General features: G+C 36.3%; 2 protein-coding genes across 2 annotated transcripts; one reads left to right on the forward strand and one right to left on the reverse strand.

Annotated features, from left to right (window-relative positions):
- The first annotated feature begins 32,981 nt into the window (after nt 1–32,981).
- Nucleotides 32,982–40,536, forward strand: LOC131035183 (ATP synthase subunit beta, mitochondrial). Its single transcript, XM_057966831.2, has 10 exons — nt 32,982–33,460; nt 33,843–34,046; nt 37,995–38,070; nt 38,166–38,254; nt 38,650–38,767; nt 38,886–38,989; nt 39,074–39,232; nt 39,367–39,591; nt 39,689–40,000; nt 40,196–40,536. The coding sequence occupies exons 1-10, from the start codon at nt 33,158–33,160 to the stop codon at nt 40,310–40,312; spliced, it is 1,707 nt and encodes a 568-aa protein (XP_057822814.1). The 5' UTR covers nt 32,982–33,157; the 3' UTR covers nt 40,313–40,536.
- A 29,489-nt stretch (nt 40,537–70,025) lies between these two features.
- Nucleotides 70,026–70,460, reverse strand: LOC131859355 (uncharacterized). The gene has a single exon (XM_059212993.1). It carries the CDS (start codon nt 70,458–70,460, stop codon nt 70,026–70,028), a length of 435 nt encoding a protein of 144 aa, XP_059068976.1.
- Between the last annotated feature and the right edge of the window lie 1,629 nt (nt 70,461–72,089).

Below are 72,089 nucleotides of genomic sequence, written 5' to 3' on the forward strand. Positions count from 1 at the left end.
GATGCATACATTCATGGAAGACTATGTGGATGACATATTAGCTAAATCATACAACAGAGAAGAACATATAGAGATACTAGAAAAGATCTTTGATAGGTTAGAACAATACAAGCTAAGGCTAAATCCTAAGAAATGTGCCTTTGGTGTCACTTCAGAAAAGCTATTGGGATACATTATTTCAAGAGGAATCGAAGTAGATCCAGCCAAGGTAAAAGCAATCATGGAAATGGCATCTCCCAAGAATATCAATCAACTAAGATCACTACAAGGAAGACTCCAATCAATCAGAAGATTTGTGGCTCAATTAGTAGATAAATGTCAACCATTTACTCACCTATTGCACAAACATGTTAATTTTAAATGGGACCATCAATGTGAAGAAGCATTCAACAAGATCAAGGCATATCTCATGCAGCCACCTATTCTAATGTCACCAATTCCAGGAAAGCCATTATTACTCTATGTATCAACTACCAAAGCATCATTGGGAGTTTTGCTCGCACAAGAGGATAAGGAAGGAAAAGAACGAGCCATCTACTATATCAGCAGAACACTATTAGGATACAAGATTAACTATTCATCGATAGAAAAAGCATGCTTGGCAATAGTTTTTGCTTCCCAAAAACTACGACACTATCTACTATCTCACTCCATCAAGTTGATAGCCAAAATTGATCCTTTGAAGTATTTACTCAGCAAAGCCACATTGACAGGATGACTAGCAAAATGGATCACGATTCTAAGCGAGATTGATATCAAATATGTTGAGAGAAAAGCTATCAAGGGACAAGTCATCGCAGATCAGCTAGCAGAGACACCACTTCAAGCTGACCATCCTCTACAGATTGAGTTTCCTGATGCAGATATCCTAACAGTCACAACAAAAGCATGGCAACTATATTTTGATGGTTCATATACACAACACGGATTAGGAGCAAGAATTATATTCATCACACCACAAGGGCATACAATCCCGAAAGCATACAAATTAAGCTTTCCCTGTACAAACAATATAGCAGAGTATGAAGCATTGGTAACAAGTATTAAAATGGTTGTAGAATGGAATATTAAACAACTTCAAGTCTTTGGAGACTCTCAGCTTGTCATTAATCAAATCAATGATGACTATCAAACAAAAGATGACAAACTCATACCTTACAAAAAGATGGTGGATTATATCAAGAAGTACTTTGTAGAAATAACTTTTGAACAGATTCCAAGAAATGACAACAAAGCAGCAGACGCCATGGCTACACTTGCTTCTTTATTGCAGACACAGGAAAATCAACAGCATTATGAATTCTTGGTTGAAGAGTTGTTTCATCCAGCCTTTAATTGTCCTGATTCCCAAACCATTTGTCAACTTATTGGACACGATTCCTCCCACTATGGCCAAACTTACACATACCTAAAAGGTAACACCTTACCTCCTGACTTATCAAAAAACCAAAAGAGAAACTTTATCCGCCAATCCTCCCATTTTACTCTCATCGCGGATACCCTATATAAACGAGGTCTAGACAGTACTCTCTTACGATGTCTCGAACAAGAAGAATCTGAGAAGGCTTTACATGAAGTCCATAATGACATTTGTGGCACTCATTCAAGTTGTCTTACCCTTTCAAAAAAACTCATACGATTGGGCTACTATTGGCCGACTATGGAACGAGATTCTTTTAAGATAGCAAGAACATGCAAACAATGTCAAATCCATGGGAACTTGATTCATGCACCAGCACAAGAACTTCATGCTTAGGCAACATCTTGGCCTTTTTGTTAATGGGGTCTTGATATGGTAGGAAAGATAAATCCTTCTTCATCTAATGGACACAAATTCATCCTAGTGGCTACAGAATATTTTATGAAATGGATTGAAGCGGTACCTCTCATCAACATCATAGGAAAACAAATTGCTGCATTTATCTTGAATTATATCATTTGTCGCTATGGAATACCAATGACCATTATCACTGATAATGGGCAACCATTCAAAAATCAAGATGTACAAGAGCTATGTGAGAAGTTCAAAATCCAGCACAAATTCTCCACACCATATTATCCACAGGGAAATGGGCAAGCAGAAGCATCTAACAAAACTATTCTGAAAATCCTCAAAAAGACAGTGAACGATGCCGGAAAAGATTGGCATATTCAACTGAACCCTACTCTATGGGCGTACCGCACCAGTATCCGCACACCGACAAGTGCCACACCATTCTCTCTTGTATATGGATCAGAAGCCATATTGCCAATCGACGTAGAGATACCCTCTCTACGTGTATCACTAAAAGGTCTCATCCCAGATGAAGAACAACGAGTATCTAGACTACAAGAGTTAGAACTGATCCATGAACGAAGACAAAATGCCTTTGATCATCTAAAGGTATATCAACAAAGAATGTGTCGAAGCTATAATCACAAGGTTAAATCATGAATCTTTCAAGTGGGAGAACTAGTGCTAAAAGAAAATCCACGCAACCAGGCAGATCGAGAAAAGAAAGGAAAATTTGAACCAAACTGGTTAGTTCCATTTGTGGTCACAATAGTATTTGGATCAGGAGCATATCAGCTATCAACGTAGGATGGTGATCAACTTGAAGAACCTATCAATAGCATGCACCTGAAGAAATTCTGTCTGAAAAATCAGAAAAATAAAAAACAGCGAAAAATCAGAAAAAATCAAAAACAACAAAAAAACAGAAAAATCAAAAAACAGTGAAAAAGCAGCAAAATTCAAAAAAATTCAAAAAATTCAAAATAAAAATAAATCAAATCAAATATCAGAAAAAGTGCAATAAAAGCAAATGGTGAAAACCTGGCAAACAGGCGCTATCTGTCTGCTAGCTCTTCCATCTATTAGTTCATGCATTCCTTTCGCTTGCATTCATTCTTCCATCAACGTTATACATGACCATCATAAGCCTTTGTACATACGCAAGCATCGCAGTTGCTCTCTCACCATGGTTTCGATCATTGGATATATCATAAAGAATTTGTTTCTAGGCTTGGGGAAAAATCCTACACCTAGCTGGGGGCAAAACTCTTGATCAATTATGAGCTTAATCAAACAAGTAGAACAAACAGTTAGACAAGTCTTATCAAGCGAAAACTGAGACACATCCAACATTGAACACGAGATCAAACTATCAATTATCAAGCTATCACAAAATTAATCTAAGCACATCACATACATTTCAGTGGATAATACCTTTTTGGATAATGATTTTAACATGATTGTTCAACTTTTCTATATTGCTTTTCGCTATCATGATTTCTGAGTGACTCCAGGATGTCTTTGACTAGAGGAACAAGGAAGAAACATGATATTTTTCTTGTCTGTTGTCTGAAAATTAATCATTAATATGTGCAAATTTGTCTCGGGACATGATCATCAGAGTATCATTGAAGACATTTCTGATTTGCATATTGAAATGGTTAATACTGCCTATTTTACGCAAGAAACACTCAGGTCATCTCGGTTCAATTATACCTTGATGCTTGTGCTAACTTGCTCTATCAAAATCCAGGAAAGTAATGCTCAGGTCATCATGGTTTAATTATACCATCAATGTTTGCACTCACTTCCCACATTTCAAAAAGCTCAATGATGACAAAAACGCAAAATAATCCAGTGACTGGTCTGGTCATAGCTTTGCATTTCATTGCATTTTAGCTTGCATTTCATTCTTGCATGGGATCATACAAGATCCTTTTATCCAAGGTTAAATCTATCGCAGGAATCATCACAAGTGTATATGCAATCAAAATGATGATTCATATATTTTCAGATATTGTCGACCCAACCCGAATCTTATGCTATCTCTCAACAAAATCAACAATCAGCATATCCAAAATTTCAGAATCTTAATATCAACATACTGTCAGTTCTTTATCTAATCAACCTTATCAAATTAAATCAATCAATCAAACCTAACCACTTTATCATGTCTTATACAGGATGAATCCTTCCTGAAACCAGACGATCTGATTTTGATTCATGACTTATACAGGATGTATCCTTCCTGAAACCAGACATTTTGATCATGTCTTATATAGGATGAATCCATCCTAAAACCAGACGCTTTGATCATCGTTGTCTTGTACAGGATGAATCCTTCCTGAAACCAAACTGAATCTCGATCTTATCAATCTAATCAATCAAGATTTTTCAATCTTACCAATCTAAGCAATCAAGCTAATCGAAGAACTCGCATTTTCATCAAACCACAGTTGCAAAATTCAATTCAAATCCATTGGGATATCAATCTCGCAAAACTCCAAAGATCAATTATCTCAATTGATCTCCCGAGGGGACATCATCATACCGGAATTGAGCAATCAAGAGCTGGGGCATCCTATCAAATCAATATCAGCATCAAAATGAGATTATTCTTTGAATCAACGCGTCATCACACCTCGCTTCAAAGAGGGGCCAAATGTATACACCTAAAAATGGTCTGAAGATAATTAATTAAATAAACAATTATTTAATTAATCCCCCTTCCCAATTTAATTGAATTCACTAGGCAATTTGATTAAATTTCCCCTTTCATCTACTTATTAATAAATCTAAGGATGTATTAAATAGGTTCATTTCACCTCTTTAATTAATTAATTCAAATTAATTAATTCCCCCATCCAAAATCATTTCTTCTAATCCTTTAATTAATTAAAACAAATCAATCATGAGTTGTTGAGATTAATTAGCCTTTTTCCTATTATTTGAATTTTTAAATTCAAATTCTCCTAACTTCTACCACTCCTAAACCTAACCATTCCTAAACCTAACCCATTCTACCTACCACCATGTCCCCTTTCATCCAACATCTTCTAGAACCTTTGTGACACTTGTCACTAAGTGTTCCCTTTCATCCCACTCTTCTAGATGCCTCTTGACACTTGTCACCATAGAGATGATAGATGTTCCCTTTAATCCAACTCCCTTTACCAACCTCCTCCAATTTAACCATTGATATATTTAGATCAATCTTGACCGTTAATTCTTGCCACATCACCCCTAGCCTTGGAAATCCTATAAATAGACCTCATTTTGGAGCACAATTGGTCCCAATTTCATATTATGATTGCATCCCATCTCATTTTCATCTTATGCATTGTTACTATAGGCATCTAGCTTCTAGTTTATCATCCTTAGCAATGTTATCATGCTTAATCTTAGTTCATTTTCTAGATCAATCATGAACTCATATAGCTTAATCATGCTATTCTTGCTAGATCGTGCATTTCCATCATTCAAATCCTCCATCTAAGTGTAGTCAAGTCACTGGAATATGCATAATCAGATCTAAGAGCATTTTTCATACTCGCATTTACTAGGAGGCAGTAAGTCGATTAGCTATGGTTTTGTCTTTCATTGTTTCAATTTACTAACCATTGCTTGTAATGATTTATTGAGTGCATTGTGGTTGTAGGTACAGGTACGCTTCACAGAGCACAACAATAACAACATCCACAATAAGTAAAACATCCACCATAACACAAGTGTTTATACGTGGAAAACCCAAATAGGTAAAAACCACGGTGAGATGGGACTCATAAGTTAACTATCTGCAGTAATAGATAACTGACCGGTTAAGGTCTACAAAGTGCTCTGCTAGGAGTGAATCCTATTAAAGATCCCAAAGCTTAGTTAAAAGCTATACCCTATAAAAGGTAGTACCCTGTTAAGAGTAACCTCAGTAGAGGATTTCTGAATCCAAACTAATGGATCACCTGGTTAGAGGATTTGTACAATGAAGCTTGTTAGAGCTTACCTGATCAGGGGATTTGACCGTTGCAATGATTAGAAAACAACAAGTGGTGTGATCTAGTAGTAGCACAACTTGCTTGAATAGATCATCTTTTGTGCACTCAATACTTCAATACCAACATACTTTGCAACTTAATACTTTTGCCTTCGCATATAACAAATCTCCTTCGCTCATACAAAATAATTCATCGTGATGTCAATATATAGACATTTAGATTTCATGTCGACCTCTAGAAATCATATCACAATTTCCTAGGTGCAGTGTATTTGGTTAAACAATCATAACTCATCACAAAAATTCTGCCAAAAATTGTCTTGAAAATATAGTCTTGAAAATCAGAGCACAAGGAGTATCTTGAATTGAGAAGGCAATCGTCTTTAATGGCAAGTCTGAGACAAATGTTCAGGTAGGAAGAGTATGGTTGCAGCCTAGTGGATGTAGCACAACTCAGATAGGGATACAATAAGCTTTTGACAGTCATGTTTAGAGAGATAACAATGAGAAGTATATCATAGAAGCATTATGTTCAATTGTTGAATCGTATGCTAATGATAAATCAAAAACTTAATCAAGATTAGTCCATAAGCATTACCATGTAAGAGATTGACTTACCAGTTTTTTTTTTAATAGCACAAGCCAATTGAACCAAAAAATTTGCAAAAGAAACAATAAAATCCACAAAATTGAGAATACTGAACAAAAACCCTTACACGTTCACAAAAATATCAAAAATCAGAAACACTATTGAGAGAATTTAATAATATTCAACTTTCTACAACTACTAAAGGAAAAGAATACTTACATTTTCACTTGTTACAGTTCTTTTATGCCTTTGTTTTATTCTATTCTTTTGTTGCTCATGATTTATAGTAGAAAAGAAAAACAAACTTATGTAAGTGAAAAAGAGCTACACAAAAATGGATAAGTTGTGAAAAAATTAAGAGTGGAAAGGGAATGTATGTGCTTACTGTTACTATACCATCTTTATTATCATTATGTAAAAAATCAATAATTAGACAAATACTATCATGATCACTACAATATGTGTGTGCAATTTGTTGTCGATTCTTTATATAACTATCAACATCAAGAATATCAATCATTTTTTAATGGACTAATTAATTTGAAGGGAATTGTAATTGAAAAGATTTTTATTTTGTGATAGTATATAATCAAAGAAAAAGAACGAAGAAATAAGAAATAGGTCTTACCTGATTTGCCACAACAAGTATTTGCAGTACTGCTTTAATAGCACAAGTAGAATAATAAAATTAGTTTTGTTTATATATGGTATTAAAAATCATAGAACAAGTAGAATAATAAAATTAGTTTTCTTTATATATGGTATTAAAAATCATAGAAGACATAGTTTTGCTTTCAAAGAAATTAGTTTTTCTTAATACAAAATAGTTTCTAATTTTGAAAATAAATAATTTACATTAAATAAATGTTAATTTTTTTTACGAACAAAAAGCATGTAAATCAATAAAAGTGTATCTATAACTCAGTGTTTGGATTATTTTTTTCAAGATGATTTATTGTTTGAAATGTAATATACAAAAAATGAATCTAATTATTGTTTCACAACTTCCACAATACCATTGTACGACTTGAGTTGGCCTAGTGGTGGAGAACTTGTACTCTTAAAATAGAGGTCACAAGTTCAAATCCCAAAAGGGGGTAGGGTATGTACACCTTATCAGCTTCAGCCCATTACCTATTAAAAAAAAACTTCCATATCAAAACTCGGGCATTCTTTCAATTATTCAGGCACATCATTGGATACAGTAACATAGAACCAAGTTTCATCAAACAAGAATCAGTTAATGGGGGCATCTTGTATACTCTTAGTAAAAGAATTTGATTGCCATAAGCTCACCAAATGATTACCAGTCATTAAGCTTTTGGATTCTTATTCCAACAACCAAGCTTGTTGTATTTTACTATTTTAACCACTTAATATTTAATAAAAAAATATTTTTTGTCAGCTCATTGTAAGTCAATAGCATTGGTATTTTGTTGTGGAAAACACGTTTTCATCACTATCCTATCCCATAGGTCTATAAAACTTGGTAGGTGGAAAATTCTTCTTCTTTCCTATATAGATGTTGTCCAATTTAAACTTGTACCTTAATTGCACTCAGGGAGCCTTTGGTCTCAATTTATGTTCTGGTTTGTCAATGGAAATGTGGTCAAGGTTTTATCTATGTCAAAAGATCTCAGGTTTAAGGGGATGTTTCCAAATTTAAATAGAGCATGTTAGTCCTAGATGTTCATTACAGTGCAAAGGTGGGTCATATTTCTATAACCTTTTGTTTGAATCCTTTGTAAATTTCTTCAAAAGTCTTTTATTATAAAGGGCCATGTGATGTTGAGTTAATCATTTTAAAGTAGCCTTTGCATTTTGGAGGGAATGTTGAGAAGATCATTCGATGTAGGAAAAGTTAAAACTCAAGACTTACTAGTTGTAAAGTAGCAGATCTCAGGTTTAATAAAAGAAAACTGGACTTTCAACAGAGAGAAGCCCTAGTTTCATAAATACAATGACCATCAAGCATTGAAGGAGACAGTTGTAGATCACAAGGAGTGCTATCATCAATCCATGCAAAGATTCATGTAAAAGGAGCAGTTAACACTGATAATAAAGGAGATAACACCAAGTTTCAAGCAAGGTAGGCTTTTAAAGCAAATCCATAAAACCTTAGCGTAGAAGTGATTCATTGCCATATCTTATATTCGTGTGCCTTTGCGAGATGCATTTACTCCTCTGTGAAATTCATTCCTTGTTCTCTTAAAGTTCAACCACTATTTTAAAGAAATGGTATAGAGGTTAATTGTTGTAATATAAGGTTTCATCACAGTAAAATTGCCTTTAGAATGTTATAGAGATCCATATTTTGGTCAAAGTTACTATACCTAAGCAACTTTAAGGTATAAGAGTGGTTTGTACGTTAAATTTTGGTAGCAGAACCTATGAACAAGAGTCCTTTCTTTTTAGATCATCAAAAGGTTATAACAAAGAGCAGACATAATATAGTCCATAGTCACGATAAAAGAGTAGCTTTGACACAAAGGTTAAACTTGCAGCAATAATGAAGAGATCACAATCATGATAAGAAACTATGAATGGAGAGCAACCATGATTAAAGGTTCATACCATAGAGTTTACAAGATAGGATTGTTCTTACAGATACATAGCAGAGAATGTAAGTTTCTTGATAATCAGAGGAAAAACACAATGATCAAGTCATGGGACAGTCCTTAGACGCATGCATCTTGATGATTAGGGACAAGAATATGAGTCAAAGGTTGTTATGATCATAGATAAGAATGCATGAGGTTTTGTTTTAGTATAGAGCAGGTATAAGCATTGCCATGACAATATATAGAAGAGGGAGAAAGATGCAGGATAGCATATGATACAATAGATCTCTGCTAAAGAGGAAGGATAGAGTAGTAAGTGACTGCCTATATTCATAATCCAGTACCAATAAAGGAAGATTGGCACCAAATAGCACATGTTCTCTTGCTGCTCCAAAGGTCCACCAAGCACATATCATGCACAACCAACAATTAGCCCAAGTCATCAATAATAACCTGTTGTGACATATTCACACATCGCCCCATTGCAAATGGGGACCCCTACCTTTTTGCTTTCTGAGGTTTGTTTTTCTAGGTGTTTTAGGGTTTTGTCTATTAGCCTTTACATGTTGAGTGTTGCCAGAGGGATCACTAAGATAGCAGGCTCTATTTTAGCTAAAGGGTGAGTCAGTGGATGTTCCGGGTTAGGGTCATCTTTGAAAGTCTTCCTTAAGACAAAGTTTTTCTCTTGTTGCTAATTGTGTCTTGTTTGAGTTTGAGGAGGTCAATGAAGCTTGGTGAGTGAATATCCTCTTTGAAGGTCTGAGTTAGGTCAAGTTGGTGAGTGATGAAGTCTAGAATGTCATCCTGATCTTCAAATGTCCTAAAATTTGGCTAAGTCTGGAATGTCATCCTGATCTTCAAATGTCCTGAAATTTGGCTAAGTCTGGAATGTCATCCTGATCCTGAAATTTGACTAAGTCTGGAATGTCATCCTGATCCTGAAATTTGACTAAGTCTGGAAAATTGAAGAATCCTCCAAAAACTAGATTTTGCATTATAACTCTCGGAGGTCCGAAACCACTCTCAAACATCCTAACAGTATATATGGAATATAACTTAAAGTATAAGAAAGAAGAAAGATATAAGGAAATGTCACATATGTATATACATACATACATACATACATACATGTGTGTGTGTGTGTGAGAATACATATACACATATATACACATATGTATATATGTGTGTGTGTGTGTGTGTGTGTGTGTGTCACACACACACACACACACACACACACACACACACATATACATCTACATATATATATGTATGTATATACATATACATATACATATGTATGTATATATATATATATATATATATATATATATATATATATATATATATATATATATATATATATATATATATATATATATATATGTATGTATGTATGTATATGTGTGTGTGTGTGTATTTATACATATGTATATATATGTATAAATACACATATACACATACATATATATGTATATATGTATATATATACATATATACATACATATACACACATACATACACACACACACATGTGTGTGTGTATATATACATACATATACATACATATATATATATATATATGTTGTGTGTGTGTATGTATATATATACATATACATACATACATACATACATACATACATACATATATATATATATATATATATATATATATATATGTATGTATGTATGTATGTATGTATGTATGTATGTATGTATGTTGTGTGTGTGTGTGTATGTATATATATACATACATATACGTACATATATATATAAATGTATGTATGTATATGTATGTATATATATACATATACACACACACAACATACATACATACATACATACATACATACATACATATATATATATATGTATGTATATGTATATGTATATGTATATGTATATATGTATACACATGTATATATACACACACACAACTCCTTTTTATTGTGTGTGTGTATGTATATGTATCTGTACATATGTGTGTGTGTGGGTGCGGGTGTGTATATTTATTACATACACACACACACACATATAAACTATTGTGCAACCTTAAATTTGATGTTTAGTTATAATAGAGGAGTAATAGTCATTTGTTTAGTCATTTTTATTCGTGTGACTAATTATTTAGTTGTGGTTTTACCTCATGATCAAATTGGTCATTTATTTAGTCATTTATAGCTGTATTGCGAAAAATGACTAGAATTTAGTCAATTTTACTTGTTGTGACTAAAAGTTTTAGTCACCTGGTCATTTATTTGCCATATTTCTAGTAGTTTATCTATAGCTTCCATGGAAAGGGGTCAGTAATCAAATATAGATCAACAGTGAGCCAAGGTTGAGGAAGCTAGTCACTGATTATGGAGCTACTAATGATGTGGCATATATTGAAGTAAGTCCAGGGTTATACGAAGTCAATGAAATTTTAACCTTCACTAAACCTCCCACTTCCACGCCTCATCAAGCAGATGCTACTGATCATTTGGGGAGGATTAAGAACTTTATTGCAAGAATGAGACAAGGGATGCATCTGTTAGGAGATGATCTACACTTGGAGGATTTACTACTGTCGTAGTGGTGTAGGATTCATCATGAAGAACACTCAGAAGTAGCCTGCATCCCCTATAGAAATGAAGTTACAAAATTGATGAGCCCTTCTCTTGACAAAGAAACTGACTATGACACTGCACCTGGGGAAAGCGAAGAGTTGGATTCCAAAATAGTAATTATTCAACAAGAGGAATCCAAGGTAAAGGCTCCTAAGTGGAAGGAAGACGAGAAAACCATTGATCAAATCAAAATTCCTACATAACCTCCACTTCAACAACCCATTCCTATTATGGTTGAAATTCTCCCAAAGATACAGAGGCCAGTGGTAGAACAAGTTCAGATCAACACCAATGTTGTCCCTAAAAACAACAACCAACTTTGGAAGTGACTCAGACTCTGATAACCACTGGACCAAACATAAAAGTATTAAGAAAATCAAAGATGAGATTTGGCTCCTGAAATTTGATGGGTCTAGATCCAAACAAGGTAGCGGAGCAAGAGTTGAGTTAACTAATCCTAAAGGGAAAGCTTTCCTAGCTTATTATCAACTCCAATTTTCCTGTATGAATAATGTGACAGAATATGAAGCATTGATCAGAGGACTCCTTTTTGCCCTCAAGAAAGGTTCCAAGTGTTTGAAGATATAGGGAGATTCAGAGTTGGCGGTTAAACAAGTAAGGAGTCAATATGCATGTCATGACAAAAGGCTTACAACATACTGAAACCATGTGGGGATTGATTGAGGATTTTGATGCCTTTGACATCCAATTATCACCCCATAAAAGAAATGGCATCTTAGATGCATTAGTTGTTGCTGCAAGTACGTTGGAGCCTGCGAGTCAATCTCCACTTAAGAGATTTTTTGTAGAATTGGTTCCAACCCCTGTTGTACCTAACAACATTACCCACTTCCAGGTCTTTGAGGATGATAGACACATCTTAGCTTTCCTTGCTAATTCCAGTGCCTTTGAAGATCAAAATATAGACGAAGATGCTAGACCAGATGTTGTTGATGAGGAAGTTGAAGATGAGATTGTCAACCTTCCAACAAATATCATCCCCAAGGGTATGGTAACCTTAGAATGCCTTTTTGACTCAGACCCCAGGGTGAAGGAAAGGATGACCACTGACACAGATGCAGGAAATTATGAACCACATAACATTGGTTAGAAAGGTCGGGAAAGGATAATATACATTGGGAAGATTTGCACTCCCATTAAGAGGGAGCAAATCTTAGGAATCCTGAAAGAGTTTATTGATGTAATAGCTTGGGGGTATGAATATTTAAAGACATTTGATACATCTATTATCACACATGTCATACCCCTGAAACCTAACACCAAGCCCTTCACCTAGAAACATATACCTGTTAATTCATTGATTGAACCCCTTATTTTTAGAGAGGTCCAGAAGTTGCTCACTGCAAGGATTATCTTCCCCATCCGTCATTCCACTTGGGTCGCTAATCTAGTGCTAGTACGTATGAAAAATGGTGAAATTAGGCTTTGTGTTGATTTTCGCAACCTTAATAAGGCATCGGAAAAAGATAACTACCCCTTGCCTTCCTTGGACAAGGTATTACAGATCGTAAATGGTTCATAAATGATGTCTTTCCTCGACAACTACTCTAGATACAATCAAGCATTGGTCAACCATGAAGATTGCATGAAAACAACATTTACCACTAAGTGGGGTACATACACATATCATTGGATGTCGTTTGGGCTAATCAATGACGACACAACCTTTCAAAGAGCCATGGATACAACATTTAAGGACTTAATTGGCAAATGTATTATCTTATACATGGATGACCTTACTATATTCTCTAAGGACCGAAAGGATCATCTCGATCATCTGCACAAGATATTGGAAAGGTGTCAAAGATGTGGGATATCTCTCAATCCTAAGAAGTGTGTATTCGGAGTCACTGAAGGAAAGCTCCTTGGTCACGTGATCTTTGAAAGGAGAATATCAATCGATCCAGATCAAGTGGAAGCATTGTTGAAACTACAGATGCCATGTAGTACGAAATAAATGAGATCTTTCTTCGAAAAGATTAATTCATAAAAAAAATTATATTGGATTCACGGAAATTGTCAAACGATTGAATGAGATGATGAAGAAAGATGCCAAAGTAGAATGGAATGCTAAATATAAGGAGTCATTCGCTCAAATAAAGAAATCCATCACAAAAGCTCCTATATTGACTAGTCCTAATTATACCTTGCCATTCTACATATATTCCTTTGCTTCATTGCATTTTGGTTCCACTGTCCTAACATGGAGACAAGGGGGCGACAAAAAGATGATTGCCTTTATGAGTCCACCTTTTAAAAATTTTGAAATAAGATACTTTGCTCTTGAGAAGTAGGCTTTCGCTTTGGTGAGAGTTGTTAATAAATTTAGATACTATATCTTGAGGAGTAAGATATATGCAATCGTGCCAGATCAAGCAGTAAAGTCATTGTTGATGTAGTAAGAACTTGGAGAGCGTCGTGGAAAATGGATGGCCATTTTGCAAGAGTTTGATTTGGAATTGCATCCCATGAGGTTGGTAAGAGGTCAAGGTTTGTCACAGGCTATGACAACTGACACTCCTCACATCCAATGCCAATAATACACTTTGGAGTCATTCACTCAGGATCCCTGGTACACAAACTTGGTCTTTATTTTGTTAAACAATAGGTGTCTGGAGGGATTGACTTGACTGCCACACAAAGAAGAGCCTTGAGGCTCAAAAGTGCCAACTACATGGTTAAGGATTCAACACTATACAGAGAAAAATTATGAAGGAATCTATCTTAGGTGTCTAGATCATCAAGAAGCCCATAAGATGATTGAGGAATTTCACGGGAAGTATGGAACAAGCCATGGGTTGGCGAATGCAACAAAACACAAAATCCTAAAAGTAGGTTATTACTAGCCCAGTATCTTCAAGGACACTCATGGACATGTGAGGCACTGTCATACCTGCCAGACTGTAGCTTATAGAGAAAGGAATCCAACCATGCCTCTTCAATCGATATTTGAGGTCAGACCTTTCGCCCAACATGCACTTGATTTTGTTAGGGTAATTAACCCTAATTCATCTACGTAACACAAAATCATTTTAACTGCCATGGATTACTGCACTCAGTGGACAAAAGCCCAAGCATGTAAGAATGTAACTACAAAGACGGTTCTTAAGCTCCTTGAAGAACATGTTGTCACTAGGTTTGGGATGCCTTTTGTTCTGGTATGTGACAATGACCCAACATTTACTTCCACACAATTAATGCAATGGTCGTATGAATTCAAGGTAGTCCTTAAGTTTTCAAATTATTATCCTCAGGGAAACAAAGTAGATGAGTCCACAAATAAGAATATCTTGGATGTTATTAAAAAGTTGCTTGAGAAAAACCCTAAAGACTGGAACAACGAACTAAAATATGCCCTTTGGGTTGATAGAACAAGAGTTAAGGCTGCTCTAGGGACTTCTTTGTACTACCTTGTCTTTGGCCAAAATCTAATCTTCCCAGTCAATTTACAAATCCCAGTCCTCCAACTAATGAAAGAACTTGAAATTGAGGACCAGGTAGAAGTTCATCTCATGAATAGAGGATGAATACCTTACAACATTTCGCCAAACATCAAGTTGTCGTTAAGCGATGGTTTGACAAAAAAGCCAAGGTGAATGCCTTTCTAATCTCTGACCTAGTCCTTTTGTGGGACAAAGCCAAGGAGAAGAAGGGTGATCACTACAAATTTGAAAGACTATGGTTAGGTCTGTATAAAATTGCTGAGATTTTATGAGAGAACACCTTTTGATTGAGCTTGTTAACTAGAGAACCTGTACAATTGCCTATCAATGGTCAGTTCCTCAAGCATTATTTTGATTAATCCAAAGTTAAGCTCGATCTTTTGTATTATAGTAGTTTTGTTGTTTTCATTTTGTTTCGTCTTGGTCATTTTTTTGTCTCATTTGGGGAAGGTTATTTTATTCTCAAAGTTTTTGATATGGTAGATATTCTTTGCATAATGATGGGAAATTTTGGGAGATCTCGACTCTTAGCTCTTTAAAACTTCATTATCCTTTCGCTAATTTCAAAATCCTTGCCTACATTTGTCCAAGGTGGTATATAACGATTTAATGATGATTTGAGTCCTTGACATTCAATTGGTGAAGGCTAACCTGACTACTCAGCACCATCAACACATTGAAATACATCATAAAATCTTTGAAGATGTTAGAAGAACTTGTTCCAAGTGAAAAATCAGAAATCAGGTTGTTTCGCGTTGTCCACAGTGTTCCCCAACCCAATTCAAGAACTTCATTATTTTACAAGTTGCATTAAGATCACAACGGAAAAGGCTTTATATCCAATAAAGTGAAATATATATATATATATATATATATATAGAGAGAGAGAGAGAGAGAGAGAGAGAGAGAGAGAGAGAGAGAGAGAGAGAGAGAGAGAGAGAGAGAGAGAGAGAGAGAGAGAGAGAGAGAGAGAGAGAGAGAGAGAGAGAGAGAGAAAAGTAATATAATTACTTGCTGCAACTTATTTGGGTATTTTAAATAACCTCCACCGGGGCTATGGATGCCTGGCCAGTAGTGGAGCACTGCTTGATGGGGACCAAAGGTATCTTTGTCGAGGCTATAGACGCTTGGCTGGTAGCAGAGCTATGCCTAGGATTATATTTCATGAAACACATGGTTGATTTCACTCACGTAGCTTGGGCCCAATTTCCTTAATCTATCTTCATGATAAAAAAGATGGGGTAATAAATCAAAATCATGCACTTATGAGTTGATCTTGTTTAGTTCCTAACTTGATTGTTTGATCGTTTGTTCACTCATAATTTCGCTCTTATGGATTGCCTTGAATGACAATAGCCTTAGAAGTCAGATAAACTAGAGATTTCGAAGTTCTAAAATGCCTCGAGTCATTTTTCACATAAAGTCGCCATTTGTTATGCCCTGCATACCTGGCCCATCATTTTCTTTGATTTGAAAATACGGTTTCCCCCTTTTGTTTTCTTTCTTTTCCTTTCTTTGTCTTTGCTCTTCTCTTTCGGGATTTTGGGCTTCCAAAATCCTAGAGTGTTTCTTCATTTCCTTGTTTTCTTTATTTTGCCTCGGGATCCCGGAACCCCAAAATCTCAAAGCTCTTTCTTTCTTTCTTTTATCTCTTTTTTTGTTCTTTGAAACTTTGGGTTCCCGGGGCCCCGAAGTTTTCTTTGTTTTCTACTTTGGACCTCGAAACCCAGGGATCCTGAAGTTTGTTGGTCATTCTTGCCCTTGAGCCCCGAGATTTCAGAACCCCAAAATCTCGAGTTCTCTGTATTTGTTTTGTTTTCCACCCTGGAATCCTAGAACCCCAGAGTCTCGAGGTGGTCTTCATTTGTTCTTTTTAGAGCTTTGGGATCCCAGAACCTCAGAATCTCGAGCTTCATTGTGTAATGTTTGTGTAACTTCTGTATCCCAAAATCCCGAGATCAGGTGCATTTAATGGGGTCTTACAGTCGCTCAAAGGGAGTATAAATAGGGTCGAATGAGTTGTTTCAACTCATTTATGCACTCACTCATTGAAAATCCAGAGCTCTCTCTTGGCGATTTACATTCCTATAGTGCATGAGTTTTTTCGCTCGACCACCCCTTTCCAGGTTGGGTTTTTTGTTGTGCTTTTCCTTGTTTTGCATTTTCCTGCTTTCCTAGTTTAGGTTAGAGTAGATATCATGTTTTTGAATAAATTTTGAGTTTTAAACCCCTTAAGAGTTCGACTTTAAATTACCCGATTTGAGATTTCGGGTCCCCAAAATCCCAAAGTTTTGATTCGCCCAACCTTGGAACCCCGAAGTTTCGAAGTTCCTTTTTGCCCAAGTTTACACACCTTGGGATCTTGGAATCCCGAAGCATGTTTTAACAAAGAAGTATATCCTTTTTGGGATCTCGCAACCCCAAGATCCTGAAACCCTTCACGCCTTAGAGGAGTAGCATCTTTAGGATCCCAGAATACCAGAATCCTGAAAAACCTCTTTGGACAAGTTGAGCTTAACATCTTCAGGATCCTAGAACCTCAGAGATAATTTTGAACACATCGAAACCCCGGGACCCCGGAGTTCCGAAATCCATTCTTGTTGTGGTTTTCTGCCCAAAACCCCAAAATCTCGGAGTTCCAGAATCAACTGTCTTAATTCCCTAACTCGATTCTAGATCATAGAACCCTAGAATCCCGAAGCAAGTCCTTGTTCCATATTTTACACTTTGGAACCTTGGAGTTTCAAAGTTTGTTTTGTTTTGCCAATATGTTATGTAAACTGATTATGAATCCTTCTTGTAGAGTAATCTAGATTAATGGAAGCATCCACATCTAATCGAAAGAAGACCAAAGAAGAAATTATGTTAGAAAATAATCCTACCACCATGAAATACCAGTACCAAGGACAAACATTGGTGTCCAAACTAGATAATGAAGTACAATGGGTGACAGATACGAAGATTGGCTATATTGAGATTGAGGACATCAAGAAACAAGAGGCTCAAACTAATCTAGATGTGCCATACAGAAGAATAAGGAGATCAGGGTTGGTTAAAGAAACAATCTTCCCTCATGCAGTACAATCTCCTGAGCTAATACTCACAATGGTTCAACATTATAACCTGAAGATTAGGAAATGTGTAGATGCAGCCAAGAATTTTGTAGTAGACCTTTTTGTGGAGATGATTGGTATGGCCTTCAGGATTCAAGACAGGGAAGAGGTACTCCTGACAAATGAAGAGGATGCAGTCTCAATATTCAAAAAGAGTATGTCAAACAATAAGTGCCATGTTAATGAAGCCTAGCTAGAAGAGCCTAGGAAAATAGATTTGAAGGCTTATGATATCCTAAGACTAGACTTCAAGGAGCCTCCCAAGGACTTGATCATCATGTTGAGCCGAGCCTTTAGAAAACTAGATTGTAGGCACTTCCATTTATGGATGTTCCATTACATGCACACGATCCTCATTGGTAAATAATATTTTGTCTGGGTGCAGATCATGTCTAACAACATTCATAATAAGCTCACCATAGTTTTACAGACAAATAAGTTCTTTATGATTTCTTATATTGTATGGGTACTAGCTTGAGCGGGTAAATATCCGGGTTTGGCAACTGAAGGAAGGTTGGGAGAAGACCCAAGGCAAAAGAAGGTCTAGGAATATTACACTCAGTTGCCCATCACACGTGCAAACCTCCATTTTAAGAGAATAAATGATGCATTCATATATGCAGTCATAAATAAGTTAACAAATGAAGTCAGTTATAGAGTCTCACCAAAGGCAATGAAGAAGATAAGTGACTGGGGTTGTTGGTTCCTTCAAATTCAATGCTCTACCTACATTAGGGTGAGTAGCTTCATTAGAAATCCATTCTTACTTCCTCAGTTCTGTAGAAATAAAATTATAATACTTGAATATACTATACAAATTATGGGTTTGCAAGCACTCCTGACCCTAAAGCATAAGATTAGGGTGTGGAGATGATTGGTATGACCTTTAGGATTCAAGACAGGGAAGAGGTACTCCTGACAAATGAAGAGGATGCAACCTCAATATTCTAAAAGAGTATGTGACACAATAAGTGCCATGTTAATGAACCCTGGCTAGAAGAGCCTAGGAAAACAGATTTGAAGGCTTATGATATCCTAAGACTAGACTTCAAGGAGCCTCCCAAGGACTTGATCATCGTGATGAGCTGAGCCTTTAGAAAACCGAATTGTAAGCACTTCCATTTATGGATGTTCCATTACATGCACACGATCCTCATTGGTAAATAATATTTTGACTGGGCGCAGATCGTGTCTGACAACATTCATAATAAGCTCACCATAGTTTTACAGACAAATAAGTTCTTTATGATTTCTTATATTATATGGAAACGAGCTCGAGCGGGTAAATATCTGGGTTTAACAACTGAAGGCAGGTTGGGAGAAGACCCAAGGCAAAAGAAGGTCTAGGAATATTACACTCAGTTGCCCATCACACATGCAAACCTCCATTTTAAGAGAATAAATGATGCATTCATATATGCAGTCATAAATAAGTTAACAGATGAAGTTAGTTATAAAATCTCACCGAAGGCAATGAAGAAGATAAGTGACTGGGGTTGTTGGTTCCTTCAAATTCAATGCTCTACCTACATTAGGGTGAGTAGATTCACTAGAAATCCATTCTTACTTCCTCGGTTCTGTAGAAATAAAATTATAATTCTTGAATATACTATACAAATTGTGGGTTTTTAAGCACTCCTGACCCTAAAGCATAAGATTAGGGTCACTTTTCCAATCTCCTTGGAGTACTACACATGTCAAAATATTTTGGCAGCCAAGGTGGCATAGCAAGAGCTCCATAATCTAAGCCTAAAGAAATTTATGCTAGAAATAATTATGATCTGATGGGGAGATTGAAACAGATGATGCCTATTTCTTATCCAGGTCACCAACTAGCCTTAGAGGACTTTTGGGCCAACTTACAAGACAGTTTTGAGGCTAGGGAGAAGATATATCATAGGTTAACAGTGCCTCAAATTAGGGATTTCAAAATAGAAACAAATATCCCTAAATATCTCAGGGATGACATGAAACTATTGGACCCCATATTCAAGGAAAAGACGATTGATAAGAGGCCACTCACTCCCATCAAGTGGTCAGAACAGGAAGTTGTGGATATGGAAAAACTTTCAAAAAAGGTGCTTGAAAGGATCATGCAATCGCTTAGTTTGAGGATTCGGCCAAGTAATACAAGAGAGAAAAAGAAAGATAAGGCTATTGATAATCCCCTCCCCAAAAATAACACAAATAATATACCAGGAGGACTTGATCGGAGTCTAGGAAGAACACTCTTGTTGATCCCAAAGAAGTTGCGCAAACTATGGACAATCAAGAGCTTAAAAGGCAACTAGATGCGAAGATGAAGGAATATCAGTTGTTGAAGACTGTTGTCGAACATGAGATAACTACTGGATTGCAAGTAGTTACTCAAGCTTCAATCCATCCCATTGTTCCAACTATCAAGATCATGCTAGGAGAGGGTACTTCACAAGCTGAAACCACTCAAGAGCAACCACCTCCTACTGCACTGACGCCAACACCTACTCCAGTGCCAACACAATAGAATGTCATCATTCATAACATTGAAACAAATTCAGATAAGGATGATAATTTGATAGCAGTGGTTGAAAAGAAAAAGAAAGATGAAAAGAAGCAAAAGAAGCCCATTGTTGCACAAGTTCATGAAGCACCCAAGTCTCAAGAAGAACTTGTGATTCAACTGCAACCCATGGAGGTATAGGTGCAGATGATGAAGGACAATGAACCAGATGAACACAATGAAAGGATGGTTCTCACTCCTCAAGACCAGGAGAACCCACTAAGACAACTAGAGGGAGGTGAGGAGAAAAAAACAGATGAATTAGAGAGGGTGTTTGGAGAGGAAGTTACTGAGAGATTGGAGGAGTTGGTTAAGCAACAACAACCAACTCTTGATTAGGTTCTTCAAGCTAATCTTGCTCAATAGGTAGCTCAACTCCAACAACAGCCACATAATCTTCCACTTCAATAGAAATGACAAGAAGATGAAGAGCTAGAACAACAACGGGAAATGTGTAGAATCACTGCAGAAGTAATGGTGCAAGGGGAGGATCAAGATGACAATATGCCACAATGGCTAAGTTTTACCTTTGCTAAAAAGAAGAAAGTTGTCCTCTCGAGTATTACTTTGCAGCAAGAAATCACCGAGTCACCAAGGAGAGCCAAGAAGGCTAAGATAATTCACCATCTCTTAAGAACAGACTCAGGTGAAGTGATTGCTAACATAGCAGCTCTAGTGCCCAAATCTGAGGATCAGCCTCAAGCCACACCAAAATATCAAGTGTCTAAATTTAATTTGGGTAAACAAACCAAATGGGGTGAGTTTGCTACATTGGTTGCTGCTACTTCTACTATTCAGAATAGGGTGGAGAAGGAACATAAGTCTAAAGCAGAAGTTAAAGTTCAACTGGGACAATACAAGCAGCTAATCATGGAGATTGCCAAGCCACTAGACTCAAGGATTGATGACAGTTTGCCATCTACCTCATATCTCCCACAAAGCGATGTTAAAGCGTTATACAAGATGTGGAAAGTAGCCACAACTGTCAAGACATGGGTGCAAAGATTAGCTTGGGAAGAATAAATTATTCCTGCAAGATACAATGGAGATCTACGAGGAAGCTCAATTTATAGAGAAGGTTATCCTCAAAGATGTGAACAACTGGCAATAGTTTAGTAATAGTTAAGTGGAGTTCATAGGCAACGACTTGCATATCGACTATGACTCTCACCATTTTGTAATCCTAGTTTGGAGGCATGATTCCTTCATAGGGTGTAGGGTGAAATTTTATAAATTATAAAATTTGGGTCATTTAGAGGGTCCGCGAATTGATGATTCAAGGCAATTCTAGTTAGAGAAGTTAGTTTTATGCAATTCCTTTCTCAGATCTATTTTGTTACACATTTTTGAAGATTAATACAAAGCAACTTGTATATTGTCTGATCTGCATAAGGGTGTCTTCATAATTAATGTTCTTTGTAGTCTGATATCTTCTTTTATTTGGATCAACAACTTGTCCTTTCACTTTTATTGCTTTAGGAATCATATTATGCATGTAAATGATATATAAGGACTAAATAATAGAGCAATTTTATGACTTTTGATATAAAATTATGTTTGTATGTAAGTTGACCGACTTTGCATATTTGTTGGAACATTATTTGAATGTTGATTGAATGTTATTGCTAATACCTCTCTGTGATACACTAACTTCGTAATTCGCTTAGTCGTTAAGTGTTGGTTTTAATATCATCTCTTGTTACCTTGACTTATCTTTTAACGTTTCTTTATTAATTGGAAATTAGAAAATACAAAAAAAAGGATTTGTTTGTTTTGTTCCAACTAGCAGGCCCCTTGATAGGTACAATTACATCAACCACCGAGTTACCCAACACCGTCGTGACCCGACTACAGAGACCTTGGAGTTGTCAATCTTTAAGATTGACTATTTTTTAGGAGAGGTGGTATACGTTCTCATATCCTACCTGACTATTGGGGAGTGTGTCAAAACACCCGTCAACAAGAATAAATACATTATGATGTCAAATGGCAAGAGACATATACTAATACCTTTGGAAGGAGAGGAGGAGAAAAGTGAAGTGTTCGGTAACATCGAAGTCCACTTGGTAGATGGATACAAATTCTTAGAGGGTATGAGACACTAAAAAAATTGTTTTGCATTGATTCTGAATAAAGTGTGATGATCCAAAGTAGAGAATCCCACTACAAAGAAGGAGGAAGCACCATAGAGAGAAGTAACAAAGTTGTTGATGGAGCATCAAGATGTTATGTAAGACAATATGCCTGATGGACTACCACCGATATAGAACATCAATCACCATATGGATCTCATACCTAGAGAAATTTTTCCAAATAAAGCGACACATAGGATGACACCATCAGAAAATATGGAGCTAGATAGACAAATACAAGAGTTGTTGATAAAAAGATCGATCAGAGAAAGTTTAAGCCTATGTGCGATACTTGTTGTACTAACAAAAAATAAATACAGAAAGTGGATGATGTGTATAGACTTAAGATAAATCAATAAGATCACAATGAAGTATATATTCCTATTGCCAAAGATGGGTGACATTATGGATTGTTTGAGTGGAGCAAAGTATTTCACAAAAAATGACTTGAAGAGTGGATACCATTATATCAGAATCAAAGAAGAAGGTGAATGGAAGGTTGCATTTAAGACAAATGAGAGATTGTGTGAATGGTCGGTAATGCCTTTTGGATTGACTAATACATTGATCAATTTCACGAGGTTGATGAATGAGGTATCGAAGCAATTCTTGGGTAAGTTTGTTATTGTTCACTTGGATAATATTTTGATTTTTAGTAAGACTAGAGAGGAGCATTTGTGACATTTCAGATAGGTATTTTAGAGGTTGAGGGAAGAGAAGTCGTTGACCAGGTTGGGAGGAAGGCCCCTACTATTCTAATGCATCAACCTGCTTGTTGAAGCACACTTTATGGATCAGTTAACATCACACTTTATCATTTTATTCAAATTTGTCCTTTCTTTTGATAACAAATCACACACTTTGTCAAGATGGATATGAAGAAGGTTAGAGCAATTTTTGAATGACCCGCAACTATAAATGTTGGGGAGATGAGATCTTTTTATGGATTGGCCACTTTTTATAGGAAGCTCATCAGAAATTTCAGTAGCATTTGTACACCTATAATTGAGACAACGAGAGGAAATAGGAAAGACTTCAAGTAGACATTCAAAGCACAAAGAAGTTTTGAATTGTTGAAATAAAAGATGAAAAAACAACCAATGTTAGTATTGTTGAATTTCAACAATGTATTTCAAGTTGATTGTGATGCTAGTGGAAATGCAAAGGGAGTTGCGTTGAGTCAAGAAGGGAGACCAATAACTTATTTTAGTGAGAAATTGAATGATGTCAGGAAGAAATATTTTGTCTGTGATTATGAATTCTATGCCATAATTCAAATCTCGAAAAAGTGGAGACATTACTTGTTGCCTACATGATTTGTTTTATACATCGATCATCAAGCCTTGCAGTATTTGAACAATCAGAGCAAGTTGAATCAAAGACATATGAGATGGGTTGAATTCTTGCAAAGTTACACATTTGTGTTGAAGCATGTGAGTGGTAAGTCGAATAAAGTTACAGATGCATTGAATCGAAGGAGGAATTTGTCGATAGAGATGCAAGTGGAAGTATTGGGTTTTGAGGAACTTGGAAGTATTGGGTTTTGAGGAAATTAAGCACTTACATGAAGATGATCTTGATTTTGTGGAGGCATGGAAGGCATGTAAGGAATTGATAGTGATAGATAGAAGCCAGTGGTTGGGTTACTTCATTCAAAAAAGTATGTCATTCAAAGGAAATCAGTTACGTATCCTAGGGATTTCGATGAGAGAGAATTGATCAAAGATTAGTATAGTAGATGGTTAGTGGGACATCTTTATGTTGACAAGATAGTTGCTTTGGTGAGATCACTACTTTTGGTCGCATATATATAAGGATGTCAGGAATTGTTTTCAGAATTGTAGACATTGCCATTTAATTGCAAAGGGGAGTAGTCAAAATACTGAATTATACAAACCTTTGACAATACCAGAGAGACTTTGGGAGGACATCAATGTGGATTTCATGTGGGGGTTACCAAAACATAAAGAGGACATGATTCAATATTGGTAGTAGTGGACATATTTTCTAAAATAACGCATTTCATTCCTTGTAAGAAGACTAATGATGTAGTGCCAAACCTTTGACAATACCAGAGACTTTGGGAGGACATCAACATGGATTTCATGTTGGGGTTACCAAAACATAAAGAGGACATGATTCAATATTGGTAGTAGTGGAAATATTTTATAAAATGACGCATTTCATTCCTTGCAAGAAGACTAATGATGTAGTACATGTATTTTTCAAGGATATTGTTAGATTACATGGACTGCCAAAAAGCATAATTTTAGATCAGGATACAAAGTTCATTGGATATTTTCAAAGAACCTTGTGGAAGAAGATGAAGATAGACCTAAAGTTAAATTCAACACACCATCCGCATACTGATGGAGAGACACAATTAGTAAGCAAGAGTCTATGTAACTTGTTAAGGGGTTTAGTAGGAGATAGAGCAAGAAATTGGGATATAGTTCTATCACAGGCAAAATTTACATACAATAATTTGGTAAATCAGAGAACACCGCAGACACCATTCAAGGTTGTCATCAAAGTACATCTTATAGGAGTTTCAAAGCCCAACAAAATTAGTATGAAGAATAAAAGAAGTGCAAAAGCAACAAAATTTGCAAGATACATGGAGACAATACACAAACATGTTTGAAAATATTTGGAGGATATGAACAATTAGTATAAGGAGCATGCAAATAAGAAGAGAATACATAAGGAAATTTTTGTTGGGGATGAAGTCATGATACATCTCTAAAAGGGAATATTTTCAATAACTATACATATAACAATTGAAGATGAGGAGGTATGGACCATGTATGATTCTTAGGAAGTTTGATTCAGGAAACACATATGAAGTGGAGTTATCAAAGGCATTGGGTATATCACCTATTTTTAATATTATAGACATCTATGAGTATCATGGAGGACAGTTAGGTAACAACATCAATGAAGTTTTCTTGAGGGATCAATTACCGCATCAACCACCATGGCAGATTGAGCAAATTTTGGATACTAGGGTTGGAATAAGCACCAAGAAAAAAAAATATTAAGAGTATCTAGTGGAGTGGAAAGGAAGACCAACAAAATATTTAAGATGGATTTATCATGCTGAGGTAGATCACATTGGTTTATCTCTAGCCTTGATAAAGTGATAGACTCACTTTTCTTTCTAACCCTGGATATGCAAGAGCATCCTTTGAGTGTAAGAGAAATCTTGCGTTGGCCAAAAACAATTGTTTTCTTGCATTCAGTTTGTATTTGTCTAAACATTTTCCACTGCATTCCACCATAGTATCTTCTCACGCCCTGTGGACCTAGATTTACATTTAGCACGAAGTCATCTACGTCATATCCATAAATCTTGTTATTTGCATTTGTTCATCAAGAAGTTACTAGTCTTTAAAGTTACAACCAAATTCATTGTCAAAGAATTTAGGGCCTAATTGAGATGTCTTGATTTGTAGGACTATTTTTCAGAATGTGTAGAGCTAAGAAGAACACCATTGAAGATATTTTGGCCCTTAGGGGAACCTTTCCAATGGTTCGCAGTGTGTTAACATCGCCTATAGAGCATCAACATGTTTAAGGCTAAGCTTCACGTTTTATCATACCGTGGGTTTTGTGAACTCTTGTGGCCAATACAAACCTTTGTTAGAGCTAGAGAAACATAGTTAAGATCATTTTGTATTCAATTCATGGTAGTTAAAATTTTTTATGAGTAGATAGATCTTTCGAATGAGAATATTTTAATCTACCAGTCCTTAGACTATGTTCAAGATAGTGAGCCCATTGTAATGTCTTGTAATGCCTTGCAACAGGCTTATGAGCCCTAGATAGTTTGTGTATGGAGGCATTCAATGCAATTTAATGTTACAAATGGTGAAATCAACAAATCTTCATGTTTGATGAGCATTTTCTCATGTTATTTTTGCTGTGTTGAACTCTATGTTGTATGGTTGGACAATCCTTTTTGGATCCTTCATCCATGGCTACACCAATACCATATTCATGGAGGGTGTGAATGGTAAAGGAAACAAATTTGTGGTACATCCGAATCAGAATTTGCAAATCTTTACCAATCCTTTGCCTTTTCATTCCACTAATGTTGTCGAGTCTAAGAGACTTAAACTTACTCTTAATGATATAGGCATGGAGTCAAGCATCGTTGTGAATCTTATTGAATAAACCAAACCTAAACTTGAACCATGCATTACCTTTGATTCTGGGGAGACTATCGAAGCACCCTATGGACCATTATACATTACTACAAAGACTAAAGGAAAGCTCTCACGAAGAGTGCTCATTGATCCAATATGTATGGTAAATGTTACTACTAAAGAAGATCTCTTTACTCGATAATTTCACCAAGAAACATGTGACAAACATGATGTTATGATTAAGGTGCACAAAAGTTTCACTTGTCCTACTATAGGTTCTATCACTCTTCTAGTTGAGGTTGGTACTAAGTGCTTAGATGTTACCTTTGCTATCATCCCCACCTCCAATCAATTTCGTGTGAAGTTGGGACATCCTTGGCTCTTTTCCAAACAAGTTATCCCTTCTACCATCAATGAGTGTTTGAAGTTCCCTCACAATAGGCATATTATCATGATTAGTCATAGCCTTTACCAACCCACAACAAGACGTGGGAATTTTACCCTTGATTACTTTTGGCCCTGCCAACCTAAACCTTTGAATCCTCAAACACATATTCTTTTCCCATCCTATCAAAAATGAAAAAAATGAGATGATATTATCCTTAACTAAACCTTTAAAGATCCTTCACCTATGGATATTCCACCTCCTCATCCTGGACCTAGACCTCTTCCTACTCCTTCTATTCCTCCTTTATATGTTGCAGTCACATCCCCTACATCGTATAAAGGAAAATGCCCAAACATCTTGTATCTTTCAATCCAGCGAGGCTTCTTTCGTTCTTCTTGTTACAAGAGAAGAAAACAAGCCTATGTTGATTGATCCTCAACCTTTGTGAGTTTTGAGCAGAACTAAGAGAAATCGTAGTGCGAGAGAACATTGTACAATGGCTTGTGAATTTGCTTACCAAACAAATTCCTCCCTGAAGAAGCCAAATATTGACTTGGTCCAATTTGTCCAATCTTTGTCTAACTCCAAGGGAGGAAGCTCAACTCAATCCATTATGCCAAAAGCTACAATTGTCTATGCAAAATGATGGTTCATTTTCTTTACATGTTAAACATCCTACTGTGATTCACATAGATGATGATATTGATGTTGGTGTTAACCCTATCATTGTTGAATCTATTGATTTTTATGATATTATAAGGTTATTGAGATTAATCATGAACCATCTTCACAATTTTCAAAAGCATTAACCCTAGCTCCTAGTGACAAACAAAGTGACTCATCATTAGAGCTTGGTCCTTGTTTGGAACTTGTAGTAGCTCCATCTATTGTGCTCATTGTTTCTCCTCTTTCTTCTTGTCCACCACTCATATGTGATGTTAAGAAAGATTGGGGGTTGGATGGTTTACTTGACTAGCTTTGCTTGTGTAGTAGACTCTTATGTGTGTTTTCTTGTACATAACGTGCTTCCCTCGTGATGCGCTGCTTGATATATCTTCGTGTTATGTTAGGATCTCTTTGGATGATTCTTGTTGCTGCATTGGCATAAGGTAATAAAGATGTTGAATTTGTCATGGCATTCTTCTATTTGTATCACAATTATTCTATATGTCGTACATGTGCTATTGTTTGTAAATGTACCTTTGTGTTGCCTACTTGGGTACGATGCAAAGTGTCAAGATCTTTCTTTTTAGTCTCTACCATGTTGAACCCAAAAGACTTTTGTTTGCTCACTTGTGTGCTCTTCTTCTATTGTGCTTGTAGTTCCAGTACCTTTAGGGGATGATTTATTAAAAGCAATCATATTTGATATACATGATTTATTAAAAGCACATAGTAAACCTAATTAGTGGATCCCTTATGTGCTTTCTCATTATGTTTTGTGACCATTTCCCTTGGTTCATCCTTGCTCCAGGGGAATATCATTGTGGCAACATACTTGTCTTTCAAGATGCATGTATGCCACTTTCAAGCTATTGCTATCGTCGAGGCGTACACAATTGCTTTAACGTGAGGGCATACACCTTGCTCTTTGTTACACTTTGTGTACACACCATGAGACTTAGTTTGTACACTTTTTATCACACACCACATGACATGTTCAGTACATGTTGCAGTACCCATTTTGTAATTGATTCAATTCACTTATTTAGACTACTTTGCAAACTAAGCCTTTTGCTTTATGATCTTTTGCATTGATTTTTCAATTCAAAATTTCCCTTTTCAACATGACTTGTAGTAATCACAAGCCTTACCAGGCTAGCACATGCATACTCTCTTTTCTCTTGCTCCCTTTATCTTGATATTAGATTGATAAGACCTAAAGTCCTCGAGGGCTTGGTGTGTATTGACTCTTTAATATCTCAATGAAATTTTTTCAATGCTACATTGTACTTTACCGAGAGTATGAACATAGGCTCATACTCCCACTAAAGTAGAGGCTAAATACAACTTTGTAAATTGTATCCCTATACAATTTCATCCTCACCTAGGCCTCACTTTTGTGTTTCAGCCTTTTGTGCCTTGACTCCAATTTGACTATGTTCACACCATTCCAAAATCAACATCTTCAACATCTTTGTGGAGCTTTGTCCAAGTTTCAATCTTGATTGACAAGACCAAGACACCATGGGTGCCATGGTCCTAGGATCAAGATGCTCTGGGCACCATGGTCCTCCCAAAAGGGGCCCAGATTTGGACCCTGCAACGGTCAAATTTTGGAGGTGGGAAAACATTCTTTATGTCGACCTGCTTCAAAATTTCAATCACTTTTTGTGCGGTTAGTTATAAAAGCAGGCCCAGCCCCCTCATTTTGAAATACATACATGAACTCTCAATGATATTTCCATAAGATCAATTCCAAAATTCAAGTGAGCAAGCAACCAAGCATCATCAAGGTAGTGAAGGAGAGATCAAGTTCAAATTTTAAGCATTCATGATGGCATCAATGATCAAGACATTATGAAGACATTCTACATGACATTTTGAACCTTTGAAGGTATCAAGTTCCAATTCAAGAATTTCAATTTAGATTTGGCCTTGCCATCAAAAGACAAGTTGTTTGACTCAATCAATTCCATTCGAAGTTCAATTTTGAAATTTCAATTCAAGGTTTAATTCCAAACCCGGGGTTTGACCTAGGCAAACCCCTATCAACAACACCATTCCCTTCTTTTTGTGTGCAGATGACAAATTTAGGAGCTACAAATGAAGATTTCGATAGAGAATTCCATGATGATCATATCCAACTTTTGTAGGAGCAAAAAATAGAGGAATAGGTCACCCAGAGCTCCCACAAATTTTCAACGAGTTTCTGGGAACAAATTCTGTAGACGTATAAAAATGACCATATTCCTAAATGAATATTTTATGTTCATTCCTCTATTTTTAGTTAAATCTAATTTAACTAAATCACCTACATTCCTCTATTTAATTAAGTAGATTATTCAATTTGTTTAGTTAAATTCACTTAAACCCTTTATGTCATTTAATTAAATAAATCATTTTATTTAATTAAAACCCTTCTTCTTACTTTTTAATTAAATTTACATTTAATTAGTAGTTTATCCCAAATTGAATAAATCTAATTTATTCAATTTCCCAAATTGCAACCAAATTAAAATAAATCAATTTATTTTAATTATATCTATTTTCCCTCATCCACTTGCATTTTCCTACATCTCCCACTTGCATCCTAAACCCTATTCCTAATTTCTTCTAGAATCCATCTAATCCTAATCAATTAGCCCAAACCCATTCATTATCCCCTTTCCCTAAATTTGAGGAGGTCACTTCTCAAATTTGGAGTAAAGTCTTCAAAACGCATTAAAGCCTTTATCCAATACCCCCAAATTTGGAAGGACTCTTACAAATTTTTCCCCAAAGTCTTCAAACCATTAATGGTTAATTAACCCTTAGTGGTATGGTTAGAGACTTTTTGACTAACTTAACCTCCATCTAACCCAAGGGTCTCATCAAGCATTTATTGCTTTGACCATGGTTATTCCTTTAACCTTTGCACAAGAGTTTACCCCTTGGGTAAAAGCTTTATCCAATGGATAAACCTAACCTAACCTTAACCCTTACCTCCTAAGGTAACCATGAGGTCTTCTCAAGCATTTAATGCTTCTTACATCTCCTCTCAACCAGTCTTATGTTGACAATTGTCACCATTTCATTGGTGAAAATTGTAAACATGGATTGATAACTTTCAATCCTGACCCTTGATTAACTCTTTCAATCCTGACCATCCATTGCCCTATTTTCACTATAAATAGAGCTCTCATTCCTCCATTTTAAAGATCCATGCAAGCTTTTAGTATCTCATTTACACTCAATTTTATTAACACATCTAGCTTCTCTTTGTAATAGGAATTAATCTAATAAGCATTTTAGACTATTTCCTTTATCATTAGCTTAACTCATAAACTAGTATATCATGTTAGGATAGTATTGCTATTAATCTTGTCATCTTATAATCTAGTTTATTGCATTTGTAGAATCATGCATGGATAGGATGTATTTTCATAACTAAATCAATCATAAGCATCCCTCGTTTTTGCATTTGTCATCCCTAAGCCACTTTGCTCAGTGATATGAGAGTAAAGGCATTGGCTTGAGGGACCTTGTGAGATAGAGAACCATGGAACCAACCTTGGGAAGTTGAGTCATTCTTCATGACTCCATAACTTGCACCAAGAAGTCCTATGGGTGTGTGAGCAAGTCTCTTTGAGACCACATTTTCACATTTTGAGTTTCATTGACCCACTTTTCCCGCACACAAATTCTAAGCAACATTATGATCCTCAAAGTTTCTTGTTTGTTCGTCTCTAATAGTTGGAGGACCAAGACGCCTAGAGCCACTCGATCCTGTACTTTCAGGCCAAATTTGTTGACACAGGTGAGCTTCCCTATTTGTTCTACTCATATTTAGCTTTGTGTGTTGCATACCGTGTCTACAACTTGTTGTTTATGTTATTTTATGTCAAATTCATATCATTTACCCTAGATATAGCCTTCAAATTTCATCATTTCAATTGCATCCTCAACTCAACCAAAAAGGAATAGAATCCAATCAATATTCAACCCTCTTCTTAATAGAATTGGGGTTGGATCCATTGAATTCAATCTCCATTTAATGTTTTGGGTGGAAATAAGTGGATCTTTTAATCTACATAGCTTAACTTGTGAAACTCTATTTTCTCACCAAAACACTTACCCATGCCTTTTCTTGGTTCATTAGTGATAAAAACTTGATTACAACCTTCTTCCTTAGAATGACCTCCTCCTCTTGCTCCGTCTTTTAGCCTCACAGTGTAAATAACAAAAAGGGCACGCTAGGGTTTGAATTGCTGCCTATTTTTCACTCGCTCAATCTTTTGCAACTGCTTAGAATATATTGTATTTTGTAGTCTTGGTTCTCTTTGCTCTTATTATTACGTTGAAGGCGTATTATACTCACATATGAATGTAAAAATATCTGTCAATAAAAATTATTAGTATTTAATTTTATGTGTTTGTGACACTTAAATGCATGAAAATCTATTTTTTTAATTATGTTTTAATTTAATTTAATTCCTTTTCTCCTCCCATGCACTCAATTAACTATTTTCTAAATATTTGAAACTAATTTTATCTTCACTTCCACCTCTCAACTTCCCCCTCACTTTGAGTTTAACTGATCAATCAATTTGTCTATATCCATCATCAATCCCGTTCAATGGATATTGTAGACACCTATATGATATCGAGTTCAAATATTATACAATACCAAAAAAGATAAAATAAAATCAATTAACTTTATAATTATTTCAATCTAATATTATTAATTACTACAACAATTTATCTCCATCAAGTTAGTCTTTCACCATTACCTCCATCATGCCATTGCTACAACTTACCTCCATCATGCCATTGCTACAACTTAGAAATTCATCTACATCTTGTCTTTTAAGTTGATTGCTGTTCCTTTCAATGGATTTACTGATAATAATAATACAAAAAAAAATTCCCCAAACTCATACTCTACCTAATTATTAAATAAATTCTTACATACACAGCAAAGGAAAATTACAACGTTTACATTTACCCTAATCAGATCAATTAATGGAGCAAACCGGTCGGTCCCGTAACAGTCAAAACTGATTGAGGAACCTCTAAAAATCCGCTGAGGCAAGCTAACGGCCTTTTATCAACTATTCGGGGCATATACCCTTGTTTTTATTCCATTCAACCAAGGCAAAACACATCATATCTCCTTTGGAGGGTTTCGTCTTTCAGCGTTGATTTTCGCCATGGCCTCAAGGAAGGCTTTAACGTCTCTGCTGCGCGCTGGCGCCCGCCGAGTCGCCCACAAATCGAATCCCCGCAACAGCATTTTCTCAGAGGGGACTGCGATCGGGCACAATGCCCGCTTAAACAGGCCCTTTTCGTTAGCCAGGGCTGTCAGCTTCAGCAGTGCCTCGGCGGCGGCGGCGCCGAAAGCGGCGCCACCGGGTGGGCCTCCCGCAGGCGGCAATGTCACAGATGCCAAAGTCCCCGATGGCAAAATCACCGATGAGTTTACCGGCGCGGGGTCAATCGGCAATGTCTGCCAGGTAAGGAAACTCAATTTGTGATTCGTTCTCTTCATCGGTTTTGAGATCGAAAGGAAATGCATTTCGATCTCATGAACCATTCGAAACGCATTTTGTCAAGATCATAATGATGAACAAATTTTTCAGTTTCGTGAGTTCCAGAAAACGAGATTTTTTGTTCTGTCATGAGATGGATAGAAATGTGATTCGTGTCCATGAGTTATTTGAAGCGAGTTATCACGAGATTGAATCTAAGTACTTCCTTTCTCACGAGCTGTAAGAAACAAACTAAGAAATTTAAACGTTTTGGAAAATTTTTCTCCGATCCTTGCAATTTGGTGTTTAACGAGGCTTTTGAATATCTTATCTGAGCAATCGTTTTCTTGCGTTTTGTTTTTGTTAGGTCATCGGGGCCGTTGTGGACGTCCGATTTGAGCAGGGCATGCCCCCCATTATGACTGCCCTTGAGGTGCTTAATAATAGAATACGACTGGTTCTGGAGGTATCTCAGCATCTGGGAGAGAATATAGTGCGTACGATTGCTATGGATGAGACCGAAGGGCTCGTGCGTGGTCAGAAAGTTTTGAACACTGGATCACCCATTACGGTAAGGGTTTTAGGGCATTGCTTCTTAAAAAAGTAAATTTAAAATAGGTTTTAAAGGCAAATATTTTGGTTACTTAATCTGGAAACATCATCATTATATAAGCATTTTGTATTTATTATGTTATTTTAGACCAACTAATCCTTTCGTTGGATTCTATCGAATTACTTCTTTTGGTTTTTAAAATGTAACAGATAAGGGTTTAGCAATTGGTCTATGGGGATGCATCCCCACTGGTAGGGTGATGTCGTGGATGTTCGGGGATTTGAGGGGAATGCCCCTTTCTCTGTCCTATCTCTCTTTTTTGGAAGTTTTGGGGATGCCCGCTGAACCCCCATAGTCAGTCAGTGTCTTATAGTGACAAGTCCTTTCATCTGTGTGACATCCTGGGTACTTGGGACTTGAGGGAATCTCCTCCATACGACCTACTTTCTTGAAAGTTTTGGTGGGAAGTCCTTTTTTAGGTACCTCCTAGCATCCCCTGGCTGTACCTTTGACGTCCCAAAATTCCTTGGCTATCCTGAGGAGTTTAAGGTGTCGCCCACATCAGATGCATAAAAAACAACCTAAAAATTAAAGAAAACATTTTTAAACATTTATATAAACCTCAAGAGAGAGCTAACCAAGGCTTCCAATCCAAAAAAATTATAAATACTTCTAAAACCCACGCTCATTGCTGTTTTGCATTCACAAAAATAAAAGAGGAGTGGTTTCCCAGATATCCATTGAATAATTGTCCAATTTCTGAGCTTGTTGCATAATGTACTGAAGTACTAGGCATGATATAGTGCTTTTTTTTGGCATTTCTCAATATAAACTGTGTATCGTACTATGTCTATGATTATTGGTCAATGCGATTGATTATGAAATCCATGAATTGTTAGTGCATTCACTTCTAAATTTTTTAACTTCTTTTGGTTTGTTTACATTTTTTTTGGTACTTTTGTTTCATTTTATTTAAGTATACAAATATTAATTAGAGGGGAATTTGGATATTGATTCGAAAGGATCTATATCTTTTAGTTGCTCACTGTCACAAATGTATTTTTGTTTTAGGCTCTTGTGGACTGTTCTGATTCATAAAGGGATCTATTTTTAAAAATGAGTCTCTCAGGGTCTAATATTTTCATGGCTTCTAATGGCAACTTTCGGATAAGAGTTTTGGCTTTCCTGTGTTTCTGGGAAGCTTTTTTTCAAAAAATATCTGCAGACTTTTATTCATTAGTATTACCAGTTTTGGGTTGTCCCTTTTAGGGGGTCAAATTTTCAAAGTGACTTTTACCCCTCATATTTCCTCTATTTTGATGATTTGTGGTTTCTCTCCTTGTGCATTTTCTCTACTTCTCCACTTTTGAGCTTGCCATTATGTTTATTTGTTGTTAATAGTGAAAATCAATTATTGCACATGTTAGAAGTATTTGCTGTTAATAATGTGTCTATGACAGTTTGTTTTCAGTCTCATCCATATTTACAAATTGTCAGTGTTCTATGGGCACACATACCCGCTGAAAATCCAGCCATTTCCAAGATGAGGACATCCCCAAGATGTGCGGATTCTTGGGAAGATTCTCTCTGCCACTATAAACACCTGTCAAGGGATTCTTGCTCAAAGAGGGGACATTTCTGGGGCACCTCATTATTTCTGGAACTGCAAGTAGACGTCAGGATGCCCTTGGGACCCTTTGCGGGTTCAATCATGTTTCTTGAGAATTGCCCAGGCTTCTCCCATGTCATTCAGCTGAAAAGTGCATTGTTTTAAAACAATCAAATTTTTTTGATGTTTGTGCCAGTAAATCATAACCCTAATGGTTTGTGGGTCCTGTCCACACCCTAAGTAGTCACTAAAAAATTGAGAAAGGCTGCACGAGTATCAGAATAGGAAAAGTGAGAGCAATAGCAAAGTTTTCCTTGGTTGAGTGCTAGCATTGGAAAGAGTGAGAACAAGTGCCAATTCTTCATGGAACACTGAAAAACTTTATAGCCATCTTCATTTAGACTTGTTAGATTATCTAGCTTCACTGTTAGTTTTCTGAAGATGAAGATTTGGTTAGAAATAGTAAGGACCTGGTGTTACAGAAAATATAGTGATAAAATTGTGAAAATGACATGTGCCATTAAAGTTTCTATGGTATTGAAGGCCTTAATCTTGAGCTTGATTTGATTCTTTAGCTGCCTCCAGACCCTCGCCCACTGGCTTCTCATCAGTGTTCCCCTTTAAGGCCTTAATTTGAGCTTAATTAGATTCTTTAACTGCCTTCAGACACTCGCCCACTGCCATCCCACCAGTGTACCCCTGCAGTCCCTTGGTTCCCCTTCCCTCCATCTTGAGACTCCATGGAACATAGCTAATTGCTACTCATGAATTATATATTTTTGCTGGTAACAATGTGTATAATGTTTGTTTTTCCTAGTTATGGTCTTCATTTTAAAATTTAAACTGTAACTGGCTTAGGGTTTGTTTTTTATTCTTTGTAAAATGTGTTTTAATCTCAGTCAGTAATTTCATATCAGTACTCTTTTTTCTGTGGAAGCTTAGTTTCAAAATTCTAAAAAGTAGAAACATACTATATTAAAAAAAGTTAAATATATTATCATAATGACATGGAATACAAATATACCTGTTCTTTAGTATTTCTTATAGGTAACATCCATCTGTTTTGTTTCAAAATTCTAAAATGTAAAAACATACTTCTATTTTAAAATTGTAAATATATCATGACATGGAATCTAAGTATCCCTCTGCTTTAGCATTTTCATACGGGCAACAAATCATGTATTTCTTCTCTTTTATGGGAATAGTTTGCTTAATTGGAAATTATCTCCTCTCAATGTCCCTTAATTGGTTTGAATTTAGATATTTCTGGTCTGTATTTTTGGCTGGGCCTACTATAATACTATCATGACCTTTCTGTATCATTCCTATCGACTATGGTCACAACATACTTGATTAACATAAACAGTTCTTTTTAATATTTGACTGTTTCAAGGGTTTTGTCCTCTTTGGTGTACTGTTCTGATCAAAGTCTTTGCTCAATACTCCAAAATATGACCTCAATGATTTGAGTTGGGCATCTACTCTTCTAGAAAATAAAATTCTGCTGCTGTGTGCAGTGTCCATATAAAAAATGATTTTTACATTTGAACAAGATTTTATGATAATCTGCCTGTAGTTCTATATACCAGTGGTGTAGGACTTGTAAAATTTGTATACACCATCCTTATTCCTTTCTTGTGTTCCATTCTGTCAATGACACTATTATTACTTTTTTTTTGCTCTCAGCTTGTTATTTCACTATTATCACCCTTTATTTCTTTCTTGAAACATCTTTGTGATTTCGGTGATTTTGTGATGGTGCTGTGCTCAGTTTGAATTTATGTTCAGCAAACTATATGTTATTGTGCTTTGTTCCCAAGATTCTAAAACCTGTTCCTTACAATAGCATTGTGATATGAAATACCAAGTCCGTTTGTTTGTATTTGTTTATAAGCATGGAAAGATATGCTATCTTAGTACTTATGCCATTCTGATGCTTCTTTGGTTAAATTCTGTGTTTGTTTGCTTCTTCTGGTTTTTCTGTCAGGGCTTTTTAACTTTCAAAAGTATTTTTAGCCTGCAACTATTTGTTCACTTATGCCTACTTGATGCTTCTTTGGTTAAATTCTGTGTGTTTGCTTCTTCTGGTTTTTCTGTCTGGGCTTTTAAACTTTCAAAAGTATTTTTTGCCTGCAACTATATGTTTGCTTAAGTCTACAAATATATTTTTCTCAATTAGTACACTGGAAAAATGTGGAAATAGTAGTTTCATCCTTTTAATTTATACACATAATGTGAAATGTTGTCATATCAATGGCTTTGAAAGTAAGGATGTCATAATTTGAATTTCAAGCATAGATTTTTGTTTTAATTTGTTTTTCTGTCTACACCTAACTTTTTTGTTTTAACCATTTCAGATTCCTGTGGGTAGGTGCACTCTTGGTCGTATCATGAATGTGATTGGAGAGCCTATTGATGAGAAGGGCGAATTGAGTAAGCCTCTTTAGTGCATAGCATAGATTTGTTGTTTACTTGGTATAAATGATGTTAGAAAGTGACAGCTTCTTTATATTTGCTGGTGGCAACAGCCACTGATCACTACCTGCCAATCCATCGCGAGGCTCCATCTTTTGTGGAGCAGTCAACAGAGCAAGAAATTCTTGTGACTGGAATTAAGGTTAGTAATGTATTAGTGACTTGAACTAGTTAAGTTAAAATTGATGTTAAGTATCTTATTGCCCCCCTATTGGCATTGCAATCCTTGTGTAAAATTTCTTGTAAAATATTTTTTTGTATCCCTGATTTCAATCCTTAAAGTAAAGTTTGATGTTAAATATTGTTTTGCACTTCTGTGGGCATTGCAATTGTTATGTAAAATATTGTTTTTCACCCCTATGGACATTGCGATGCTTGTAAATAATGGTTTGTAACTTTTGGAGCCATTTATTTATATTCTGGTCTGTTCTTTTATTTGATTTTTGGAATCATGTCTTCAGCTTTAGCTTTTAAATTAGTTGATTTTGATATTTTTATTTTCTTATGGAGCCTCAATGAAACATGCCTTTGTTATAGGTTGTGGATCTTCTTGCACCATATCAACGTGGAGGGAAAATTGGGCTTTTTGGTGGAGCTGGTGTCGGTAAAACTGTGCTTATTATGGAACTTATCAACAATGTTGCTAAGGCTCATGGTGTGTTATTTTGCTGGATTTCTTAGATTTTGATCAAAAAGTTTGATTTCATGCTACTGAGCTATTTGGCTTTCATTCCAAGGCTGGTCATTAATCCAAATAGTAATGTCATGAATAGGTGGTTTTTCTGTATTCGCTGGTGTTGGAGAGCGTACTCGAGAAGGCAATGATTTATACAGGGAAATGATTGAAAGTGGTGTCATCAAGCTTGGTGATAAGCAGGTTTGTTGTTCATACTGTATGCAGTTGTTGCTGTTGTTTATATGTATATTAACTTAAACCTATTCAAATTTTATGACCTTTCAGTCTGAAAGCAAGTGCGCTCTTGTATACGGACAAATGAATGAGCCACCTGGTGCCCGAGCACGTGTTGGACTGACTGGATTGACTGTTGCCGAGCATTTTAGAGACGCTGAGGGCCAAGATGTGCTGCTTTTTATAGACAACATCTTCCGTTTCACACAAGTAAGATTTTATCTTGGTAATTTTTCTTTCATTAACTACTCTCTGATGCAGAGTGGTAAACATTTTGTAATTTTTGTTTACTTAAACTGGTACCTTTCACATGGAATGAATTGTTTACCATGCTTGTATGGCAGGCAAATTCTGAAGTGTCTGCCTTGCTGGGTCGTATTCCTTCAGCTGTCGGATACCAGCCAACTTTGGCAACTGATCTTGGAGGTTTGCAAGAGCGTATCACTACAACTAAGAAAGGATCCATTACATCTGTGCAAGCAATCTATGTGCCAGCTGACGATTTAACAGATCCAGCTCCAGCAACTACATTTGCCCATCTTGATGCAACCACTGTGTTGTCTAGGCAGGTGTGTTTTAGTGACTGTTAAGCTGCTTAACTTATTTGTTGTATTTATTTACTGGCTTTGGAAGAGCATTTTGTAACTTAAAGCTATGTATGGTCAGATTTCGGAGCTTGGTATTTACCCTGCAGTGGATCCACTTGATTCTACATCTCGTATGCTTTCTCCCCTAATTCTAGGAGAAGATCACTATAACACTGCTCGAGGTGTGCAGAAGGTTCTTCAGAACTACAAGAACCTTCAGGATATTATTGCTATCTTAGGTATGGATGAACTAAGTGAAGATGACAAGATGACTGTAGCTAGAGCACGAAAGATGCAGCGTTTCCTGAGTCAGCCTTTCCATGTTGCTGAGGTGTTCACTGGTGCTCCAGGGAAATATGTTGACTTGAAAGAGAACGTTGCAAGTTTCCAGGTGTGTTAAGGAATTAAAGTGGATTGTTTTGCATTATTATTCATGTGTAAGGTGTTTTGATTTTTCTGTCATTTCATGTTTGTTGAAGCTATCTGAATACACACCATTGAAAGGACTGTTGCAATAAGCAAATTTTATAAATGTCTAACAGGTCTTCTTTGAGTATTGGTAATAGATTGCCATTTTTTGATGCAGGGTGTTCTTGATGGCAAATATGATGATCTTCCTGAACAGTCATTTTACATGGTTGGAGGTATTGACGAGGTGATAGCAAAGGCAGAGAAGATCACCAAGGAGTCAGCTACATCTTAAATTAGTGTCTCGGGATACATTTTCTTGTTTCGCATTGGAATTTCTTACGAGAGCTTTGAAATATCATTTCTGCCTTGAGGATCTGGTTCACCTGTCATTTTAATTGCAACTGTTTTTGATTTTGTACTGTGAACTGTCCTCTAAAGAGATCTGAGTGCATTTTCAGTTCTCTTGAAGGGCACTTTTTCATCAATTATCAAATAAGAATGCATATTTTGCAATAAGATTTGATCTGTTTGTGAAACTGGGAAATCAATTGGTTTACATTTAATTTTTGAACATTGTAGGAAGGCAGTTTTGGTATAATAAAATGGAAACTGCTCAAGGAAAAAGTGTTGTCAGCCTTTATTAAGTTAGTGATTTTGGTTAGTAAACCCTAAAGCAGTAAATTTATGGGCATGGCAGTGAAATTTCAAACTCATGATAGTTTCCTTGCTAAATATGTCTTATTTTTTATCTTTTTCCTTGCTCTTAATTGTGAAGCCTCAGTTTGCTCTGATAGTTTGTCCATTTTTTGAACCTGAATAGTATTTGTCGGCAAGCGATTAAAAAAAGAAAATACCTGCACATAAATTTTACTCGTTTTCCTATCTCTCTCCTACCTCCACTGTTTTCTCTTGTTGCAGTTTATAATTTTGTTGAGTTAAATGCATATTTATGGTTTAAGTTGACTTTTCAATGTAAAATGTAATGAGAGAACTTTAGAGAAATGTAGTTTTCTTGAAGTTTGTAGGATTTGAAATTTACTCTTTAAAGGTCAAAATCAAAATCCCCCTCTTGGACTTTTTCTAGTATGGTTTCCAAGTCCAATTGTATTTCAGTGACTATAAATTTGTCCCAACATGCCAGAACATCTTTCAGGACTAATTATCTAAAGAAGACGCTACACAAACTCATTTGTATGGGAACCTTTTGAGTCTATACTGGAAGCAAGCAAGTTCATATTACCTTTCTACTCTTTCTACTTGTTTTATTTAATCCACTGAATTTTCTAATGGTTGAGTGGACTTAATATTTGGTGGTGTATATATAAATAATTGTTATCTCATTTGGACTCTTAATTTTGAGACCTGCATGACGTATATACATCATCAATAATCAAACAGAGGGTACAGCCTGGATCAAGAAACTGGTAGCTTTTCTGCTGAGTGATACTTCACCTCAACCCATTCTAGGAGAGGTGCTTAGTCTCTAGCATCCATTGATATTTTCATAACTGCATCATTTTTAGCTGTAACACTGTCATTTACTTCTGTTTACAAAATTACTAGTTTCTCCTGAATGAAGATAAGACCATTCTTCATGAAGGACATTAAATATCTCATGTTTTACATAAATGATATGTTGTCCAAATTGATAATATTTGAAACAATTTTCTGTGTTGCTTTATAATCCACATTTGCTGAGGCATGACTTTTCCTGCAAAAGTTAGACCACAGAAAATGTTTTCACCTGTTACATTGTGTAAAGTGATCCATTGTGTCTGCTTAACGAATTATCACAGTGATCCATTGTGTCTGCTTAACGAATTATCACAAATCTCATTGATAAAATCAGACATTTGCAATTTCAAATACCTATTGTTTTATTTGAAACATATTTGAAACATCTTTTTGGCATTCCTGTATCATCCACATCTCTGCTGAGAAATAGCTCACAGCAAAGGTTTTACCCTAAAAATGCAAAAAGTTCTTACACAGTTAAATCCATAAATATATCACAATCAATAGCATGGACTGTGGAAATTTGATAAATTTGAGTTATTTTGGAAATTTGATAAATTTGAGTTATTTTGTTGTTTTCACTTAACTGTTATAAAATTCTCCATATATAATTTCAGACTATTGCAATATGGTATTTGCATCACTCTCCAGTGAAACTGTAAGACCAATCCATTTCAAATGAAAGTTGAAACCTCTCTTTTTGATTTTTGATGACCTGTAGCTTGTGATTTTCGGATAAAGTTTCTTATTGTATGGTAAAATATTTAGAGCCTTGGCTTCATTTCCCACATCATGTATTCTGTTCCTGAGCATCAATTTCCAAGTCACCAAGGCTCATTTGGGGAACAAAATTATTTATAAAGCACAAGGTTAGCGTAGCAACACCAGGAAAGCAATGATCATTGTTCATGAATTTCCAATTAATCCAAGTCATTTTTCTTTTGTCCATTAGGCCTGGCAGCTAGTTTCTACTGGAATGGGGTCCTACTGGATAAATTGGCTGTCAAATCATCGTATGGATTATGATGGTAAATTTTTTATAAGAGGTTGCCTCTCATATGTGGACACAAGCTAAGGATCCTGGTTTATGTGTATAGGTGGCAGATGTGACTGCTGTACATGTCAAGGATTTTCTAGTGGGACTTTCTACATGCAACTAGTTGTCTGTGTGTGAACACCTTTGTCACTCCCATGTACAAAATTTGACACTAATGTCTTCTCCTTCTGTAGCGAGGGGGTGAGTTCATATGATTTACCCGAGAATCATCACATTTTTTCAATAATCCTATATGAACTTACAATATAGCTATTGGAAGCTAGGGTTCACAGGTCACTTGTAATCAATGGTCAAGAATGAAATGGAGGTTTATCTGCTGGACAAATTACACAAGCCAGACCCATCCGGTTTAAAAACAATACCTGGCACCAAATTGAAAAATAATTGTGTCATTGAAAGTAATACCTGCCACCAAATTGAAAAATAATTGGTCATTGAAAGTATTATTTGCCACTTTTTAACTGCTCGAAAAATTTATTGCTTTGACATATCAATTCATTTGTTTATTATAGTTACCTCTGCATCCATATCATTCTGCAATCATGGTTCATCATCAACTCAAGCTTTGCAAAGTTCCTTGTTTCCCTTGACGGCCATCATCAACTCAAAGGATCATGGGTACACGGAAGGCTGATTTTCTTCCCCAATATCTCAAAACTATTTCTACGTTATCATAGTTCTCATGAAGCGTAAAACTACTTAGGATCTACAAGCATCTTTTTAATAATTCTTTATATTTCCCCTACTTCCATATGATCTATACTTGTAGCCATTCACATTCTTAGCAATTAAATCTCACAAAGGATTTCTAGTTTATTAGTTGAATTAGTCAAGAAAATTGGTTTATGCTTTTTCTGCATCAAAAGACAATGTCTTGCACCTTGTTGTGTCTTCACTGCTCTCCATCTTTTGCATGCCTTTCTCTATTGGAGATCCTTGCTTGCCTTCGTACGCTGAAAATTTGCATCACCACCTTCAATTTTCACCTAGTTTCACTCATGCAGATGTATAGTGAAGGGAGAGAACACAGAAAGGATATGGGATGTATTTTTTGGCACCAAGAAGAAGAATAGTACATGAATATTTTTCATTTATGGTCTTGAAATTATCTTATACTAACAGTATTCTTCAATCCTTCCTAAAAGCTATTCGGATGCTGTAAAGCATTCCTAAACATGTACTCGTTCGTATAGAATCTTTTGAGTTTATGCTTGAAACAGGAAGTCCACATTTCCTTTCTTTGGATAGAATTGATTCTTTCTAATCGTTTCATTGCATCCACTAGATTTTTTAGTGTTTGTGAGGACTTGAATCTTTGGTGGTTGTATATGTGAAAAATGATTATCTCATTTAGGCTCTTACTGTTGAGAACTGCATATCGTGTAATACATCAAGAAATAGAGGGTACACACCTAGATGAACTGGTAGGGTACACACCTAGATGAACTGGTAGCTTTTCTGAGTGATTCTCCTCAACACAGGCTAGGAGAGGTACTTGGTCTCCAGAGTCCTATAAGATTGGCATCTTTTTTTTTTTTGATAGTTAAGATTGGCATCTTTTTTTTTTTTTTGATAGTTAAGATTGGCATCTTTTTTTTTTTGATAGGTAAGTTTGGCATCTTTTTTTTTTTGATAGGTAAGATTGGCATCTTCTTAACTGCACTGTTTTTTAGCATTAAAATTACTTTTAGTGATGTTAATGAAGATATCAGTCTCTCCCTAATGCAGAAGATATGAATGACCTTTCTTCAGTAAAAATTATAATATGTTGTCTCATCTGATAATATCCGAAACATCCTTTCTGCATTGTTGCATCATCCATATCTGCCGAGGCATATTTCTTACTAGAAAGGTCTCTTCAAAATGCTTTTGCCAGGTTACATTGCTAAAAAATTGATCATAGTTTCCGCTTGACATGTATAGCAAATCCCATTGGTATATTCAGACTATTGCAACATGGTCTATGGCTCATTTATCCCAAATTTAAACATCTTTTCTCTTTCTGGCCCTAAGCGACCTGTATGTAGCTTGTGCATTTTACTATATTCTTTCTGGCCTTGGCTCCATTTCAATTTCCAAGCCAACAAGAGTCATTGAGGAACAATATCATAAAACTCAAAGTTGGACTCGACAACAGTGAGAAAGCAATAAGCATTGTTCATGAATTTCTGATTAGTCTGTGTGGTTTTCCTTTTGTCAATATAGGCCTGGCAGCTAGTTCCTCTTGGAGCTGGGTGTATGTTCTACGTTCATAGCTTGTCAAATCATTGCGTGGGTGGATTATGATGCTAATTTTAAAAAAATTCTTGGAAATTGCTTCGCGTGGAGGATTCAAAGCTAAAGAGTCTGTTGTATAGATAGATAGAGAGATAGGTCTTTTAAAATCCACGAGGCTACAAGTAGCTTATGGGACAGCCAGTTTAGTTATTTTGGTCTTCTGCAGTTCAATCCTTTTCCTATTCAAGGAAATGATAAGCTATTGTCTTCTCAATAGTCTTCTCATTGAATAAATTGTGCCAAGAAACAGCTGCCATTATATTGATATGCTTGTCTCTGATGTCCTTGAAGGCATCACACTCCGTAATAAAGTGAATTGATTTTCTGATTCGATCATCCTGGTGTTGCAAAAATTACAGTCTTTCTTCCCATGCTTCTTTAGGTCTTTTCCACCTTCCTGTTTCACATTAAAGTTGATGAGAGTTTGTTCTTAGTTGAGTAATAAGAATCTTGGCTTTCCATGTAATATTGGCTGCTATATATGCTTTTTGTTGATGATCACATGTGGGGTTGAACTCTTCCAAGATAACACTTCTTTTTTCTCCCTAGTATTATACCACATATATGTTTGCAAAACTAATTTAAAATAGAAGCTTTTTTCTCTTTGCTATTCGTGAGGCAAGCATTCAATAAATATTCCATTTACTCATACATTTGCTGTTTTGCTTCATCCATGTGTTTTTTTGTTAGTGTCATTCAAAATACCTTTTAGGTCATCTACTAATTTCTATTTGTTCATTTTTTTCAGAAATACCATAGTAATTGTTTCAGTAAGATTTGAGTCCATTTCACATAGCGTAACACCACAGTAATAATTGCTTCAATAAGATCGACCTCCATTTCACATAGCATAATCTTATAAGGAATTGAGCCTTTTATTTTGAATTTGCTTGTGATCAAGTGCTTTTGAACTTTCTCAATTTGTTTCCACTTAGAGTTTGAGGTGGTATTCAGTTACTAATTCAAGAGTGTTGCCTCTGAAAAAGAATTTATGTTAGTTATGCCTTAAATTGTTGGAGAAAATCATGATTTTGGTTTGTGAGTGTTGACTTGCTTTCCTACCTCTTTACAAAAATGTTAAGGGCATATAAGTGCTTTCACAACCCATGAGCTGATTTAATAGCCAAAATAAGACCCATTAGGATATAAAAGAAGCTTGACCACAAAGTGACCAAATAAACACCATCTCTACCTTGCCAATCCAACCATTTTTCAAGTTTGTCAGTATGTAAACCGAATACTGTAGGTGAAATAGGCACCCTTGCTTGTCTCCAATGTCACTTTTAAACCTTTCTAAAAAGTGGACCCTTGTAAAATTTTCTGAAATGCTTACTAAAGTTCTGATTTCAACTTTAACTTCTTCACAGAGTCTATGGATAGCTGCTCTTAAATGCATAAGAATACCAAGTTATTCTATTCAACACCAAAGTTTATCACTAGGGACCATGCCAAAAGCCTTTTTGAAGTCAACAAAACAACAAAATACTTCTTCTGACTTGCTTCGCCTCACCCCTCTCCCACCACCCCACCCCCCCCAAACTCTTGCCCGCACCTCCCCCAAACTTTTTCAATGATGTGCGTTAGAGTGATACCATGTTCAACCATAGAGTGCTTAGGCCTAAATCTTGCTTGCCTTTTTGCACACTTTCTTTTATTTTTGCTGATTTGCTGATTTTGCATTCAAGCCAAATAATTTTGCAAACTAAGGGTTGATTATAATGATTCTATAATTGGAGGGGTTATTGACATCACCATTTAAAAAAGCGTTATTGCTATGGAGGTAGTCCAATCTCTTGGTAAACCTTTTAGAATGATGTTCTTGAATATTCTCAAAATGTGTGGTGTGAGAGTCCTCACCCCCCACTTCGAAACTTTCCCTTAAAGCTCAACCAAGTCTTTTGTTTTACCGACCCCCAATTTTTAATGCCAATCTCAAGTTTATGTAATTGGAGAGCTTAGTTGTGGCATTCACCAAAGTAGGGGGGTCAAATTCTGATTCTTGCTCATAGTTGTCTTGCATATTCAAACCATTGACTAGCTGAAGTGTTACTTTCAGTTTGCTTCTTTCTGAGTTGAAGCTCCATCCGAAAAAGCTTTACGTTATTTTTACAAAGGGAAATTAATTTCTCATGCTTTATGTTCTTGAATTCAACCTTTTTTTTCTTTTAAATTTTTCTTGTACAATTTGGTATTTATCTTTTGTTTATGTGGCTCTTTCAAACTTCTCACAATTTTGTATTTCTTGTCAAATCAAGCATTAATTGGAAAACGATTTATTTCTAATTTCTATTTTATTTTGTTCTTTTGCACTTCCTAAGAGCTCCTTGAATTGTAATTGTTAGCTCAAAAGTGTTAAGACCTTGGGAATGAATTTTCTCCTTAATTAGTTTCCCTAGTTTTTCCTTGAAGATCAAATAATTTTCTCTTGTCAAAAGAATTATGCCTCTTGATAGAGGTTTCCGTAGAGTTTTATTTCCAACCTGCTCCTTCACTTGCCAAGAAAACCTTAAGTTGGGTTATGGTATGATTTTTTAGTCCCAAATACGCTCTTCAGTCATAACTTCCTTTATTCTTTTAGTTAAGCTTTATGAGCATAATCAATGACACTTGCCCCATTGTAGGTATTGCATGTAAATTTTTTAAAATTCTTCCACCTATCCAAACTATTACAAATAATTAAGTCAAAGTTGCCACACAACAAAACAATTCTCCCCAAAATGGTTGCTAACCTTGTAGTCTTGCAAAAATCTTAATCATTAGTGATTTCTTTTTGTTTGCTATTATATCTAATAAATTAAATACCATAATTAATAATAAAGATGACAATGCATACTAAATATAAGAGTTAAAAATCTCTTTATTTGCACATGAAATTATTACTAGAAGAAGACTAGAGATGATTAGCTAGGGATTGGAGTTGATTTGCTTAAATCATATACTACCTTCCTTGATGATACTGAATATATTTAAAGGACTTGATGGTTGCCAAAGGGAACACAATCGTCAACCAACTAACATTATAAGTAGTTGATACTTATAGCTATCCACAATTGTCAACTAATACAAAAAAATAATATTTAGTCAAATAACCAATATTATTAGCGCTACGTTCTGGTGTGCTGATTTTTTGGGTTTTGGACATCTCTATCAGATCTTCATCACTGGGAAAGTGACTTTTGGAAACCATTGGTCACTTACAACATTGAACTATTTGCTTGTGCTAAGGGATTCTTTATTGCCTCCTTTACTTCCTCGGAGGATAGGGATTTGGTCCTGGGTAAGGTGTGGGCTTGGGATTCCCACCCTCTCTCGATCAAACCTTGGCCTACTGCTTTTAACCCTCTCACTAAACCACTAAATGTGAGTCTAGTCTAGGTCCGCCTTCCGAATCTCCCTCTCCATTTTTGGGAGCAATCGCATTATGAGGCTATTGGCAACTCCATTGGTCGCTTTCTGATGGTGGATGAGGACACCTCCTCTATGGGCCACTCCACTTTTGCTTGAATTTTGGTCGACATTGATATTGCTGCACCACTCCCTGGTGATGTGGTCCTTATGGTTGGGGACAGACCATGGACACAATCGCTCGATTTTGAGGGCCTCCCCTTTCATTGCCGAAAATGTTTCGCCATTGGCCACCTAGCCTCAGACTGCTTGTTTTCTCATCGACGAGGGGTTCCCACTTGGTGGAAGGACGCTACCTTGGATCATTTGATGGTTTACACTTCAGAGGGACTCTCTGATGGCTCTGGTGAAGGTTCTCCTACTGCTTAGACTGGTTTACAGTCCCCCTTGTGCCCGGATGCTACTAGTATCTCTCCTGATGCAACTTTGGTCCTTTCTTCTATGGCCCCCTTGCTGCCAATAGAGATCCCTGTTGGTCTGCCCTCTGCTGATTCCTTTCTGAATAATTCACAGTCTGTGGCCCTAATGACTCCATTGCTTGGACGATGGCTCATCATCGATGGAAAGGAAAATCCTCTCCCCCCACTTCTTCCCCCATTATTGGGCTAGATGTCTTTGTGCCCCCCCGAGTGGGGCCGAGTTTGTATTGTTTTAATAGACTTTCTTCGCCTACTTCTTTAGTTTGTATTGTTGGTTTTTTGGATAGTCCTAAACTACGTAAAGGGTCAACGCCCTAGTTAATGCTGTTTTTTTAATCAAAAACCAATATTATCGAATATAACAATAGACATTGTACATTGACTACATGGTTGCCCCCCCAGAAGGATTTGTCTTCCAGACAACAAGTAAATATCAAGTAATATTTGAAAAGACTAATGACAATATCGTAGATGAGGACTTGTATGTGAACTTGGAAGTATACCTTGCCAACTTAGACTTGTAGTATACTTGAAAAATCAAATGAAGGTAGTGGGGGTTTGGGGTAGCGCTCATTGGGGGGTACGTTGATAGCCCAAATTAAGACCTTCAATACCAAATAGATTGTCATGGCACACATCATTTTTGTGATTTAAGTGGTAAAAAACAATAACCTAGAAAATAGAGATTTTGTAGTCTTTAGTTAATAGATGTCGCCCAAGGAATGAAGTTTGTTGCATAAATAGGTTGATGTTTGTTGTGTAATGAATCAAAGTGCTAGTCGTATGTGGGAAGGGTTTACTGCTCTCCAAATGAAATTCATGACTTTCTTGTACCATTAGATACCGAAATGAAAGGGCACCAATATTGTTCATTATGTGAATGAACACTTGCCATGTTGTACGTTGCAACAATGAGAAACTTGACAAACTTGCCGTACAACTTGGAGCCTTGCAATGAAAGGGTTTGGTTGAATGTTGTAACAAATATCTAGAGCAGATTGTGTAGATACTAAAAATTGTGTAATGCTTATTACGACATTTTACTAATCTTCTTCTCAACTAATTAAATAATTATTATTTAATTAGAACTAATCTTTTTCTATTTTCTTTTAATGATTTAATTATTGTCTTTTCTAATATCTAACTAAATAATTTTATATTATTTAATTAAAATATATTATTCCTCTTTAATTAAACAATCTCAATTCTATTTTCAACCATGGAATGACTTGGTGATTTCAATGCCTTTAATTGAATGTTTTAAGAAAAATAATAGTTGTCAAAAAAACTTTAAAAAGAATGTAAAATTTAAAACAATGATAAATTAGTGATATATGCAAAAATCTTAAATATACTAAGTTTCTAAATCCATAACAAAAAATATTCAAGATAATCTTGTTACAAATTATATTGGAAAGATTCTAAATTAATATATATTCATAATAAATATTATAGTGTCATATATACTACATATTAATATTAAATGATAATCATTAATAACTATAAATAATAAATATCAAAATATTAAATTTTATCTATTATGACAAGTTTCTAAATTCATATAAAAGATAGAAACCGTGTGACCTGGAAATATACTTATAAAGTGAACCTGCAAGATTGATTGATTTTCACAAACAACAAGAGAATCCTACATAATACTCCAAAAGTTACCAATGAAACAAATAAAGGATTTAAAACTTAGAACATTATACCTTCACTTACTGTTCCATTGTGTCCTATCACCATTTGAAATTGGTTGCAGATATTTGCTCTCAGACTGCACTGTAGTTGCTTCCAAGATCACAACTTGATGAATGGACTAATAACTGGATGTTTGATATGCAAGCTAAAATGATTATGCAAAACTATATGAAAATGATTAGGCCACATACACACTTCTAATTTTCTTAGAATGCTTGATTGCTAAAACTCACGGATGCAAGATAACTATTAGATGACTACTAGATCCAAAATGTTTAGAAAATGCCCTTTTTTATAGATTTTTATGAGCAAACATCCCATGTGGCAGAGATCAACGGTTGAGATTAAATCTTGCAAGATTGATGGCTATGAAGAGATTGGTTGGAATATGAGAGAAAAAGGTAGAAGGAGATGCCAAGTGTCAGAAGGCTCACCTTGACTGGAGTTGAAGACTTGAGAGAATATAGGATGGTTGGAGGAGATTTAGGGATGTTGAGACAAGTGGACTCAACTTCCTCCAAGGATGAAGGGATGTTGGAGAGAATATAGGGGAGTTGAAAACATGTGTACCTACACATTATTTTATTTAGGAGATGGAAGTTGAAGATAAATATGACTATTTAATAATTAAAAATTAACAATTTGTTTAGTCACAAAATTGTGAGTTGTCAAGATTGAGTGATGTGGAGATGAGTTGAGATGGAAAATGAGATTAAATAATTGTAGAATTATTTAATTAATGGAGACTTTAGAAAAATGCACAGTGCATGATTGAATATTAAATATTTAATAAGATTGAATTGGAAGAATGATTAAATGAATTGAATTAATTAAACTTTTCAATTTAATTATTTATGTGTATACATTTTGCCCCTCTTTGAAATATTGTTGGAACAACATTGTTTCAAAGAAAATCAAGTCTCAATATTTTTGCCGCTATCGGTGATAAAATGCCACTAGTGTGCCCCCTTGGGAGATTGATTGTGAAATTTTGAAAAAGTTTGATTGAGCGATGAATCTCACGATAAAATGATGAAAAGGTTTGATTAAAAAGCCCCTAGCAAATAAATTTTATTTAAAAAAAATAAAATTGCCCCTCAAATTTTAAAAATTAATTACCCCCTTAATAAATTAAAAAGGTAATTATATAAATCACATTGGGCCCATTTCCACCTCATTTGCATTTTGTCTTTTTGGAGAGTGAAAGTAGGAGAGCTGACTTGGAGTGCTGAGCTGTCACCATGGTGGTCCCCTATGCTAGCCATCGATTCGAGCGAGTACGGAGATATCAGAAACCAGCTGTGTAGGTACCCTAAACTTGTCCTTGCATTTCAATTTGTATGATTTTTTTCGATTTTTCCACATGTTTTAGTTAGGTTTTGATTTTTTCTGCTTTTTTGGCCCTTTTTTCACGCTTTTGTTTGATCTTTTAGCGCATATGCATGTTTTGATAGCGCTTTTGGTTTTTTCACGCATTTTTTTAAACTCTTCACGCTTTTGCACAAAGTTTTCGCGTGTTTATAGTTTTATCGCATATGCCTAGTGTTTTCACGCAAATGTTTGATTTGATAGCACGTTTGTTTGAAATAGCGCATATGCGAGATGTTATAGCGCTTTTGTTAGATTTGATAGCGCTTTCGTGTGTTTTGGCACAAATACAAATTGGTGTCACGCATTTGTTATATCTTGTAGTGCATTTGCTTTATTTGGTGCTTTTGCTTTTTTTTCTTACAAAAAATGTGTCATAAGTCAATTGTTCTTGATGATTTGATGATGTTGATAAAGATAGATGATTTTGAGATGATTGAGATGCGATTGATGGATTGATGACCAAGATTAATGGTTTTTAGATTGGATAAAAGCTCAAAGAGATCGATGTAGTCTGTACTGAAGAGCTAATAGGTTAGGCAACTGAGTGCTAATTTTGGATTGATAAGATAGATTGTTTGATAGATAGATAAGATAGATAAAATCATAATTGACTTAGCCAAAATTGTTTGCATAAACAGGAGGTTTATGATGTGCTCCAGTGTCATGAGCGATTTCCCTTGATGTGACATTTAGTTCCTGAGTTAGATGCAGCTGCCTTGAGACATATTGATGCCTGTGGTTTGAGAGATCTCCTGTATATGCCTGATATCAGGATAAACAGGGGATTGCTGACAGCACTTGCAGAGAGGTGGCATAGCGACCACAAATCCTTTCATCTTCCTACTGGAGAGATCAATGTTACACTATAAGAATGTGTATAGGATATTGCACATCCCGATTGTTGGAGAGCTTGTTCAATATGACCATCATGAGATGGGTGGGACAACATCGTTGCAGTCTATTTTTGGTGATGACTCTATTGATGGTCCTGAGATTAGATGGGAGGACATGTTGATGTATTATGATACTCTACCTTCCATACTGGCTGGATTAGTTGGAGGATTCATTTGCACAGATAGGAGATCATGTGGCTTATTTGTTGGTTGGGGCTAGATTCTTTTGAGCATGATGCAAAATCACACGAGATACGCATGGGGTGTTTGTATAACCCCCTCATTTATATCATGATCTTCATAAGGTTGTATACGATGGTGCAACCAGTTTGTCTTCAGGTGTCACTCTTCTACAGATTTGGTGCTGGGAGCACATAGCGATCACACAACCTGTTCATGATCATGTGCGAGGAGATGGACAACCTTACATTTATCTGTATCGTGGTATGCTTACCCAACACAAGCTGGGTAAGCTTGAGTACTGGAGATGGGTTCTGGATTCCATGGACTCAGTTGTTTGGAGGCCCTACATAGATTGTGAGCCATGGATGGATGATGCGAGATCACTACCAGTGATCATGCTGAGTAGATATTTGATTAGTCGTAATCCATTTGTTATTAAGAGACAACTCATTCAGAGAGTTCTTAGACAGTTTGGCAGGCCACAGGGTATGCCACAGGGTGTCACCTTGTATGCACGAACATACAAGGATAGGCGAGATTGGAGTCCTTCTCTTTCTTTTGATGCAACATATGCAGAGTTTATAGCCATGCCACTTGTTCCTTTGATTTATGACCACATGTTTTGGATGTCGGGACCATTGAGGAGTATGCACGATATCTAGCGGCTCATCCATTCCCCCGCATTACAGATCCTGCAGATCCACCACCTAGCTCAGGAGATGAGGACAATGATGATGATGATCCTCGACGAAGGAGGAGATAGAGATGGGGTGGTCGAGGTGGAGATGGAGATGAAGGGGGATGACGGTCGAAGAGGGAGAGGAGGAGGGAGGAGAGGTGGTCAGGCTCAAGTATAAGGTGGACCATTTGGGCTTAGAGGGAGAGGTCTTCCACTACCCATTAGAGGCAGGGATGCGGGTAGGGGCGGAGGGTGAGGTGGATTGGATAGAGGACCATTATTACCTGGTTCAGGCAGAGGTGGCGGGAGAGATGGATGAGGAGAAGATAGGGGTTGAGGGAGTGGTTCAGATAGAGGTCGAGGGGGGAGATAGGGGAGAGGTACACCTCTTGATTTTGGGTAGGTTGGTCATGATCCAGGTGTGCTAGTAGCTCATGGTGGTTTTGATGAGGACTCTGAGGATGATGTGCCGTTGATTAGGTGCAGGATTACCAGGGTAGCATAGGTGGATGCCCCAACAGGTGGAGACACAACATAGAGACAGGTGGGAGGTGAGGATGAGCCGATGCAGCAGGATGTGCTAGAGGCACATGATGATATAGGTGATTTGAGAGCATAGGTTGCACTACTCACAACACAGATCCAAGCTCTCACCTTAGAGAGAGACATTGCTATCGAGAGATATGGGTAGGCAGAGAGCATGCTCAAGCACATACAACAGGTTGGCACTCGGGGACTTACTGCAGACATAATGAGGGAGATGGTAGGTGTTGGGAAGGAGATCACCCACTGGCGCAAATTATATGAGAGTGTGGTTCCTCCCAGTTAGAGAGCAGGCGACTATGTGTCCACCACATAGCGATTAGGCCGACAGGGTTAGACAAATAGTGGTGGTGTCATGAGACCACCTCGCAGGGACCTTGATCCAGGGACAAGACCATCTGGTGGTGCACAACCATCTTAGAGACATACAAATTCTAGTGGCAGTGCCACATGATTTTAGACTTGATATTCTTTGATGTTATATCATGGGACTTTGTACACTATTGATGATTTTTTTTTATATCATTGTATACTTGGACATTTTATGATTTATGATGATATGCAGACATTGATGGACCCTATATGATGCTACTCTATGATGTTTACTTTGATATTCATGAACGATGATGATTATACACGATTTATATGATGATGATTTATTCTCTACATGCATTGATTATATGGATGATATGACCTACATGCATTAATTATATGAATGATTCTTTGATTATGATGTCATACTTTTATATGTGATGTGTTGATGATTCTATGATGCATAACTAATATGATGATTTAATGTCTATTATATTCTTATGATGATACTTACAATGAAATACTTATAATGTTGATGATACTCGTGATGTCTATTTCTATGGATGTATATGTATACGATGACGTAAAATGATATGAAATGATGATAGATTAAATGATGCTTATGCAATGGTTATAATGTAATACTATCTGTAAATGCAAATGTGCCTAATGAATGTGATAATGAATTAATGAACTAAATCAATGATAAATAAGCATAAATGATTAATGAAATTCTTATAATGAATGAATGTAAATACTATGATAATGAAATGAACCCAATGAAATGAATGCAACTAATGCAAATGTTTTTGTCCGTCCAAGTATACTCAATCATTATTTGTTAACCATTGATCATGAATGATATGGATGCTTATTATGCAAATGATAATGAACGCTTAAAAATGCAAATGCAAATGCAAAGACCTACCTAAATGATATTGTCATCTTTTCCGCATTTTGGAACAGTGCTTGATTTTATCATTAAGCTTTTTTAAAAAATGTTGTAAGAAAATACAAGCACCTAGGTATAATTACACCAAGATGATCTGAGTATTTCTTACATGGATTTTGATTTAGCAAGTTAATACAAGCATCTAGGTATAATGAACCAAGATGACTTGAGTACTTCTTGCATCAACAGACAAGGATTATCCCCTTCCATGTATGACTCGATACATCCTCAATGATCTTTTGCCGATCACGTCCTTAGACAAGTACATACATTACTAAGAGATAAACCACAAACAACAGATAAAAAAATAACCATGCCCCATCATATCTCCTCTAGTCTCAGACATCATCGAGTTACATAGGGAACATGATCAACAAAAATCAAGATAGAAACATTGAATCATGCATGTCACATGTATGTTCTCTTGGTCAAAATAGATATAATCATCTCGATTAATGATTGTTGATATGTGCTACTACTTGCTTGTTGAATCTCTGAATTCTGAGTTTCATGATTCGATTTTGTCTATGTCCTAATTTTGTTTTGCTTTGTTTGTCTTACTGCTTGTTGTCTGTTTTCAAAATCCAAATTGTTTTTGGTTTTTCTAAGTTTTTCGATGTTTTTACTTTTCTATGTTTTCAATGTTGCCCCCAGCTAAGTTCAAGATTTTGCCCCCAGCTAGAAACAAACTTTATTACAGATACACAACAATGATCAAAACATGGCGAGACGACTATGCCTGATTATTTACAAAAGGCCTTATTATGAATATGTACGTATGCGATGGATGGATGCGGAAAGAAATGCAAACTCATAGATAGAAGAGTCAACTGATAGATAATGCCAATGGATGGGTTTTCACCATATGCTGGTATTGCATTTTTCCTCACATTTAATTTTTTTCACTGTTTTCGCTGTTTTTGTATTTTCCTCTTTTCTGTTTTTAATGGTTTTTCTCTGCTATTTCACTTTTTTGGATTTTTTGCTACTTCAAACATAGAAATTTTTTAGGTGCATGGTATTTATTGGTTCTTCTAACCATTCACCCTTCGGTGTAGGCAACCTGTAAGCTCCAGATCCATATGCAGCTACTATAATAAAAGGACCCAACCGGTTTGGTTCAAACTTTCCCTTTTTCTCTCTATCTTGCCGGTTGCAAGGATTTTCCCTGAGAATAAGATTCCCAACTGAAATACTCGAGGCTTAACCTTATGATTGTAGATTCTTGCCATTCTTTGCTGATATGCTTTTAAGTGATCTGAAGCATTCTGGTGACGTTCTTGTAACAATTCTAGTTCTTGCAACCTTGTTACTCTTCGTTCCTCATTTGGAACGAGTCCCTTCAATGACACACATAGAGAAGGTATCTCTACTTCAATTGGTAGAATTTCTTTTGATCCATACACAAGGCAATATGGAGTTGCTCCAGTTGGTGTATGGATTGTAGTACGATAAGCCCATAGAGTAGGATTCAACTGAACGTGCCAGTCCCTACCAGCTTCATTAACTGTTTTCTTCAATATTTTGAGGATTGTTTTGTTGGATGCCTGAGCCTGTCCATTCAATTGAGGATAGTATGATGTTGAGAACCTGTGTTGGATTTGGAATTGCTCACATAGTTTTTGCACATCTTGATTTTTAAACGACCTTCCATTATCAGTGATAATAGAGATGGGAATGCCATAACGACAGATGATGTAATTAAGGATGAAAGATGCAATTTGTTTTCCTGTGACTGTTGTTAAAGGCACCACTTCAATCTATTTAGTAAAGTATTCAGTTGCATTCAAAATGAACTTGTGTCCATTTGAGGATGAAGGATTAATATTTCCCACTAGGTCCAGTCCCCATTGATAAAATGACCATGATCTTGCCAAAGGATATATTTCTTGTGCTGGTGCATGGATAAGATTGCCATGAATCTGACATTGTTTGCACTTTTTAATATATGTGAAGGAATCTCTTTCCATAGTAGGCCAATAATACCCCAATCAAATGAGTTTCTTAGCCAATGTAAGACCACTTGAATGTGTGCCACAAATACCTTCATGGAATTCTTTTAGATCTTTTTTAGATTCTTCACGTTTGAGACACCTTAGGATAGACCTCGTCTATAAAGGATATCGACAATAGTGGTATAACGGGTTGATTGATGGATAAAGTTTCTCTTTTGATTTAGAGATAGGTTTGGGGGAAGGATATTGTCTTTTAAGTACAGATAGGTTTGGCTATATAGTGAGGCATCAGTTCCAGATATATTGTAGACGATTTGGACATTATGGGAATCAGGGGTAGGATAAAAGATTTCTTCCACCAGGAATTCATAACGCTTTTGATTCTCTTGAGTTTGTATAAGAGATTCTGTTGTTGCCATAGTAGCTGCTTCTTTATTCTCATTCCTTGGAATCTAAACGAATGTGATTTCAGTAAAGTATTTCTTGAAATCTTCAATCAGTTTCTTTTAGGGCATCAATTTATCATCCTTGGTTTGGTATGCATCATTTATTTGGTTGATAACTAGCTATGAATCTCCATAAACATGTAACTCTTTGATGTTCCATTCAATAGCCATCTTGATCCTGATGATTAACACCTCATATTCTGTAATATTGTTTGTACATTGTAAGCACAACCTGTATGATTTAGGAATAGTGTGACCCTGAGGTGTTATGAATAAAATTCCTGCACCCGATCCGTGCTATTTGTAGGAGCCATCAAAGAACAACTCCCAATCCTTCATGTTGATAGTGAGAACATCTGCATCAGGAAACTCAATATGTAAGGGTGCATCATCATGCAAGGGCACTTTAGCTAGTTGATCTGCAATCATTTGTCCTTTTATGGCTTTTTGATCAATATACTCAATGTCAAACTCACTCAACACCATGAACCATTTACCTAGTTGTCCTGTCAGCGTTGCCTTGCTAAGAAGATACTTTAAAGGGTCGATCTTTGCAATTAGCTTAACAGAGTGTGTGAGAGTATAATGTTGCAACTTTTGGGTTGCGAATACTATTGCCAAAAATGTTTTCTCCATTGTTGTATAGTTTAACTCATAGCCAACCAAGGTTCTGCTAATATAGTATATTGCTCTATCTTTCCCTTCAATGTCATGTTGTGCCAGGAGAGGTCCTAATGATACACATGTAGCCATGATGTATAGAAATAATGGTTTTCCTTTAATCGGTGATGCTAATACTGATGGATTTACTAGGTATTATTTGATTTGTGTGAAAGCTTCCTCACATTTGTCATCCCATCTGAATGGAACATTTTTGTGTAACAAGTGAGTAAATGGATGACATCGATCGGCTAACTGAGATACAAACCTTCTTATTGATTGCAACCTTCGTTGTAGAGAACACAGTTGACTGATATTCTTCAGAGATTCCATTTCCATTATAGCTTGTACTTTTGCTGGATCAACTTCTATGCCACGAGTAGATATGATATACCCTAGGAGTTTAGCTAATGTAACTCCAAAAACACACCTTTTTGGGTTCAATCTCAATTTATATTGTTCCAGTCTGTCAAAAATCTTGTCTAGGATCTACAAATGCTCTTCTCTGTTGTGTGACTTTGCAAGTATATCATCCACATAATATTCCATGAAAGTATGCATCATATCATGGAAAATGGTTGTCATAGCTTTTTGGTAAGTAGCTCCGTCATTCTTGAGCCCAAATGGCATGATGTTCCAACATAAAGTACCCCAAGGACATGTGAAGGCTGTTTTCTCTTGATCCTCAGGGGCTATCTTAATTTGGTTATACCCTGAGAAGCCATCCATTAAAGAGAACATTTCATGTCATGCTATGAGATCTACAATAACATCAATGCTTGGTAATGGAAAGTCATCCTTTGGGCATGTTTTGTTCAGGTCCCTGAAATCTATACACACTCTGATACTTTTATTTGGTTTTGATACAGGCACAATATTTGACATCCATTGTGGATATGCGGCTGGTCGTATGAACCCCACATCCAATAGTTTCTTCAAGTACGCTTTGACAAGAAGAGAAATATGAGGGTGCATCTTTATGAGTTTCTATTTAACTGGTTTAGCTCCTAGAGTGACATTGAGATGATGCATAATGAGATCTGGGTTGTCCTGGCATATCAGCGTATGACCAATCAAAGTTGATTTGAATTTTGTTAAAAAACTCACTAAAATCATGTCTTTCTTGTTCTGATAAGGATGCTACATGATGGAGAATTTTAGGATTCTCAGGAGTCCCAATATTAACTACCTCTGTAGGTTCTATCAGAATAGCCGATCTCTCTTGAAAATATTCTGGGAGAGTGTCAAATCTTCCATCTTCTGGTGCCTCAAGGAGGTTTTCACCATTAGATATGTCCTTTATTTTATTAATTGATTGATCTAATGTTGCCATAAAATGGTTTTCAGCATTAGACCTTCTTCTTTGTTTTGTTATTTCACTTTTGCAACTAGAAGATTTGCAACCCTCATGACTATAAGAAATGTTATTTCACTTGGAATCTCTTTTTGGTGTTACAAGTTCAACAACGTTAAGGTATACATATATAGCATGGTCATTTGGGATGGTATCAATTTCAATGAGTTCAGTATTTTCCCAGTCAATAAGTTTTAGATGGACTAAGGGTAAATCGTTTGCTTGATTAGTCTCAAAGGTCTCAATGGTGATTACGTAGTTGTCAAAGTTTCCGGGTGTGTCAGTCGAGTTAAGGATATCACTCTCTTCAAGATATACTCTCCCGATCGCTCTCCAATTAGCTCTGGTAAGTTAGAATGGATAATTTGTGATTCACCCTCAATTGCTCTATTTGCTGACGTTTGTCCCTTAAACGAATGGATCATATCGACATATATATCTTTTGGGTAACACACCTCTTCAGAAGATGTCTCAGGATTTGGGCCAGTTTCACTGCTAGCTTGTAATCTACATATTTGAGTAGCTTCTGCCGCTTTTATTGCCATTTCTTTTCTTCTCTCATACTCTAAATCCTCAAGATTGAATGTTTCCTCTATTTGGCTTGCTATTAGTTCTTCTTGAATTCTTCCCATTTTTGGTACTTGTTGACTGGGGTTTGATTTGGATTTTGTACCATTTTGTCTTTCTGATTATTGATTGCTTCTGTTACTTCTTGTTTTATCTTGTTTTCTTCCTCTTGTTTTCTAGCATGTTCATCTTTTTGTTTGGTGGAAGATATTTCCTACTCTGTAGTAACTTGCTTGTTCCCTAAGCTTGTGGTATCTTCATTTTCTTCTCCTGACAAATCAGATGGTTAGATTGGATCCCACTCATACTCATGTGAGTTTGTTTAAGAATCACTTTCTAAGATTACACCACTGTATCTAACTGGGATATTATATGGCGAGAAGAGTTTGCTGATAATTGATACAAGTTTTGTTGCTTGTTATGATTCAGGTTCTATACTTACTTGCACTCTTTTGATCTGTTTATAAGAAGCCTCTTCCCTTTGAATGGTGATTTCTTCTTGTTTTTGTTCATACTCTTCTTCCCTTTGTTTTCTGACTGCTTCTCCATCTGCTTGTTGTTGTGCCAATTCTTGTGATGATTGTTCCCTTTGTGTTGCTTTCATATTCCATTGGTGATGTTGATGGCGATGTTGATTTTGTTTAGGTTGAGTATGCTGGCCATACCCAAGTATAAATTTGTCATAAGAATGTTGAGAGTGAGGTTGGATGGGTTCTGTGACGCCTCTTTGACACTTGCCAATAGGGCCTTTTCCTTTCTATCCCATTTTTTGCATGATTTTGAATCCATTACCATACTGTTATGTGGGAATAATGACCTCTAAAGCTGCTGCTCTAATCTCTTCTTCATCCTTATATAACCAATTAATAATGTCTTTATCTTCAATTTCTTTAGATAATGTCCTAGTTTTGACAAATGCTCCATCAAATATCTGAAGAGATTTTTTTGGGTTTTGTGATTGTGAACTTGTCGCCTTTTTCACAAGATTTTGGATAAAGTGGTAAAACTTGTAAAGAATACTTTCCCATTCCTTCATAATTTAGTTTTAACTTTTTATCAAAACTTTCTAAGGTTGATGTGAATGATGTCTCTTGAGATAACACAATAGGATAAATTGCTTCTCTATTATGAGGTACTGTTGCATCTTGAGCTGGCTTCAGATTGCTGCAATATTTAGTTGAATCTGCTATAATTGTAATCTCTTGTCCATTATAGGGAAATTTTGCACATTGATGATATGTTGATGGGATTGCGTGCATATCATGAATCCATGGTCTGCCTAGAAGAATGTTATAGGATAAATTCAACTCCAAGACTTGACAAACTGTATCATTTTGAACCGGTCATATTCTGATTTGTAAAACCACTGTTCCTTTGAAGGAACGTTCTTCTTCATCATAGCCTTTGATTGTTATCCTTTTTATGGGATCCATTGCATTTTTTGAAAATCCCAAAGCTTTTATGTAACTCAATGCACAAATATTCAAGCCCGCTCCTCCATCTATGAGAACACGTTTGACTTGCGTTTTATGAATAAACACTTCAATGTGGAGAAAAGCATTATGAGGATGTTGCAATGATATGCCATCATGCTCTGTGAATGATAAGTAATGAGGGGCTATGAGATGTCCCACCATGTTTTGAAATTATTAACATCCAAGTCTTTAGATACTGTTGTTTCTACTAGAGCCTTTTCCAATATCTCCTTATGCATTGGTGAGATTTTTAGGAGCTCTAGGATTGATATCTGTGTGGGTGTTTTCTGCAATTGATCTACTAAGTTATACTGCCTTGAGGTAGAGGTTGTATCATTTGTTACTCTTGGGAATGTTACCTTAGCCTTACTCCGAGTAATGTCATGCACTAGTTATGAGGGTATTTTATCCTTAACAATGATGACGTTTACTATGTTGTTGTAGGTGTGAGCATAATTTACCTTGCTTTGCCTTTGTCATCTTGTGGATTTGAGGTTCCACCCTTTTCATAGTTAGGGAGTGGAGTTTTGAAGGCTAAATGCAATTCATTCGTTTTGTGGCCATCCACTATGATAACCTCCTTGTCAATTAAATCTTGGATAAGATGTTTTTGTTGGATATTGCTACTGCTAGGATATGTTGTTTTCATTGATGCCAACATATTCCTGTGATTTATTCCAGTCTGTTTGGGAAGATCTTCTGATCCGGTTTGTTGTTTTGGTTTGCTGATCATTGTTTTTGCAAAGTTTGGTATATCCTCCGGTATATTCCAGTGTGATCAGATCTTGTGCTAGGTTTTTAGGATATTGCTTGGGATGGTCTTATGTATCTTCATTTTAGATGGATCGTGATTTGGTGCTCCTCAATTTATCTTTCTTCATGACAGTTGCTGATTGGTTGTGTCATTGAGCTTTCAGATGTTGACCGATGAAGATTTGATAAGTGGTGTTGGTGAAGCTGTTTTTGATGATTCTAAAGTACTTGTTGGTGTTTCCTAGTTGTGTCCTATTTGTTTTGGCGATCCATATTGATTTTTATGCAAGTTTTTGGTGGTTTCTATGAACCGGTGATGATTTTTGTGTTATGTAGTTTTCCTGGTGGTGTAGCGTGTTGCAATTGGTCTTGGTGTGATTTTCGGTGGTGTTGTGCATTTGGCAATTTGTTTTAGGACCATTCTATGCAATGTAAACCATTATATTGGTCTGGTGGTCGATATTTGTATCGTGTGATGTAATTTAGTAGTTGAGGGTTTAGCCGACCTTGTTATCAGGGTTGATGAATTGTATATATAGATGATATATTCATGTAATTTAGCGGTTGATGTTAAGTTTGCATTATCAGAAAGAGGTTTATGTGCGAACAAGTGATTTATCGTTCAATGTTGAGTTTGAGGAGAGATTGGTGTTGTAGAGAAGACATTTGTGCTTAACTTGAACTGTAATTAGGCATTTGGAGATGCTATTCTTTCAGTTCATTTTTTCCAGATTGTTGTCCAAATCTTATTGTAAGTTAGTGAGACTTCCTTGAGGGTTGTAGCTTTCTAGGCCATTATCATTTGAGCCATGAGCTCTTGACAGTGTGCCTAAATGCACGTGCATTCCCCATTGTAATATTTTCACATACTACTGTAGAGTATCATCTTACTATGGGTAGGTTCCGACTGTGGTTTTTCCCTTAACCAGGTTTTCCACATCAAAATCTTGGTGTTGTGTGTTGTGCTTTCAATTGGCTTATCTGTCTTATTACTGCAGTTCATCAGATCTGTGTTTTGTGTTTAAGTTTGGTATTCCGGTGAAGATTGATTCATGCCCCCCTCTCAGTCTTCCTTCCTGGTTGCTGCTAATAATTGGTATCAGAGCTAGATCCTCTGGTAGAAGCTTAATCACTTGAGGAGATCTGGGATGGAAGCTCAAGGTGTTATCTTTAAGAAGGACAATCCAAGATTTTGTGGGAGTAACTATGCTATATGGAAGGACCAGATGGAAGTGCACTTGAGATGTCTTGGTGAAGATTATTGGAAGATTACAAAAAATACCTATATTATTCCTCAGAATGGACCGTCTACTCTGATGAGATCAAGGAAGGTGAACACAATATTAGAGCGAAGGAAGCATTGCTTAGTGCCCTGACTTATTCTGAGATGACAAATGTAATTGGACTTCAAACCTCACATGAGATCTAGGTGAAGCTTGAGATTCTGTATGAAGGTGATAAACAGGTGAAGGTTGCTAAGTTGTAGAGTTTGAAAGGAAAGTATGAGACATTGAAGATGGGAGATGATGAGAACATACACTCTTTCATGGCTAAGGTGAATGACCTTGTCCTAGGTGTTAGATGTGCCGATGGAACCATTGAGGAAGATGAAATTGTTGGCAAGGTGCTGAGATCCTTAGCTCCTACCTATAAACATAAGGTTGCTACTTTTGATGAGATCTAGAGTGTGACTACAGTGATAAGAGATATGTTGGTTGGAAATCTTGTTGCATTTGAGTTGAGCGAATTTGGTGAATCACATGGAAAGTATGAGACTGCATTTAGAGCATCTGCATTTGTATCTGGAAGTAGAAATATAATCTTGATGAGTGCAAAATATCTAGATATGAAAGAGATAGAAGAGAGATGGAAAAGCAAGAGAGGGAGCTGGATGAACTTGAAGCATTGATTGCTAGGAGATTGGCTAAAAGTGCCAGTAAGTATGATGGAAATTTGCCTTTGAAATGTTTCTCTTGAAAATTTGTGAGTATGGAATGATATGATGGTGGAATAGTTAGATTTGGAGATGACAAAGCCTGTGTGATCCGTGGGAGAGGTTCTATTTCTTTTGATGGTAAGCATAACACTGATGATGTCTTATATGTTGAAGGTTTGAAGCATAATATTTTGAGTGTTGGACAGATGGTTGATAAAAGTTATGATCTACAATTCAAAGATGGTAAATGCAAGATCTTAAATGGCTCTAGTATAGAGATTGCATATGGAACTAAGACTGAAGGTAACATTTTTCATTTGAATGATGGTGAGAAAAGTTGTTTGATTGCCCAGATTGATGAGAGTTGGTTGTAGCATAGGAGAATGTGTCATGTAAATTTTGATTCAATGATTATGATTAAGATCAACTATACACATGCTGTTAGAGATCTGCCTAAGATTGTTAAGCCTGCTAATCCAGTATGTAAGTAATGTTAGTTGGGTAAGCAAACAAGGATTTCTTTTAAAAGCAAACAATATACATTAGAAGGTTTGCTAGATCTTGTGCATACTGACCTATGTGGACCTACAAATGTTAGAAGTGTGCAGGGTGATAAATATTTTATGCTACTAATTGATGATTATTCTAGGATGACATGGGTTGTCTTTTTGAAGGAAAAATCAGAAGCATTTGATAAATTCAAGATATTTAAAGCAAAAGTGGAGACTGAGTCTGATTTGATGGTAAAGTGTTTGAGATCTGATAGGGGTGGAGATTTTTGTTCCAGTGAGTTCAATTAATTCTGTGAGAAGCATGGGATTAGAAGACAATTATCTACTCCTAGAATCCCTCAGCAAAATGGAGTTATTGAGAGGAAGAACAAAACTGTCTTGGATGCTGCAAGGACCATGCTGATTGAAGGAAATGTTCCGAAGATCTACTCGAAAGAAGCCATTAGCACTATTGTTTATACATTCAACAAATTTTACATCAAAGGTGATATCGGTAAGACCCCTAATGAGCTTTGGTTTGGTCATTTTTCTACTCTGAGATATTTTAGAGTATTTGGTAGCAAATGTTATATCAAAAGAGATGAGGATATAGGAAAGTTTGATGCTAGAAGTGATGAAGAAATTTTCTCGGGATATTCTACAAAGAGAAAAGCCTACCGGTGCAACAATAAGAGACTAAGGAAGATAGTGGAAAGTGCAAATGTGAAGGTGGATGAGAACCTTGGAAAAGAGATCAGAGCATGTGGTTATGATGATGGTCAGCATATTGTTTTAACACCTATTTAGACCAAAGAACCTAAGCAGAATTATCTAGTAGAGACAATTAGCCCGGATGTTGTTGCTGCTGGTGAAGGAGTTCAAGAACCTGATAATCAGAATAGTCAGAAGACTTTGAGGTATGTAAGACTGAAGCATTCTGAAAATTAGATCATTGGTGATAAGATTAAAGGTGTAATGACTAGAAGAAGGTTAGCTGCTAAAGAAGTATGTTTGATTTCTGAAGTTGAACCTAAAGATGTTGCTGAAGCTTGCAAAGATGAAAATTGGATGAGAGCTATGGAAGAAGAACTAGATCAGATTGAAAAGAATAACACTTGGGAACTTGTGCCTAGACCTAAGGATAAGAATGTTATTGGTACTAAATGGGTGATCATAAATAAATTGAATGAAGCTGGCGAAGTTCTCAGAAATAAAGCCAGACTAGTTTGCAAAGGATATTCACAACAAGAAGGAATTGATTATGAGGAGACTTTTTCTCCAATTGCCAGATTTGAAGCTGTTAGATTGTTGATTGCTTATGCCGCTTATAAATATTTCAAGGTATATAAGATGGATGTCAAATCTTAATTTTTTGAATGGTGATCTTAAGGAAGAAGTTAATATTGAGCAACCTGATGGATTTTCATTGTCAGATGATGGAGACATGGTATGCAAACTGAAGAAAGCTCTTTATGGATTGAAACAAGCCCCTAGAGCTTGATATGCTAGACTAGATAAATATTTGTTAAAATTGGGATTTACTAAAGGTGTTGCTGATAGTAATATGTATTTCAAGATTGAAAATGATAACATCCTGATTGTTGAAGTCTTTGTTGATGATATTATCTTTAGAGGTGATGATGAGTTAAGCAAGAAGTTTGCCGGTGATATGTGGAAAGAATTTGAGATGTCTATGATTGGTGAGATGAAATTTTTCTTAGGTTTGTAAATTTCACAGACTGTAAAAGGTATATTCATATCTCAAACTAAGTATGTGAAAGAATTGCCAAAGAAGTTTGGGTTAGATGACTCCAAACCGGTTGGAACTCCTATGGTGATTGGATGTAAATTGTCTAAGAATGATGATTCTCTTAAAGCAAATCAGAGTTTGTACAGATCTATGGTTGGTGGACTGTTATATCTTACTCAGAATAGGTGCCCAAACATTATGCATGCTGTGTGCATGGCTGCTAGGTATCAAGCTGATCTGAAAGAGAGTCATGTCACTGCTGTGAAGAGGATATTTAGATACTTGAAGGGAATTGTGGACTATGGATTATGGTATCCGAGGAATGATGATTTCATGATTTGTGCCTATACTGATGCTGATTGGGCTGGTGATGTTGATGACTAGAAGATCACTACTGGTGGAGAATTCTTTTTGGGTAATAAGTTGGTTTCATGGGCTAGCAAGAAACAAGATTCAATGTCCTTATCTACTGCTGAAGCTGAGTACATTGCTGCTGCTAGTAATTGCACTCAGGTAGTTTGGATGAAGGAAATGTTGAAAGATATTAGAGTTATCCATGATGAGCCTACTGTTATTTACTGTGATAATTCCAATGCTATCAACATGTCAAAGAATCTAGTGCAACATTCAAAGACTAAGCATGTGTCAATCAAATATCACTACTTGAGAGAGCAAGTCAGTGAAGAGAAGGTGAAGCTGGAGTATGTATCTACAAAGGAAAAAATAGTTGATATTTTCACTAAGCCTTTGCTTGTAGATACATTTGTCTATTTGAGAGACAAGTTAGGGGTATCCACCCCTCTTGATGAGAACTAGATGCATTGAGTTGCATCAATCTGGTGGACTTCACAAGTCTTATCCTTTTATCCAAATTGGTGAGTTGGTGTTGCTCCTCTGGTGGAGTATTTTGTTGATTTGGTTATGTATTTCAGGGGGAGAGAGATTCATGTCTTTGTTTTTGGGGTGAGTTTGGTTTTCTATTTTGAGATCTTTGGCATTGCTGTCAAAGGGAGAGAGAGATCATGTGAAAATTTTCTTTATATATCTTGATCTTAGGGGAAGTTTGCTTGAGATATCTTCTTTCTTTGCACTGATTGTTTTTCACATTCATATGTTGTCATTAATACCAAAGGGGGACATTGTTGGATATTGCTGCTGCTAGGATATGTTGTTTTCATTGATGTCAACATATTCCTATGATTTACTTTGTTGTGTTTGGGAAGATCTTGTAGTCCGGTTTGTTGTTTTGGTTTGCCGATCATTGTTTTTGCAGAGTTCGGTATATCCTCCGGTATATTCTGGTATGGTCAGATCTCGTGCTGAGTTTTTGGGATATTGCTTGAGATGGTCTTGTGTATCTTCATTTCAGATGGATTATGATTTGGTGCTCCTCAAGTTATCTTTCTTCGTGATAGTTGCTGATTGGTTGTGTTCTTGAGCTTTCAGATGTTGACCGATGAAGATTTGATAACTGGTGTTGGTGTAGCCATTCATGATGATTCTAACATTCTTGTTGGTGTTTTGTAGTCATGTCCTATTTGTTTTGGTGATCCGTATTGATCATTGTATGAGTTTTTGGTGGTTTCTATAAACCGATGATGATTTTTTGGCCATGCTATAGTTTTCTTCAGCACGAAGAGCTGACACTCATCAGTTACCAATTTAATTGAGTTTTCTGCTAAAAACTTTGCGGCTCCATATTCCTCTATCTTGGTGAGCATGGGTAATATATTTTCCCATTTATGCTCTTCTTTCTCCCATGGCACAATCTGATTTTGAATCTCTGCAGTGGGGTTTTGCATCTCATCACATAGCTTCCTAGAGCTTGTGATATATTTTTCACCATCTCTAATCACTCCTTCAATCCATTTCTCTACGGCCCCTGCGATGCTCTTAGCTTGCTGAACTTGACTCATCAATTTCTTGTTCTTTGGTGAAGTGGGGTCAAAATTTTCTGAAGCATGCGATATCGGAAGTTCTCCGAAACAACCTATGCTATCAATGAATTGAGATATAATCTTGATATGCCATTTTAACTCTCTTTTCTCCTGTCCATTTTTTTATGACCTGGTGAGCATCTTCTTGGCTGATACTTGGAAAAGGTGATTATTTGAATCCCTGCTCATGTTCCCGAGATCGAATTTGGTGACCTCAAAATCCTCTGCATTTACTTCCTTATTCTCATCTTTGGGCTTATAGGAAGTGATTTCAGCAACCCACCTCCCAGTCTTTTCATCAACATCCAATCTGGCAGTTGTTTTGAACTTCTTTTGTTTGGGACCCTTCTCCATGTATTTAACCACCATGTCTTGAATTGGGATGGACACTGGAATGAAACTCCGTTTCTTACTTACTGAAGTGGTTAGCCATTTAAGAGTTGCTCTTGAACTAGCTATTCCTCGGTCACTTTAGGTGGCGGCGTCATGGCTACAGTAATCGCATGAGAATCCATGGTGTTGACAATGTCGCTGTCAAGGTCCTTGACTTCGAAAATCTAAGTATCAAGGATTTTGTCTTTTGCCTCTATGTCTTTGACCTGGTCCATTTTCTTCCGCGCAGCACTCCGTGACCTTGTATATCGAAGAGCAGAAAAGTCCAGAGCTGGATTAGGCTTGTGCTTGGTGTGAGATGACTTCTTATTTTTACCTGATTTGAACACACATGAACAATTTGAACTGACTTCATGAGGGTTCAAGTAGTTCAAAGCGTACGCTGTGCCAAGAAAATTCTCTTTGAAAATATTAACTCTGTTAAGTGTCGCCAGTCTTTTGAACTTCATTGAACATGTTGAATACCATTAAACTGTTTGAACTAGGTTCAAAGGATTCACAACCTAGAGGAAGAGGATATAACACATCATACGCCACCATAAAATAGAACTACTGCAAAAACACTTGAGTGAACATTAGCATAAATTTGTTTTAGACAACTTAGAACCTGCATTACCTAGATGAACATTATGAACTCTTTTCAAAATGGTTCAAGGGGTTCACGAGGTTCAAACCAACCATTGAAACTTGATGCTACAAATTAAGAGACAATTTACCAGCGAATTAAGGATTGAACCAAGGAATTTCTAAAAAGATAAAGACTCAAATAAATTTTGGTAAGGCGACTTACTCTTGTTATGAGGGATGAATGATAGGATAACATTGGCTTTGACTAGGGATTGCATTTTGTGAAAAATGCAAAGAACTCTAAATCTCTGGTTTCACACAACAAAAATAGAAAGGGGACAAAGAGGACACACACCGAACAGATACAAAACAAACAACTAATCTACTATGTACAAGAACTCTTGATCATATATTTCAAAGTTTATAAAGCTTGAGGTCCTGCCCATTATAGGTATAGGGCATAACCGTTCCATCATAATAATTTAGTCTGAATGCATTTGGTCCTACTACCTCATGGATCTTGAACGGACCTTTCCACAATGAATCAAATTTTCCATGGGCACCCTTTGGTTCTCTTCTCTTGTCCCACAACAATACTTCATCTCCTTTTAGGAAACCTCTTGGTCGAGCTCTCATATCAAAGATTTTCTTCACCCTGTTCTGATGTTCAGAAATTCTATCCACTAACATCTCTATTTCCTCTTCCAACTTCATCAAATACATGACTCTCTTCTCCAGAGCATTTTGGAAGAAGGAATCCTCAATTATAGTTTGAAGTCTCGCTGTTGCCAATTCCAGAGGTAAAGAAACATTTGTGCCAATCCCATACACCAGTTCATAAGGTGCCATTCCAATTTCTCTTTTAGGAGTGTTTCTATCTGCCCATAAGGCTTCATATACCTTTTTATGCCAGTTCCGGGCATTATCATCAACTAACTTCTTCAGGATGGCTACCAGGTTCTTGTTGCTTGATTATGCTAACCCATTACCTTGCAGAAAGTAATCGGAGGAATGTGAAAGAGAGATTTGATATTCATAACAGAATATAGTCAATTCTTCAGAAGAGAAATATGATGCATTATCCGCGACAATCTTCTAAGGGACCCCAAAATGGACTAAAATGCAATCTTTGAGAAAATTACATACTACTTCCGAGTTTGCCTTCTTAGTGGGAACAACCTCCACCCACTTAGTAAAATAGTCTGCCGTTGTCAGAATATACATATGACCAGCACTGGATTGAGGATTTATTGGACCAATGAAATCAATACCCCATTGTTTGAAGGGTTCTTCCACTACCACAGGCCTTAAAGGTAGAGCAGCTAAATGTGGTTTTTTAGAAAAGAGTTGACATTTTTCACATCCCTTAACATAAATATATGCATCACGAAACATACTAGGCCAATAAAAGCAATTTCTTAAATTCTTAAAAGCGGTCACTAAGGATGAGAAATGTCCACCGCAGGCTTCATCATGATAAACTTCTAGAAGCTTTTGCTACTGAGGCTTATCTACACACCTCAAATAGGTACCATCCAAGCCTTTTTTGTACAAAATTTCTTGCCAAATAACATACTTAGCTTCTTTCAATTTGAGATTTATTTGTTCTTTAGTTGACAAATGACTCGGGCAACTGCCATAGGTCAAATAATAAGCTACATCAGAAAACCATGTATCTTGTAACCCAATGAACAGAGTTAATGGTGGCTCTTTTTCTGCCTGCATCTTATTTTATGCTATTAATTTGCATAAGCCTTTTCCTTTAACCGTCTTTATAGGATGAATATCTAGATCATATTCCTGAATTTTGGTTACCCAAGTCGCTCTTTTATCGAGTCCAACTTCCTGCTGAGTCAAAATACTTTTCACTACAGAATCTGGAACAAACACCATAGAGTGAGAATGCAGAATGTAATACCTAAATTGTTTAACTGCTTTAACCACGACAAAGGCCTTTTTTTCTGAGAGTGAATACTTAAGCTCATGTTTCTTAAGAGGGACACTCATGAATTCTATAGGCGCTTTAGTCCCAGATTCATCTACCTGTAATAACATTCCTGGCATTGTATGCTCTGAGGCATAATAGTATATGACAAAATTATTTTTAAAATCTGGGTTGATGAGGGTTGGCACATTGGCTGGGTTGATGAGGGTTGGCACATTGGCAACTGAACTCTTGATCTTTTCAAATGCTTCTTTGGCTTCATCAGTCCATTTAAAAGGAAACTTCTCACTCAACAAGCTGATGATGTGCTTAGTAGTTTCTGCAAATTCAGGTACAAACCTTCTCAAGAAATTTACCTGACCAAAAAATGACCTTAGTCCAGTCCGGTTTGAAGGCAAGCTGAGGTGGTGGATTGCATTGACTCTTTCTGGATCAATCTTGACACCCTCCTTCGAAACGATATACCCCAATAATTTGCCCTCAGTTACACAAAAAATTGACTTTTTTGGATTCAAGGAGATACCATGTTCTCG

The sequence above is a fragment of the Cryptomeria japonica genome, chromosome 2 (assembly GCF_030272615.1).
Source record: "Cryptomeria japonica chromosome 2, Sugi_1.0, whole genome shotgun sequence".
Lineage (NCBI taxonomy): Eukaryota > Viridiplantae > Streptophyta > Pinopsida > Cupressales > Cupressaceae > Cryptomeria > Cryptomeria japonica.

Excerpts from the sequence above, each read along its gene's own strand:
- LOC131035183 (XM_057966831.2), top strand. The coding sequence starts at position 33,158 with ATGGCCTCAAGGAAGGCTTTAACGTCTCTGCTGCGCGCTGGCGCCCGC. Across the intron at positions 33,461-33,842 it reads CAATCGGCAATGTCTGCCAG|GTCATCGGGGCCGTTGTGGA; the intron begins GTAAGGAAACTC and ends TGTTTTTGTTAG. Across the intron at positions 39,233-39,366 it reads ACATCTTCCGTTTCACACAA|GCAAATTCTGAAGTGTCTGC; the intron begins GTAAGATTTTAT and ends CTTGTATGGCAG.
- LOC131859355 (XM_059212993.1), bottom strand. The coding sequence starts at position 70,460 with ATGGCACCTTATGAACTGGTGTATGGGATTGGCACAAATGTTTCTTTA.